This window comes from Anopheles bellator, chromosome 2 (assembly GCF_943735745.2).
Source record: "Anopheles bellator chromosome 2, idAnoBellAS_SP24_06.2, whole genome shotgun sequence".
NCBI classification, from domain to species: Eukaryota; Metazoa; Arthropoda; class Insecta; order Diptera; family Culicidae; genus Anopheles; species Anopheles bellator.
Window position 1 is genome coordinate 83,925,697 of NC_071286.1, and position 71,749 is coordinate 83,997,445.

The 71,749-nt window shown below is 53.5% G+C and overlaps 2 protein-coding genes across 2 annotated transcripts; both read right to left on the reverse strand.

Annotated features, from left to right (window-relative positions):
* Nucleotides 1-2,804: 2,804 nt before the first annotated feature.
* LOC131208220 (protein sister of odd and bowel) lies at nt 2,805-7,909 on the reverse strand. Its single transcript, XM_058200873.1, has 2 exons — nt 6,894-7,909; nt 2,805-3,204 (listed from the first exon to the last, which is right to left on the reverse strand). The coding sequence occupies exons 1-2, from the start codon at nt 7,907-7,909 to the stop codon at nt 2,805-2,807; spliced, it is 1,416 nt and encodes a 471-aa protein (XP_058056856.1).
* A 57,569-nt stretch (nt 7,910-65,478) lies between these two features.
* LOC131212793 (protein bowel) lies at nt 65,479-68,288 on the reverse strand. The gene is made up of 2 exons (XM_058206815.1): nt 68,177-68,288; nt 65,479-68,025 (listed from the first exon to the last, which is right to left on the reverse strand). Exons 1-2 carry the CDS (start codon nt 68,286-68,288, stop codon nt 66,434-66,436), a joined length of 1,704 nt encoding a protein of 567 aa, XP_058062798.1. The 3' UTR covers nt 65,479-66,433.
* Nucleotides 68,289-71,749: the final 3,461 nt, after the last annotated feature.

The window sequence follows — 71,749 nt, forward strand, 5'->3', positions numbered from 1 at the left end:
GAAATTTGTCTCCACTGATTGCCGGTAATGACAGTTCTCTTTCATCGCGTTTGTCGTCGTCGTCCTCGCCGTCGACGATGGCTCTGGATCGTCGGGCCGTCTCATCGCGCGGCCCGGCCTAGTGGGCTCTCGGTGGGACCGGTTCACCGGTTCTGCGCCTAGAAAGGACGCGCGGCGCATGCGTTATGCTGCCGACCGGACTTTTCGACGGTTCGGTTGTTTGCCTTTTTTCGCGGCCCGATCGGGCTCTTCGCATAATGTATGTCTTTTGACGTGTTTCCATGTTGTTTTCGTGGCCCTCTTTTTGCTGAGCCTGATGTTGGTTCTCTTTTGCCACCATCGGCGGCGCGAGCCGCTGTTTGTTGTCGCAGCAAATTTGCGCCGGTAAATGTTGAGGTAGATGCTGCTCCGCCGGATGATGCGCGGGCGACACTAAGCGTACACTGCTTGGTGGACATGATAATTCCGATTTTTGGGTGGTACCCGTGTGTGACAGACAGGCAGCTGCCAAACAGGAATCAGCGGCGTTCGCAGCGCTGGAAGCCAACCGAACGATGACGACACCCAAGGAGAGTCCGGATTGAGGCGATCGAGAGAGATCACATTCGTCGTTTGAAACATTTCGAATCGTTGTTTTGCATTTCTGAAGCACACAGGAAACAGTTTCCATTCATTTGCCTGACAAGCGTTTCGCTCGGAAATGAAACAATTGAAGAAATCGGATCATATTACAAGCATTCGATCACCCGACGGCTCATCAAGGACACGCTGCAAGAAGCATTAATTACCAGTTCCAGCTCGAAGCGGTCAGCCGCCGTCACAAAAATGATACTACACCGCCTGTCAATGGGGACTGTCCTTTGGCTGTCGACTCGATCGGACATCCGTGGATGAGCGGGATCAGTTTCTTTAGACTTCTGTTTCATGAGGCGCTTTCCACGATCCACGGGATGGTGGTTCCCCAGCCAAGGCGTCAAGCCATCTTCCTTTGCCGGGGCAATGGTTTGACCCACCACGGACAGTTTTAATTACAGCCGAGGACGGTGAAAAATGGCTAGCTCCCATTTTCGCTGCTCCGATTCGTTAGCACCAACGATAATAGCGCACCGATGATGGATTATCGCTAAATCAATCAGATCACTCCATTGTGTCGCTCACTCGCTCCCGGCGGTTCGTAGCGGTTCGTAAATTAAACTTCGCCGGGCAGAAGATTAAACGGCCAACCGGCCGAGGGCGGTGTGGCGCTTCGGGAGGAGATCGAAAACCAACAACCTGAACCGTGGCCGGGCGCGCGTGAGTGGCATAATTTATGATCCTGTCCGGCCGGGGCCCATGTCGCCGAACGGTGCCAGTGGGCAGCGGAGAGCACATCAGCCGGCGGCGGAAGCTTGCAGCTTCCTTGCAGCATTCCTGTTGACTAGTCTCACGCGCTAAAACGCGAGCCGCAGACCTAGGGCACACGAGAGTCTGGCCGGCAATAAACAACTCAATAAAACCAGTTGACTCTCGCCGGGACTGCGCTATCTGCACCGGATTAAATTCACTCCATAAACACTGCGCACATGATGCACTTACAAGAAAACTCAATAAACACATACTTAAGCCGGGGTAATATACATAAATGAATTAAATGGGAATAGGCCCCATCGATGGCTATCGCTGTCCGAGTGGCGAGCGGGGCCGAGGGTACGGATATGTTGATGTCTCTTCGTCGGAAATGAAACATGATCCCATTTGGTGCCCCCACGGAGGGGGGTCTGCAGGGCCTCACGCGTGGACGACACGGTGGTGTCCTGCCATCCATCTTCCCGGACGCCCGGTCCGGTCCGACCCGGGCACACCCAGCGCTTGCGTAACCTTGCCATTAAACTAACAAGTGCTGACTGATACGGACCGGGCGAGCCGTCGTCGCGTTGCCGTTAGGTTTTTCGCCAACGCCGAAGGGCCGTGGTGCGATGCGATACTAGCCGTCCGGGAACGATTTATGTGCCTCGAGAACGCGCTGCCCCGTTGATCCGCTGATAGGCCATGATGAATTAGAACGGAGCCTCCGGTTTCCCGGTTCTGATAAGCGCGAACGAAGTGCTCGGTACAAATCGAGTGCAAAAGACTTTGCTCTATTTTCTTTCGCGTGTCCATTTGTACAATTAAGAGCGTGTGGACCGAGTACCGTCGGCGCTGTTGGGAAGGAATTTCGGATGAAGTAAGAACCGCGAATCGCAGGCGAGTGTTTTGATTTGAGAGAAAATGCATTTCAACATCGTCCCTGGGCGGTCCCCTAACATTAAAGATCCAGTGCCACCGACAGAGGGACGGACACAATTGCGAGCTCGAGCTCGATTCATATTGCTGTGGCGCTGGCCTGTGGCTGTCACTGTGACACGTTGTACACATTATTAATACGTAAGTACGCTATAAGCAGAAAGTCTAATCAGTTTTCGCGTCCGCGCTAACCTAAACCTATCCTCCGGCGAAAGGCCCCGAAGGCGGTCGCCAGATTAGAGAGCCCTGCTGCGCTCTGCCTGCGCGCTTCTTCTGCGCCATCCGATGCCCAGCCCGTGGGCCCGTGAAACGAAAGATTTCAACGCCCGCCAGCCGTCGTCGGCGCTAAAGTGCTAAGCGACGAACCTTCCTATCATATCAGTCACTATTAAATTACTCACACGCTAACATTCTTTTATCTCACAGTGTCCCGCTAAAGACCGGACTCTCAAAATACCGTTCTTTGCACACACACGCAAACACACAAACAGTCCGACGGCCGCATTTGTCAAGGTTTGTTGGCACGAGTTGGCCTCAGTTCCTCAGTCGACGCCGGCCAGGGCCATTAGGTCGACGGTTTTCAGCTCGCAATCGGCCGCGTCCGTTCCATCGGTCGGCGAGCCGTCCCCGGCCAGGCCCGTGCCCGACCCGCCCGCTCCGGTGGTGGTGGCGCCCAGGTTGTGCGTGAGGCTGTGCCGCCGGAGGTCACAATTCCGTCGGAACACTTTTCCGCAGGCGATGCAGTGATACGGCTTGATGTCGGTGTGCGTCAGCAGGTGCGTTTTGAGATTCGAGCGCTGGTTGAAGCTGCGGCTACAGACCGGGCACTTGTGCGGGGACTCCTCCATGTGCAGAATCTTGTGCACGGCCAGCGTTCGCGACTGGCAGAATCCTTTTCCGCATTCCAGGCACTTGAACGGTTTCTCCTTCGAGTGGATGTATCTGCGGAGCGGAGTGTCCAAGCCAGTGGTTGGGGGGTGGGGAGGGCGCCGGTCAGTCACGAGCGCGGGCGCGCGCACAGCAAACAAAACGAAAATGGGAAAGAAAAAAGAAACACGGAACGAAACAAAAATTATAAAAAACGGGTGAGAAACGGACAGCCGAAGGCGGCCGCGGGCCATATCCATCATATACATCGTCGAGCGTTAAAAAAGTGAGAAAGACATAGATAGAGAGGCAGAGAGAGAGAGAAAGAGAGAAGGAGAGAAACAATAAAAAGCAAACCAAAAAACAAAAAAGTGAAACCAAAGTTGAGTGTGTGGCGAGCATTAAAAGCGATAAGGGCACACGGCGAAAGAAAACCGGGACGGGACGGGAACCGGGGGGGAATCGGGAGAAAGAAAAGAAAACCCACCACCACCTCCAGGGACCGAAATGACCGGCACCGGGGCATGAGAAATAAGGCACCGAAAGCGCGCTGATGCTGGGGATGTTTATGGTCACTTTTTTTTGTTGGTTGGTTGGTTCCCGGTTCCACCCTTTCCCGGACTGGCCCGCTTCGCTTTTCGTTCCTCGCCTTGCACCGAGCGAGCAAGATTAAGCATTAACAGATGTCGGATGAATAAAAACATAATATTTTTATATTGATTTCATCAATTGTCTAGTCATCGCGCGAATCGGTTTTTAAACGGGCGGCCGACCGACGGTTCCCTGGCCCTGGCCTTTCGGGGGTCGTTCCTTTTTAGGGGGGCAAGACCAAAGCAAAAAAAGCAAGCAAAACGCAATAGCAGCATCTCATCGATCAGGGCCCGGTGATGAAGTGGGAGCAATTGAAAGCCTGACGAACGTGGCTGGCCGGCCGGCCGGCGAAAACGAAATGATCGCTGGATCGCAATGAGCAGTCTGGTGCGATCCAGCTAACAATGCGTAGTAATAGAACAAACTGGGACAGAAAGCAAATCGTTTCCCCAACAAAAACTTAACGATCCGGCCAAGGTGGTGGTGGTGTGTCTATTTGTTCGTGTCGATCATTCGATCGCTGCGATCATGTTCACGGCTTTTGTTGTTTCCTCGAACCGTTCTACAATTTTTTAAGGTCCGAAATTGAGACAGCTCAGTGAACCGGAACGGTCAACAAGACGGGGGAGACAGTGATCCGTTTCTACCCGCACACCGGCACTTGAGGTAATAGGATAATGGACAAGAAAATGATAATGATGAGGATGATGATGGGGGCAATGGGATATGGATACGGTTTAGTACGGGGTTAGCGTTGCCGCGTGTGGGGGGGCCCCTCCGATGACACAGGATGTGGGAAGGAAGGAACCATGGGTGGATTAGAGCTAGGAGCGGAGCGAAAGTTAAGCTAAGTAGATTAGCAAAAGCGAAACAATATCACAATTGTCTACCTACCTTAACTTACGCCAAAACATCTACACGAAGCGTGCGCATTCGAGCAAACAAGTCGAACAAGTCACGCACGCACGGCCCGGGCCAACGCAACTATGAGCCCAAACTGGCACACACTCAAACACACACAGACAAACACACACAGTGGTCACGAGGGAGTTCCCTACTCTGGAATGCTTGTCCCGCCGTTTCTATTGCTCCCGTTCTGTTCGCAAGCCGCGAGCTCGTTTGCATAACGCATCTTATCCCCGCGTCGTGTTGGGCGCTAAAATGGTCGTCCAGCTGTCCACAAATTTATCATCCCCAACAACAACAACGGTGGTTCCAAAAACACTGCACGCTGCAGCTTACTCAATCGACCGCGTGCTTCGGTCGCCGGTTTATGTGTGCGCTTCCTCCTACTCGATCGCCCCGAGGTCCTGAGGCCCCGGGGTGCGAGGGTGCGACTTATCGAAAAATCATAAATTAAACTCACGGGAGACAGGCCCCGCGGAGGTGCCGAAGAATCAATTTACATATCGGTGGTCGAAATGAGAAATGGAAGTTACTTGGCTTTAACCTTTCCCCCCTCACTCACTCTCTCCCTCTCTCTATCTCTCTCTCTCTCTGTCTATTCATCGGGGTGTTGTGTTATGGTCATTTTTACACATTAACTTAAGTAAAAGCTTGCCTCCTCGCCTCTGCCTGGTCGGTCGGTCGGTCGGGTTATTTGTTTAAATGGCGCGAACGGAGCGCATATCGTACAACGGTCGCCACACCCACACAAACGTACACACTCGAAAATGGATGCCATAAATTACGGGCGATCCTTCCCTCGGGCCGATCCTCCCTCGAGCGGGCCACAGATTAGCCTCCGTCGGATCATCGGTTTGGCGATTCGATTCGAAGCGCGCGCCGTGCCACGCCCGGGTGACAAATGTTAGAAAGTACCGAACGGAGAAAGCCTGTGTCTGTGTGGCTGCGTATGTGTCCCTACACTTTATTAAATTTGCATTCCGGCAGCAAGTCTTAAAATTGGCAACCCAAATAGGGGAGCGAGTGGCTCATCGGGTGTGATTAGTATAAGTCAAAGCCATGCGATCTTAGCAACCATTGATTCAACCTTTGGCTCATCGCTCATTTTGACACCAACCGACTAGTCGTTGGCAAAGCTTCTGCGAAGTGTCGGTAATTCCTCTACACGCGCGGCCAGTGATGTCAACCCGGAGACCCCGGTTCCGGACAACTTTAACGGGTCCCGGCGCTATTAGCAGCAGCGCCTCCGGTTAATCTGTTACCGATCTTAAAAGCGTCCATAAAGCTGTGTGGCACTGAGTGGCAAGCGAGGCGGGAACGGAGACCCCGAGAAGTTGGAAGTCACACGTCGAAATCGTTCGACAAAAAAGGAAGGTAAGAAATGGACCCCCGAAGTCTAAGCTGAAGTTTTTCTCTGTTTCTTACGTTGTCTAAAACCGTTTTTTTTTGTGGAACAATCTCAGGACATAAACCCAGAAACTCGGAAAGCTAATCAACGCTTCAACCTGTTCTTTTGTGAGTTTGTTTGTGCACCGGTCCATTTAGACGCTGGGCAAGTGCATGCCACGGGAAGTGCAATAAAGCGTCGAGCAGAGTTCCGGCCTCTAATGATCCGATACTGTGGTCAGCGGCCCTAATGTGTGTGCGGAGTGTATGTGTATGCGACTGTGTGTGCGTTGCAACGTCAGAGCGCGGTTGCTGGGGGCAACCACCACACCGGACTACTAGGACTAGTAGAAGCACCCCACTGAAGAAGTTAGTAGAAGGTTTCTCTTACTCTCTCGCTCTCTTTCTCTTTCTCTCTTACTTTCTATCTCTCTATCTCTCTATCCCTCTATCCCTCTATCCCTCTATCCCTCTATCCCTCTATCCCTGTCTCCCCCACTCTCCGCCTGTCTCTCTCTCTCACTCTGCCTCTCTCTTTCTGTGGTCTATTGTTTCTAGACGGTCCTGCAGGGAGGATCCGGCTGCAGTCTGGCAGGGTCCGTTCGCAGGGATCGCCAACGGCACACAACAACAACAACAACAACAACGACACCAGGTATGTGTGCGGGATATACATATGTGTGTATGTGTGTGTGCGTGAGTGGGACAGCGGGAAGAAAAGAGAAGAGAAGAACATCGGAAGCAAAACATCAGAACAAGGGCTCGTTGTGATTGGGAAGAGTTGTCGGAATCGAGGGATATCGGAGAGGGGATCGGAGGACCGCTCCTTTAGTTTTTGGGAAAGAGTACTAGGCAGGGGGGGGGGGTGGATCGGCGCTTACCGGTGGTCCCGCAGGTGGTCCTGCCGGCGGAACGCCTTGCCGCAGATATCACACGAATATGGCCGCTCGTCGGTGTGGGTGCGCTCGTGGATGAGCAGGTTGTAGGACTTGGTGAACTGTCGGTTGCAGAACTTGCAGATGAACTGCTTCTTCGGCCGCTGCCCGCTGCCCGTGGCCGGAGCCGTGGCCGGAGTCGCCACGGCATCGGCCCCAGCCGGCGAAGGCTTCGGGATGGTCCCGGTCGCGACAGGACCGGTGGAACCACTGGCCGTCGCTACCGTCCCGCCGCTCGATACCGTGGCCAGCGTTTTCATCTTGTCCGCCGTCATCTGCTGGTGGAAGGCGGCGTTCAGCAGCAGGCTCGGGTAGCCGGTGTCGATCGAATTGCCTCCATCGGATTCCGGGTCCTGGCCGGCGCCGCCCTCGTCATCGTCAAAGTTGAGATCTTCGTCCTGATCCAGGATCGGTAGCTCTTCGGTGCTCTGCAGCAACATCTGCTGGATGGCGCTCGGTCCGGCACCCGTCCCGCCACCATTTGCCGGCGGTCCGGCGGACGTGTCCATGAACATTGTGTCGTCCTGCGTCATCGTGTCCGTTGAGTCACTCCCATCGGATTGTCCCAGCAGACTGCCGGAGGTCTCCCGGTTGGAAGAGGCACCCGGGCCAGTGATGGGCATCGAGGGTAGCGGTTGGTGGCGCTGCGATGGTGAGGCGCCACCGGTCGTCAATCGAAGGACCTCCGACTTGCTGGTGATCCGCTGCAGCGTCAGGTACGACTCGAGGGCCTGCAGGTTGAGGGCGGCGGCGGCGGCCGAGTTGGCCGGCATCAGGGCGGCCTGCTGCAGGCTGGTGACCATCGTGTTCTGCAGCGAAAACATCACGGCGGCCGCGGCCGCAAAATCCCCCGGCTGCGTCATCGAGCTGCGGCCCGTCGCGGCCGCGGCGGCTGCGGCGGCGGCGGCAGCCGCCACTGCGACGGCCGTCCCGCTCGAATCGCCCGACTGCTGACTGTCCATCGTCCCGACGGTGCTGTCCTGCTGCTGCGACCAGATCCGACACTCGACTTCCAATCACATCAAGGATCAAGGAACACCACCGGGCGGCTTCTACGCGAGTTTCGGGCCGCGACCTTCAGCGCGTCCCATAAATCAACGCACCGCTTATCGATGACGGACGCTGGTGTTTGTTTGTGGTCCCGTTTGTTTGTTCGTTTCCAGCCCGCCGGCTGCTCAGCAAACAAACACACACGCGCGCACACACAGTGAATTCCTAGAGGGCGCACCCCCCGGCAACTCCTACGCCGGGCTCGCTTATCTCGCAAACGCGTGCCGCGCTATCCGAGACTAGTGCCACGCACACACACACGCACCCACGGTAACACCGAGTTTGCTGAGTAACAACACACCCACACGCACACAAATGCACACACACCTGCAGGGAAAGGACTCGTCCCAAGGACAAACAAACGCACGCTGCTTGGAGAAGCCACGCGGGCCTTCGGGTGTGGTGGTGAGTCGTGTCCTTCCTGGTGGTAGAGCCTCTGTGGAGTAGCTTGCGGCGAAAATCGTCCTGCCGTCCGCGTGTCCTCGTTCGCTGTGGCTCCGGGTTCCGGGGGTAAGCGCGCGCACCAACGCGGGCCGTTCTGCCGTCTACCGTATTGCGCTGGATACTGATTCACTGATTCTTGCGCTCTTCTACGCGATATCGAGCCGCTCACCTCACGAGGGCCGCCGCCGCCGGACCTCTCACTGCGCGAGAGAGCTTTCGCCGCTCGCTCGTTCGCCGTCCCTCTCTGGCACTCACCGACGCGTCTCTCGCTCTCACTCATGCAGCGCTCTCGCTCGAATTCGCCTGAGAGTTCGCTCTCCGGAGGCTTTTCGGAGCTCTCGATCCTTTGGCCCCCGCGGAAAGCTCTCGCGACTCTCTCTCTCTCTCTCTCTCTCTCCGGAACCCGTTTGTGGCTCGCTCGCAGCATCCCGCAGCTTCGTGGCCCCTGCCACTTCTTCGCGGGCTTCTTTTCCTTCGTTCTTGGGGTCCTGCTCCGGGAGATGCTGTTCGATCTCTCTCTCTCTCTCTCGCACAGCCAGGGACACCCACACACGACACGGCGAACGGCGACGAAATCCACGACGATTCCCCAAAAACCCAAGTGATCCCCGTATCGGTCCCAAACCTCGGGGCGGTACCATCTTCAGCGGGGGCCCCATGCGGTGTGCCTCAACCGGAGCCGGAATATGGCCCCGAGCGGGCTCGGAAAGAGGAACCCGGGCCATTGCATCCCGGGTGGTGCGTGTGGAGTTTGATGGAATCGCTTTTGACGGCCCCGCTGCTTTCCGCGCGACCCCCGCGATCGATCGGTGCGTCGACGGCTCTAAGCTCCACACGGAACGCGTGAGTGCGCGCGCTTCCATTTAAACGGCCCGAACCTGTTTTACCCACCTCATCGCCTGGCTTACCGGCTTATGTTTCGGGCGCACGCCCCGCTTGTTCCGTGTCATTCATTCGCTCGTTTTGCGAGGGTGTACCGGCCACTCCAGGGTTCATTGTGCTGGAGTTTTCGGTCAACGTTGACTCTTTGATAGGCGCTAACGTAATCTATTGTGGATCCTGGAGCTGCTGCCTCGATAAAGCTCTGCCAGTTGCGACCGGAAACACGTCACCGAGGGCGCAAGAACCGGAGACGCGTGAGATCCGTGCCGTGCCGTGCTGTGACGTTTTATTGTCAACACCTCTATTCTGGCTCTACACTGGGCTAGAGGGGCTCAAGCATCAACGGGGGGTGGCGTGCGTTAACGATCACACGATCTTCAAGTTTCGAGCGCCCACACAAAGCCACAGATCATTCCGGAGAGCTGCTAGAGCGATCAGCCCCGACTTAAGCCCACCGTCGTTAATCCGTCCGCCGATCGGCAGGTGTCCTCTCTCTCTCTCTCTCTCTACGGAGTGCTGCCTCCTCCGCTGCTCCGATCGAGTGGAACCCACGGTCTGCCCTGCTTCGACACGACACGTCTATTGCCCAAATTACTTACTTAGCCGGCAGCCGGCCAGAAACGAGAGGGGGAATTTGAAACGCGCGACCATTACTGCGGGGCAATCACTACCTACTTGAGCTGACTTGACGATGGCCATTAATCGCGGCGGGCGCGCTAAGTACCAGCAAATTTCAATCAATTAGAAGCGGGTTTGATCGACACAGACGGCGCGGTAAAAGCTTATTCGCGTTGCCCGGCTTTTTTTCCTGCCCCAAACGTTCCCATTTCGCGTTGGCGTTTGGTTGTGTCTGTTTGTGGTTGAACGAAGGAGTCTTGAAGATCGCGCTGGAGGCAGAGCGAGAGATCGGATCAGTGAAGGAGACACTAGATGGCCGCGGGACTTGTGACGTTTTGGCAGAGTCACTTCATAAACATACCCAACACTCGGGGCGCCCTTTCGAGCTGCGGTTCTGCCTCTCTCTCTCTCTCTCTCTCTCTCTCTCTCTCTCTCACTGTCCGTGTTCGGTTTCCCTCTGGCAATGTGGCCCCCAAAACCACAAAAAACCCGATCGCCGACCGAGCGTCGCTTGAGTAAATAATAAAACCTAATAGCGAAATAAAACGAGCTTCGGGTGTCTGTCGAATTCCCGTTCGAAATCAGCGCTTCGAGTCGGGGACATTACCGGGATTTGAGTGGCCGCCATCACTCCGGTTACGTTTCCTTCAATCGGTGAACCGTGGCGTACTCTAGTCACCCATTTCTTGATCATTATTTCCGCCCGGGAGAGACTTTAATACAAAAGACTGTCTAAAACAAGCGACGAACCTCTGGGTGGATTGGAGACCGGCACGTCGACCGATGTAATCGCAGCGAACATCACGGCACCAGATCGAGCCGTGATCGTGTAGACGATCACCAGGCACACATACACACGTGCACACTTACGTATAGCAGCGCGCGCGCGCGCGAGCAATCGATCTTGGCCGGATGGCGATGGCTCGCAGGCGCTTTTTTGACGCGCGCGAGTCCCGCGGGGCCCGTTGATTAGGTGCGATCATCAAACACATACACTCGAGAGCCGGATCGTTATGCTGGCGAGGTGCGATCGCAGCACAGTGCCTGGTGTGTGGCCCCCACGGGTCGTGGCAATAAACGCGTACGAAGCGGGCGTAAATGATCGATCCGAGCCAATCGGCGGCTCGAGGAGGATCGCCCACTGGTCCGCTGGTTAATGACGTGCAAACATGTGAGTGGCGATCGGAGTGGTCAAAGCCGCCATCCTGGCCCTCCGCTCGGCTGGGCTGAATTTATGCTCTGCGATCGAAAATAATGAAAATTAATTCTCTAATAAATCTATGCTGGCTACGGAGCAGAGTGACACAGAGATTGAGAAAGAGAGAGAGAGAGAGAGAGAGAGAGAGAAAAGTGGACAATGTGTAATGCATTGCACTGGCCTCGCATGCTGAAGATGCTGTTTGTTTGTTTGCCTTGCCTTGAGATTCCCCTTTCGCCGGCCACTCGGCGCATTCGGGATGCAGTCTCTCGTGGCCGTGTGGCGTGATTAAATATTTGTGTACACTCCCCTCTCCTCGAGCATATTTGCGTAAACAAATGTTTACATGCCACCCGTGGCCTCCGCCGGTGCCGCGAAACAATGCCCCACCGACGACCGTTTAATGATGCGACTCAACGCGATCGTTTGATGGTGTTAATTGGGCATGTTTGCATGCAGGCGCTACCCTCCTTTGCACTGTGTGCAAATATGTGCTTGTATGTGTCCGCGCTACACTAGTGAATCGGCGGATCAACCTCATCCGTGGTTCGAAAGGTTCGCCACGCAAGTGCCGCGTGGAAGAGAGTATCCCAAAGTCCGGAGACCTCCCAGAATACTCTTGTGGAGCCTTGCGGAGGCGTCGTTCCACCTGTTCCGGCGACTTTGGCGGGTTTCCAGTTTCTACACCCGTTCCTGGAAGCCGGCCGAACTAGTTTCTGCGAGCGCGCGCGCGCTCTGTGACCGACATTCGAAACGGCTCCGAGGGCTCCGAAAAAGGCCAACGCCTGTCAGCCGAAGGTCGGTGCTGTCAGCGCCGCCCGGCCCGGCCAATCATCGCCAGAGGCCGGAGGTAGAGATCCGGTTCAAATTACTCCTGCCGATCGGCGCACCGGCTCAAGTTCGGCACCGGATCGCGGAACGTATCAATTATAGGTTGCACCGGACCGGTCTTTAGTGTGTGTGGCCAACGGCCACCATTCAAACACCTCGAGTGAAAGGATTTTCCTAGACCCTCCATTACCCCGACCAGAATACGGACCGGACCGAACTATCAAATTTCACCGACTGAGAGGTGACCGGGACGAAGAAGTTTATTTTCTGTTTGTCATACACACGTCACCTGTGTGGTTCGGGCAATAAATCTTCTCGGCCATCGAAAACAGACGTTCGAAACCGTGGCCGTCCGCCTCAAATTAAATTATGAACCAGCGTCCCGCGGCAGGGAAGAGTGCCTTTTATGGGTCTGTCGCGTTCCGGGCTCGAATTTTGCAATTAAAACAACGCACAGCACGAAGACCCTGAAGCCGTGTGCGCGCAGCGTCCAGGACATCGACTCCATAAATCACCTCCCCGGGCCGTGGCATCCCACCTGGCGGTGGTTGTTGTGAAAATTGGTGGTCGGCGCGGCCAAATGTGACGCAATGATCGATTTGGGACGATAAATCTTCATTGGTCCCGGAGTGGTCTCCATGGGCACTCGTGGCCACATCGCTCACTCAGGGCCGCCACAACAATGGACTTACCGGTTTTGGGTAGTGTTCCTTTTCGTTCCCCGTTGTTCCCTGTGCTTCACTCGCTCTCAGTTCTGTCTCCCCCACCACGCGGTTCTTGTCTGTATGCGTGCGTATTTTATGTTGCCCTTTTCCATCGCCTTGGTTCGCCTCCGTCGAATGTCCTTTTTTGGGGGGCCTCGAATGACGAGTGACGACGAGGCGATTGGCGATTTCGCAACGGGTCCAACTACAACACCATCTCCCAGCAAAGTGTCGTCGATCGCATCGCGATGAATGCGATCGCGCACGGAGCATGTTTCTGCGGAGCGATGCGCGCGCGCGCGCACATAAAATATGACCGTCGCCCGTGCTTTATGTGCTCACATTTGTTGCAGATTTTAATCAATCGAACTCGGGAACTCGGGACCGGGGAGTGCATTAGTCACCGGGACCATCTCGGGGCTCGTGAACAGCTCATGAAACTCCCCCACGGCCACGACGACGGCGAAACCGTTTGCCGCGCGCGAAAGCCCGTGCATCATCCCGTGTGCAGGAATAAGTGGCTGAACTTTGAGCCGGTTTGGGGACGGGGGGCGGGTGGGGATCTTCAGCCGCGGCCGGTGCAGAGGGCAACATCACAACAAGCATCGCTCGCATCCCCACACGGCAACAATTGGCGCAATTGTGGCGAGGCACGCGGCACATGGAACACCATGGTAAATGGTGCCATAAAAATGCGAATTCCTTTCTTCCTTCGGTGCGCCAGAGAGAAGGAAAGAGAGAGAGAGATAGAACGAGAGGGAGAGAGAGACGGATTGCATGTAGTCGCGAGCGACGAAAACGGGACGCTGCACGAGAGAAGCCGGTCTTGATTTCATGTTCATAAATATTCGCCATCGCGCGGCCCCGAGGTCCCGTAAGGGTCTCGAGGGGGCGGCGGGGTTGGTTGAAATTTCGCCAACTCCTCATACGTGCGGGGGAGTCGATCCGACGCGCCCGCGGCGCTGCTGCACTTCTTTTTGCTTAATTTTCTGCTTGCCCCGATGCACGGCACGCAATGCGCGACGAAGGTTATGAACCTTCATGCCAAGGACCCCAAGCCGTGCGGACCAGCAACTTCCGGCCGCGAGTTAGCGCTGGGGCCTGTTCAGTGTCGCATATGGCACGATCGCTAACTCCTGGAGTCGCGGGGGAATCGGATCGACGTGATGACTTTCTCTCTAATAATAATCGCTCAGCGGCCTGGAGTTGGCGCCTCACCTGTCGACCCGCGGTGCCGGCGATGAAAGGCGGCGGCAATTACATCTTCATTACGCGGCCAACCAGTTGCCCCATTTAGGACCCCCTGCTAGGGGCATCCGGCGGTGTAAATTAAATTACAATTTTCCCCGGCTGACCCCGGCTGATCGGAGGGCACTCGCTTACCGGCACCGGCAGCGGTGCCGTACCGTGACCAGCATACGCGGACCGTAGGTGGGGAGGGGGGTGCGGGGGCACGAGTGGCCGCGCAGCGCAGCCGCGAGTTGCGCTCGCGCAAACATATCATCATCGAGGGCTTTTATAAAACAATATCAATAAATTTTTATTGCCATTTTATCGCATAGCTCACCGTGGCCGACGCGGCCGCCCTTGCGCGCCCTTCTTTTTGCGCGGCTCCGGCTTGCGGGAAGGAACGGGGGGGCCGGGACGTGAGCTCCAACTGTCACCGTATCGGGCGAGGACGGGTACGGCCAAAGGTGACGTACTGGCCCGGGAAACCGGTTAGCGAGTCGGTGCGAGTCCCTTGGGCGGGTTTTCCAGGCCGCCGAAAGCCAGACCGCGGACATCCTCGTCGTTCGGTCCCGCGGGATCGATAAAGCAATTAGAAATAAATCGTGCCAAGAAAGATGACCAACGAGACCAGCGAACCGTTGCTTGGGCAAGTCGCTTGCCCATGGCTCTTTAGTTGGTGGTGGGGCGAAAAAACGGGACGACTGAGGCTAAGGATTTTTAACTTAAAGTGCTCACCTTGCAGAAAGATGAGTCCGTGATGGTAGGATTGGAACGGAGTGGTCCATCGGGAGCACACAGCTCGAGCAATTCCGAGAAGCGATTTAGCAGCTCACCCAACACAGATTAATTTTAATGTTTGCCAATCAAAATTTGGCCGATTTTTGATGACGCTTCAATAGTGATAATGGTCTGAATTATTTAACATAGTCAGGCTTGTAACTCTACAAACAAAAGGGAGTCACTTGGGACTTTGATCTGTCGAGTAAGGAGGGTGGTCAACCTGTAATTTGCCTAACAGTTCGTAAATTTAAATTGTGATAAATACATTTTTTGACATGTTCACAGGCTCTGCTGGTGGTTGTTGCAGTTTAGGACGTCCTGAACATTCATCGTTTCCCTAACGCTCCAACGGCCACGCTTAAACTACCAACAATTTTACAATCAGATCGTTGATCGTTAGAAAATTCGCTTTACAAAAACAAATATTTACTGACACCCCGAAACTCGATTTTGTACATTTCCACAAAAAACTGACATCAACTCACTCAACACAATTTTTACACAAAACCTGTGCGTCCAAAAACTTTGCTAAAATGTTGGCCACTAACTGTCAGAAGATCAACTAGCTTCGGACACTTCGGAACCGCCCTTCGCTATGTAAATTCTATTATCTGAAGGTTGAATTTCTTTGTTTCAAATTTTAAGGCCTCTCCTTGCTAGACAATCCTTTCTTTTTACGCAAATGTTTCTGCGCCCCCAAAACACCAAATGTGGGGCTTTTGGGCATGATATCACGCATAAGTCACAGCTGCTCTCCGGACCCGGCTCCGACTCAGACAGGAATTCGGTGATCTCCGCGGACGCGACTCTTAATGTCGAAACGGGTCGACGGCGTGCGGGTGAAAACTCCGTTTTTTTATCGTCCGCTTTACGACCGATCGTCCCAGATGCGAGCCAGTCAGCCCGCGAAAGCTTCCAGCGCTTGTCCGCGGATCGCACCACCGATACGGCTCCGGACTCCGGGACGATCTCGCGCACGAACGTGGAATTTAAATACAATACGAATAAATTTTAATGTGCAACTGCAGCGAGTGCGAATGGGTTTCCTGGTTGTGCACCCGAATGAGGGGCGGGGGAGGGGGCGAGGTGCGGCACGCGTGCAGCAGCAGCGCAGAGTGCATCGGGGCCATCGGCAGCCGGGGCCGAGAGCCGGAGAGCCGAACGGTGCGGTGTCGGTTCGCAAGCTGTGCCGGTGACAGAGTTGCATTAGCATCGCGGCATGTTCCACGCCATCGCCGGGGAGGGGCGCCAGCTGCGGGGACCTGGAAAGCTGTCGATGAATTTATTGACTCCCCGCTCCACCCGTCCACCCGCCACGGTGCTTCCTACCGTGCTGCTTCCGTTGCATGGCCGCGTCGATCGTGGATCGTGGCGCGCGACTGTATGCGGAGATTCGATGGAACGGTTCGATGTTATTAAAACATATGTTACCGATGGATTCCGATGCACTTTCAGCGATTATCGCGCGCGTTGAGTTCGCGCTCTCGCCAACACCGATCGGTCCACATTCGTTCGTCGTCCCATCCGCGCCGGGGTCCTTCTCGCGCCACCACGACAAATGAATGAACAGACAGCGAACCATGTCTGACATCGGCACACGGAGAGTCTGTGGGGTGGTGGTGTGGAGCAGCTTCTCTACCGATCGGTGCGGTGCGTTACGGAAATATTTCCACTTCACTCACTATCGAACGATCGCGCCTCGGTGATCGCGGTTCGAAAATTCGTTCGTTGCACACAAAACTGGACCTTCGGAGGCTTCGATTTCGCGATCCGATCGATCTAAGGTCCAGCCCAGGCCGCGCGGACATTCCGGACCCCAAGGGACCCGTGTCCCCGTGGCGGAACATAACTCTTGTGCTCGCTGCTCGTGTCCATGTTTGGCTATTGGTTCGCGCGTTATCTGTCCCCTCCGGTCGGAACGGCCGTTTTGCAGGACGCGCGTGTCCGGGACGATCTGGACGCTATCACCGTCGGGTATCTAAACTAGATCAGTGTGTGTTTGTGCGGTTCACGCCTCGGAACGGTCCTTGTTCCCACGGTTCCACGAGCCGAAAGTTCCACGGCTACTAATTGGCTGTGGATGCGAACCGGAAAAGCTTCTTCCAATTAGTTCGCCCGAGCAGGACAGATCGCTGATTTATGGCTGATCTCCAATAAACGAACGATCGATCCAGTGTTTAATCCTTCATCGATCGCTGCTAGCTGCTACTTAGAGGGTGACTTGTGAATAGCAAATACAAAATCGAATTGGTGCTCTGAATTTCCTTAATCCACACATAAACAACGAAGGTAATGGTGACGCAGAAAAAAAACCTCCCAAAAACTAACACAACCTCTTAAACGGTGTCCTTTATCCCGACGGAACGAGTGGAACGTTCCAGAGTATCGTCACGCCCGAGTGCGATTCACATTTCAAAACAATCTCGAAGCATGGACCGCAAACCGGGCCGAGCCGAGCCGATGATTGTGCAGGCTCATTGATTTGCCGTGCCCTGTCGACTCGTTCCTACCAAACTTGAGCCCCCACCACCCAAAATTCATCGATCAACCTTCGGGGTTCGCCCACTGGATCGTTCTGGTCGCCCTGTCTGGTGGTGCTGATGCCACAGCGTTATGTGTCCGTCATCGTCGGACGGACGGACGACGTCGACTGCAATCGCCCGATCCGAAGGGATCAATCCAAGTGGGCGCTGCTTATCTGACGATCGCGAGCAACATAATCATTTAGATTCCAGCCCGCTCATGGGGGCACCCTAGGGTCCCTGGCCGTGGCCCGAGGAGGCCGCCCCGGGACCCGATGAAGTGACGATGAAGGCGGCAAACCATTCAAATCAAAATAGATTTATTTAACAAATTGAATTAATCACCAATCGACGGCTGCGGCGGCGGCGGCGACGACGACCACGATCGTGATCTGGGGTTTCTTCGCCTCGATCGAATCGAGGCCCTGGATTAGGCGGTTTTTGAGACGGGGGGACTTTGGCCCACTGATGGATTGTGATGAAATTCTCCTAGCTCCGAGCGAAAAGCGGGGCTCCTGCGCGACATGATACGATCCCGGCCCGGGCTCCAACACTAATGCTAACGATTTGCTTGCTCGCGCCGAGTGGTACATTATAAATGATCGTAATTAGTGGCGTACTCTTGGCTTTGGCGGTTCACACAAACACACAGAGCGCCAAATGCGCGACGAGGGCCACGGGAAAGTGGCAATAATTAATTGCCCTCTGGGTTTGGCAACACGGCGGCGGGCAGGACCGGCCACGGCGTACGCCGCATCCGCGTGTGGGCCGTCGATGTTGGTTGCTGGTGTTATTATTATTATTATTATTGTTATTGGTTGCCGCTGCTCCGTTTCTTGTCCTCCGTTCCGTTCTTACTTTTCTTCGCTCGGCCTCTTTCACTAACAAAATTGAATTTGTAAACGAGATCGAAAATGTGTTTGGCTTATTGCCAAAACATTAATCACCGCGGCCAACGAGTGGTGGGCCCGTGGACCTACTTTTCGCGGCCCGTGGCCCGCGCGGACACATGTTTATGATGCCGCCGGCCCCGGGAAGCCGAACAAATCCCCCCATCGGGCACTGTTTGTGGGGATTTTGTTACCGTTTTTTACGGTTTACTTCAAATTCACCCACCAAAAGGATGGATTGATTCGTTGATGGTCGTTCGTGAGAGTTTGAGAGTTTATGTTGTGATTCGATCGTGCTTCTGAGCCAGAGCAACATACAAAATTCAGCCCAATAAATAAAAGTGGTTAATTAAAAATTTAATTGAGCCCTTTGGGTATATTTTAACGTATTTATCATAATAATGTTTCATAATGTTGGAAGACATTCCAACATCGGTTGAACTGTGACTGCAATACTTTTTCCTCGAGCTGCCCCAGTCCGAGCTAGCCAAACCGCGGCCACCACAATGGACAATCGATTACGGTGCGCAGGACCAACGGCCAGCAACGTACGCGTGCCCAAATGGGGGCCATGGGAAAAAGTTATGCACATTCCAACCCGATGTGTTGGGAAAACGAAATTGAAGCATTTAGCAGCTCTATTGCCTCTACTGCCATTGCTCAAATCCATTGTGCCCTCGTCCGTGTATCCGTGAGTGTGAGGTTTTTGACACGCTGGGCGGTTAACCCGACCACGGTACGGTTCACCGAAAATAGTCGGAATGTCAAAAAGTCCGGGCACGGGGATGGGACGGATCGATGGGAACCTGCGCCGTTGCGCTTCGCCGCAGGCAGGCCCTTGCGCCAGTCGACAACACACCCCACCAAATGGGGTGTTATTCAAATTGTTCGATTGCGCCTTGCGGACCCCTTGATTTGCCACAGACCTGCGGCTCGTGGGAGATGGCCCCAGCTTGCATTTTATTGCCCTCGGTCCTCGGTGGGTTCCCATCGGTGCGGTTGCGGGTTTTTTTTTTGCTTCCTTTCTCGTTCTGCTGTTTCTCCGCAAGGATCACTTCGGCGGATCGAAGCTCGGCTCTTGCGAGACACAATCGGCCAATGATCGGCACAATGCACAATGCGCCAATGCGGCTCCGGACGGGCACCGGAAGAAGCGAGTGGTAGAAGGGACGACGTCTCTCCAGGGACGTCGTTTTACACCCACCCAGGGTGCAGGGTCTCCCACGCAGGCTGGCAAAGATCGGTTAGCCGCCGCCGTCGCAAAGTGGATCGTCGCGCAATCGCGCATGCTTTCGATCGATTATTCTCAGTTGATTATTTAATTTGATACAAATTGCTCCGGACGCCCCGATCACCGCGCCAGTGCGCGTGTTTGCCCATTGGGCCCATTGTTTCGTCCGCCATTCCGCCGAGCCGGGGCTTCTTCGGACAATCTTCGTCCTTTTACGCCCCGGTCGTCGTCGCGGGTCCCAGCGATTTCCCAGCCCGCTTTTTCACACGGAACGACCGACGGATCGCTCGCCGTTTGAAACTTTAAACCTCGGTCGACGCGAAACGCTTTTCTCCGCTTTTCGGAACGCGGGGAACATTTTGTTTCTTTTATTATTATAATCAAAACATGATTACTGGCCCGTTTCGCGGTCTGCTGCACCGCCCCTCGTAACGCTCGGGTCTTTAGCGGCCACTAGCGTTGCAGTCGAATTAGAGGACAGCTGGGGGATTTTTGGGCAGTTCGTCAACCGCCGGGCCCTGGGCGGCATTGCAAACTCTGAACGACTGCTTAATAAATCGACACAGTCAAGCGCCAATTGTAGTCCAATGGGATAAAAATAATTCAATTATTTATTTAAATAATGGAACATTTGTTAGAACTTTTATTTCACTTTGACAATTCAAAGTGAAGGAGTGCAGGAGGGCATAGCTCGATAATTGACTTGTATCGACAACTCCAGCTCTCCCTAAGTTTGTTCGTAATTCGAAATATTTCGTTTCTATTTTTTGAAATATTTCCCTAAGGACTTGTAAGGATTGATTTCTCATCCTATTATTATGGTTGGCCAGTGCTTAAACTGCTCCGTACTTCCATTGGAAGGTTTTACGATGCTTTCCTGAGACCCAAACGGGTCGAATCAGCAACAGGTCGTCCGTTTACACTGACTCCATCGCCCCAGTGTGCACCTACCCAGTGCTATATGGTATCTGTCCCGGACACTCGTAGGTCGTAAAATACTTTTGCAAAACCCACCATAATGTTCCCGTCAAAGGGACCGTTCTATCGACCGGTTTTAACCGATGGCGGCAGTTCAAACGGGCACTTGAGCTTGGGCGGGGATGGGCAAAAATCGCGCCAAAAACCCATCGAGCGGCCATCACTTTTCGCTATTTACTCGGCGGTACTCCTGACGGAGCAACGTGGGAGACACCCATCGGGACGGCCGTTTTGCGGCCGTTATCGTTCCGTCTATTTATTCACTCAACAACACAACTCGGCCCAAGAGACGACATCTCTCCGGCGGTCTCCGGCCGCCATCGCTGATAAGGCGCAGATCGGGAACGATTATTGGTCAGGACCGAACATCCTCCGGGCCCGAGCGTTCCGATTGATCTGTCCGCTGGCCGGCGGCCGCCTAGATTTATTGTCTTAAGAGTTGTTTGTTTTCGTACTTTGGCTCACTTCCTGGCCAGGAGGTTTCAGGCCGGGCTCAGGCGCGGCCACGCGGCGGTCGAGTGGTTCCAGCACTCCAGAACATCCTTCGGGTCACGAGGCAAAGAAAATATTTAGGCAATCTAGCGGAAACGCGCGAACCGGCCGCGCGCGCGCGCCATGACCCAGCCACACTGACCGCACCGTGAAATCGACGATCCGAAAAGCGCCAACCCGGAGTAAAAAAATAGGACACGGGAAACGTGTTACGACAGCCAAATGCCCACACCGCACAGGAAATGGCCTTTTGGATGGTGTTGTGACCACAACCCCGATTGTATGCTGACGGTAAACACTGAGCGATAGAGAGAGAGAGAGAGACCATCTCCTTAGCCGGTTCCGGTGCCAAGCTTTATGGCCGCGCCCGTCGTCCTCTACCTGCCGGCCCGGTGTAAACATTGTTGCGGAAATGGTCCCGGCCAAAGCACCGAGCGTCGCAAGGACCCCCAAGGCCCAATATTTGCCATCGATTTGCACTCTCCTATTTGCGGTCCCAAGCGAGGCCGGAAAAGTGTGAAACCGATCGATGTTTATGCGCTCGAGACAAAGCATGCCGCGTGCCGCCTCCGACCGTTTTTTCGGGCCGATCGGGTTTCCGGTGGTCGGAATCGTTTTCCACTGCACGGCACCGAATGTTACGGTGACTGACATCGAATGTCTACAGAGATTAATGCGGCGTTCTGCTGCTCTTTGGATGGGAATCGGCAAGTACCTTATTACCCGTCGTCACAAAGAACCGTATTACACGAGAAACGGTGTCAACAAGATAATTTCCTGCCCCGATAAGCTTAATGGGTGAGAGAACCGACAAGTACTCGGGGCGTGCGATCATCCTGCCGGTCAAAGGAACCGACCCGATAACCCACACCGGTTGCGGTGATCAAACGACGGAAGCCGGCGTCCCGGCGTTGGTCCGGGCTGCCTCGCATTCAGCGATAACCAGCGACCAGACGGGGCCTCGGTTATCATCACTTCAATAGGCACCGCTAGGTCTGATGATGGAGAGAAATTCGGACTGATCCTCGATTTTTCACACGCAATCGGACACTTTCTTCACACTTCAGCCGTAATTTGTGTTCGTTTAGTGTTTCAATTGTGTGCCCAATCACACCGACCGCGGCGTGGTGTTATTTTGAACACGTCGCTAATCGGCCATCCTTATCAATGCAGGGCGCGTAGAGACACCCATCACGGGTTGATTAGTAATATCAGTGCGCGTGGCATCAAGTGGCCGTTCGTTCATAAATTATGCTTCGTTGGAACACTCCATTCAGAAATTAACAGCAAATTGTAGCTCAAAAAAGTTAGTGAGGTCAGTAAGTGAGCGCTCAGCTTTCATTGATTAAAATTATATATCATTTGAGATCATGTAACGCGGCACTACTCGTGCAAGGTTTATTGAAACCGAACGGCCGATCAGAAAATTCCAACAAGTTGTGTCCAACAACCGCAAACCGGCAGCGAGAATGGTTCGAAAGGGCATAAAACACTAAGCAAGAAACAAGGCGAGAGCTAAGGCTTTTAAAATCTCGTTCAAGTTTTTAGCTTCCGAAATTGATGCTCTCTTCTTGTTGGCTAATGTTCAATTGGCCACACCTGAGCGGCCTCCACGAAAGCTTCCTTTGGTTGAGTTGGATATTTATTCTCGCCAAACGTCCAAGGTCCAAAGCATCTTAATCCTGACGAATGCTACATTTTTGCAACAAAGATTATTTTAATCGAAACGTTGATCACAGTTTCAGCCATTCTATTTTTGTTTCGCTTATCTTTCGCTGGTCGAAAAATAGGCAAAGGAAATCCACTCCATCGCAACGACGGCCATCGTTCGGAGTGAAAGTTACATAAATTCCAGTGGCCAAAAAAGGGGAACCCGAACGCCGATATGAGCCGCCAGGACACGCCAGCACCAGCGGACCGAACGGATGCCGATGCCTCGCGCAGCCCGATCCGGGATCGACACGGGATCAAATGTCAATAGTAGAAAGTTGCCTGCCGTTGATCATTAATAACTATGGCAAACAATTTGTTTTAAAACGATGGACTTCCCTCCGCTTCGCTGTTCGGCTTATCCAAATTTGTAAGGCACGCTGTTTTATGTGTTTTACAATTTTCCGCCGTCAGTTTTTTTCTTCTCCTAACGCTCATATTTCATCGAACGGCTCCTTTTATGGTCACGCCAGGCAGCCAGTGAGCAGCAGCATCAGCGGCTGCCCCGAATCCTGGGGTTGCTAATCGAAAAATCGTCGAAAAACAAATGATCTGTCTACGCGATCGAGCGGCGGCAGCGGCGGAGGCCGGGTGCCGTCGGGATGGTTTTCGGTAGTCTTGGGAGAAGAAACGAGTAGCCAGCGCTTAACAAACAGGCCCATAGGCCTAGGCCGATCCGCGCCATCCGGCCGTCCCGGCGGAGGTGGATAGAAACATTAGGCCCATCGGTGTCGGAAGATAAATGATCACGCTCGGTCCTTGCGCCGATCGTCAAAATTGTGCACGCATTTCGGGACCGAGGCCCCGAAATTGGGATCGAATTGAGTCGAGAGGATCCCCCGCCACATCCCTAATTGTCTGTACCGATCCAGGATGCGCGCGACTGACAGTTGAATCATTAATTATGCGAGCGACGCGATCGCCGAGCAAAGTGACATTACATCGGAGAGGTTTTTGGGTGCAACGAGTGCACACCAGGGCAGCGTAACGATGATCCTCGTGCGTTGCGACGTCATTTCCAAAATAAAAATCACAACGATTTCCACACACCAAAAAAAAAACGGCCCTTAAGATCCTTGAGCCCAGCGCCTAATGATCGTAACGGCTCCTGACGGTCGCCCATCGGTAGCTAGCGGCCAACGAGACAATGATTGATCGATCGCAATCCTTCGGCAAGCTTGGGCTCTCGGCTAGACTCCGGTAAGAAAAAGGATACCGGCATTTCGGAAGCTCCCAACGCCGCCCCGCAGCTTACGCAGTGCGTCTGCGATCGAGGTTTTAGTTTTTATAAATTACTTGCATATTTTTAACTAGAGCACAGACGAACCGCCCGCCTGGCGCAGGTAGGCTTCACGGGATGCCGCACCGAGTCCTGCCAAAAGCGGACTGCAAGACAAATGATGGACACTGCAGACGCCGCCACTTCAAGCGAAGCGGCCGTTTTGCTGCTTCGTTACGGTGCGGACTGTAATCAATTATGAGGTTTGAGGTTAAGGGCTTCTCTACGAGGGCCAGCGCCATACGGTACGCCCGGGATTTCTGACCGGAAAGGCACCGGTCCTTCAGCGACCTCGATTGGCTAGTTTTGAGAGCCACCGGTAAGCGATCATTACTAAACATAAAAAAACTGCCCCATTGTTGCCAACTCACTCAGGGCAGTCCGTCGGAAGTAGTAGCTCGGATCTTGTTTAAACATATGATTATGACCATCGACTGCCACACGAAATTACCAATATTGAAATAATCAATTTCTGTTGGCACCACAATGGCCGAACGAAACAAACAGAACCGTTCAGCGGGCATGAAATGGCACCTTTCTTTTTCCCTGTAGAGGGAAGCATCCTCGGCATACTTTAATTCCGTGCGAGGCGCATAATTGACCAGCAGCTGCCAGGATCATCTCACCCCAGCCAGGGGCAGCCAAGTAATCCACCTCAACCACCTGATCAGTGAGCGAGTGCGTTCGATCGAGCGGCCCATCGATTGCATTAACATAGAAAATCCGTTTTAACTTTTCAAACGATCTACGCCATCTCGACGACGGGCTCGACCCAGCGTGAACCCAGCAGGACCGAGTGACTTTAGGTGAAACAGCATTCGTTACTTTCATCAACGACGGCTTACCCGGCCCGACCACCACCATAATCCGGTCGGCAGACAGCAAAACAAGATTAGGAAGCCCTGCCGAGGAAGCCCCGAGCGGAGGCCCCAGAATTAGAGCAGTGTCAAGTGGATTGACGCTAAGGACGCGTATCCTGACAGATTTCGGTCGCCGTCCGGACCCGGACCGCTCGGTAAACGGGACGCTTTATCTCTAATGATAGTGATCATGGCACTGGATTTGGCTGAGCGTCTTAGAATGCGATCGTGAGAGTGAGAGAGAGAGAGACAGGTTCCTTGTTTTTCGTTCGTGTCTAACGAGCATTTCGGGGCGTCTTTCACCTTCTGTTCCTTCCACGAACATGATGCTATCAACACTATATGATTCCACAAAAATATGACATTAAACTAATTTCTCTTCATTTTCGGCGTTCTCGTCCTGCAGCCGCCGCTCGAGACCGCTGCCTACGTAATCCTTGTCCACGGGCTTATCGCTCCCCCGATCCCCAAAATACACGTGTCGTTTGCCCCGAACGACGATCCTGCTCGCGACGGGGCCGACAGCCACCGCCATCGCAATCGCTAAATGTAATCACCGCCACAGATTGCGCCGCATTCTCTGCTGTCGCTCTTTCCAATTCCTGAGAACCGTTTCAGTCGGGCGGGACCATCCCAAAAGGGCAGTCCTGCGTGCGAGCAAAAACAAAAACGCAATAGCGTCACCCCCGTCATCCGTGGCAACTTCATCGTTATTAGTGGTGATTTTGTTCCCGAAATGTTAAACATTTTCCTAAATGGAATTAAGATTGTTTGATTAGGGTAACCACAGGCTGTGTGCACATTCGGTGGGAAGCCAGCGGACGGCGAAGCGAAGTCGGCGTCGGGTCCGGAGAATCAGAAGCAGCCTCAGACCAAACGGTTGCCGGGATTCCGGGAAGTTCCCGAACTTCTTCGGTTCCCGCCAAAGTGTTGCGGGGCGCTTTGGCCGCATCCCTCTTTTGGCGTTTCCCCTGTTTAGGTGACGGTGACTTGCTGATCGCTCACCTCGGGAAGCTCGATCGTATCGGTGGACGTTAATTGCTTTCGCTCCGATTCAATGCCGGAATGCGTCAAAATGCTTAGGAAAATTATGGTTCCAAACAAACGCACTAATCCGGTGGCCGGGCTTGATTTTCCTGTTTCAAGGATTGGCGAAAGTGTGGCTTTCAGTGGGAATCGTGCACTAACCAAACTGTTCCGTGGGGAACAAAATGATAACTAAATATTCGGTGGATTAGTTTGAAAGATTACTTGGGAGTCCTCCAAAACAACCATCATAACTGCTGCAGAATCGCAGTGCTTTGAGTGGTTAAAATCGATTTATGAATGGAGATTTTTGAGCGAGTTTGGGCGGATTAGTTGGATGTGACTGAAGTAACCATCTTCCTACATTTGAAGGACTTGAGAAAGTTCCAGAAGATCGGAAAATAGGATCCGCATGAGCTGAACGAAAGACCCGCATGTCACATCACATCACATTAACGAATTCATTTTTCCATCGGCTTGTGAATGTACATTAAAAGCGGATTCATTTTGAGAACTTTAACTGTAAGACATCTTGAGTTGATCCTGGAGAATTTTCGAAATCGGTTCGGTAAGACCAAATCGCTATGGACGGAAAACAATGCTCTGTTTTTGGTGGGATCAGAAGGGTTCGATCTACTGTGAGCTACTCAAAGATCGACGCATTAATTTGCCAACTAAATGAAATAATTAAATGAAACCTGCCAAGAAAAGCATGCACCCAAATGAATCCAAAATTCACGATTCTCTTCCACCGAAAGAAGGGTTATTGGAGAAGGACTTTGTCCTCCAAACGTCTTGATTGCGTACACGTTCCGCCATCTTACCGATTACCGGGTTCTAGCGAACGGATGGAACTCCCTGGGCCCGTGGCCCCTCCACAGTGACAGTTTGATTATTTTGAAAAAGTACTTCTTTCACGGAACCTCGGAACCAGGAACGGCCACCTCCGAAACGATCGGCTAACATATCGGCGCTCGTGAAGGGCCGGTCAAAATAAACTCTGCCCGGTGACCCTTCGCCAGCTACCCAGCATTAATCATCGGTGCCGGCCGACCGGATCCGCCGGTTCCGCGCCCCGCCACCGAAACGGTAAGCATGCAAATGAAAGGGCAGAACAACGGAATGCGAAAGAGACGCGCGCCATCTTGGCCGTTGTTTTCTAGTGGCAGACCATCACAAAGTAGCGAAGGTTTTTCCCACCGCTTTCCGGGGCCACTTCGGTAGTCTTGGTGGCAATTCCCCTCCCTGCCGGGAGGGGCCGCCTCCCCTTCGGCCGCCGAGCTCACTCGGTCGGTCGATCGTGTAAATGTGACGTGGCCTAGCATTATAATTCCCGAAACATAAATTATTTTATAACATTTATCAAAACCCATATACGCGCGCCATTATGCCGCGTAGCAGCCCTGCCAGCCGAGGTCAGCGTCAGCGTTGGGCCCGCCTGTCGCCCTTCGGTGGGAGCCCTTCGGGGGCCGTGTCCGCGCGCCCGACAGAAGGAATGACCAACTGATTTAAGGGAGTCAAAGCACGAAAGCGATTTGTGGAGCGGCAAGGTGGAAAAGGTTAATATTTCTACTTCGTTTTGATCCACGGGCTGCTCGGAAGCCCTCGGGCGGTTCGGTTCCCCGTCGGTCGGTCGCTCTGTCCAGTGCCGGTCCGGACCCGCAGCCCGTTCCCGGGTACACTACCGGCCGCGGCTGCCGCTTACTACAATTATGCGATAGCGATGGCGTTGGTGGCCGCCCGCCTCCCAGTCCCTGGCTAGTCCTGCGGTCCGGGGATCTGTTAACTCCGTCCATTACCGGCGGGCCGGGCCGCCGAGAAGAGCATGCCGCCGACGCCGAGGAAGAAGACGTTGACTGCCGCCACCACACCGCCGCACCCACGGGACTCCCCTCAGGACCGACTCGGGGCGGGCGGCGGGTCACGTTAGCTCCGTTCCCGATCGTTACCGAGCCGGGGCGAACCGCGAACGGCACCAGCGACCAGCAGCAATAAAAGGCAGTTTGCATAGCCGCGAAAGGCACACGGGACGACCGCGGTCTCAGCGAACGCCCCCACTCGGGCGCGTCCGTGGGAAATCGCCTCCGGGGGCTTCGGAAAAAAATATTTTATTTTAATCATTATCATGAATGGCTTTCGCGGGCCCGCGGCCTGTCCGGACCGATCGTTCCAACGGCGGCCGAGGCTCTTCCCACATGCGAGGCCCTCACGGGGCTGGTGACCAGCCGGTTGCAGGCATTATGCTGCTGCTGGCACGATGCACCGAAGCTTCTGCTTCTGCTTCGATGGTGGACCCCCGCGATCCGGTTGGTGGGCAGCGCGGAGGTGGCCCGTTCCAGCTCCACACATTCCCAGCGAACCATTTTTCGAAGTCAACTGGTTTTTGGGGTCCGACCCTTACGCGAGTGTGCCCTGAGCATGTTTAATGATCCATTTCGGGTGAGAAACTGTTGAGCAATCAGCGTTCAGCGATTGCTGTTGATGATTTCTATTACCACTGTGAGCTCGCAGGACCGTTAATCGTTCGATTGGCCAAAGGACCTAAATACCTAAATGATGTGCCAATTAATTCTAAGTCTTTTCGGGGCGGCTTGACAGCAGCATAATTGGTACCCAAAGCATCAAAGGAAACTATGATGAGCCACGTGGAAGCGAGCTGAAATGTTTCGCGAACCGAACTGGACGATTTGTTGAAATGTTTCATCCTCCAGTGCGATTGGGCCGGCCAGGACTACGGTCCGCCTGTTATCCCGGTGCCTTGTCCCCGGACCCTAACCCAACTTCACAGCCAACGATTTTACGTCCGCAAAGTGTAGGCCCTTTTGACAGACCGTTTGCTTTACTTTGTCCGGTGCGACTTCGCCCGCGAATGTGTTCCGCCATCGATCATCGGCAGTCAATAAAGTACGGTGATCGTTTTACGGAACATATCATTTTCGGAAAAAAAATCCCTCCCTCGCGCGCCCGGCGTGACCTTTCGGGCCGGACCAAAGTCGCTCACGTTGCCGGCTGCCGATCAGATGCCCGTCCGGCAGATCATCATTAAAGATGAAACGGACCCGAACCAGGGACCCCGGGACCCTGGGACGGCGCAAAGAAAGATGAATTATCGATCGTAAGTTGCGTCAGGCCCACAGTTGAAGAGCGGCCCCGTCACCTCGTCACCCGGCCGGTGACGTATGCCACGGCAGATTGGGCCCTCTAATGAGAGGGGACAGACACCGAAACTCGTGGTGTGTAGGCGGAGCCGAGGTACCTGCCCGGGGCCGAGATTGTTTCCCGGGGCTCACGCTCTCTGGAGCGGATGTCACTTGCCAGCGACATCACAGGTCACAGGATCACGGAGATTTATGGTGCGTTCCGGGCTCCACGTTTCTACTGAGGAAGCTGAGGGCCTTCCGGGACCTTTCCGGGACCTTCTCCGGCGACCACCTCCGAAAAAGGTGGCTTCTAATTTGCGGATGCTGCCAGTTAATTAGAGACTGCGAGGGCCATAAATCAAGCCGGAGCTTCTCACCGACACCGAACGACACCGCCGTCCGTCGTGTACCGAGTGTGTGGCCAGGACATTTGATGCCTCCAGTCCGGCCCGGCAGTCTATTGACCATTGACCGGAGCCGGATCGATGATTGCAAAATCGTGAGCCAACTTCGGCCAACGCTGCGACGGTCTTCGCGGCCATCGTTTAGCTATTCTTGTGTTTATTTGCGAAACATTTTATTGATCGCTTTGTTGGGATTTAACAGGACCATAAAACGGGGCCGTTTGCAGTGAGAGCGAGTCTAGCGAGTAATAAATTCAACTCACAGCGATCGCAACGATCACCTTGTTGGTGGCGCCTTCCTGCACCGTTAACCGGGCTGTCCCGGGACACGATCTTAATCATCAATTATCAGCAAATCGCTCGCTTGGACCAACGCGCTGTTCTGTAACATTTATTAGCGTTGCGTTTAATGTTTATTAACGAGATGATTCGCTCTCCGTCTCTCTCTCTCTCTCTCTCTGGGACAAACGGGGTGATGTTTTGATCCACAACCCGCCAAGGACCACGGAGTGACATTTGACGTTCCGCGCGCATTCGTTGCTCCGTTAGCTTACGCGGGGATTTACGAACTTCACCCGGCCACGAACCTTCCCGGGACCCGGCTGATTGATCGACGAACGTCTGGCGGGATTGGAAAGGGTCACGAGAAAGTGGCGAGAGGATGTCACTAACCAACCCGTAGCGAACCCGAGTTCGCCATTTGTAACCCATTCCGGGAAAGAAAAAGGTCAGCCCGAGCAACACCTTCCAGCAATGACCCCGGCACACACGCGAGGCCGCGGCTCAGTGGGAAGCTGACGATGAACTTCTGTTCTTCACACACTCCAAGCCCCTCTCGCTCCAATAATGCGATGATTGATCAGTGCCAATGCGGGACATGTTTCCGTCCGCTCCGTGGCTGCGGCGGCGTCAACACCCGTGGGGAGCAGGAGCAGGTGCCGTCCACGGCCGTGAGGTGAAAAGGCATGTGGAGTGAGTGCCCCACGTAGCGGGGCGTCCGCACTTCCAAGAAAGCGGGCCCCGGACGGGACGGCAGGCTTCGGAATCCCGCGCCAACGGCGCTACCAGATACGGATACCGAGATGCACCGCGGGGTGCGCCCCTCCGGTGGCGGCCCTACGACCCTACCGGCAGGCTGCCCTGGGGCCACTCGGTCCGGAGTTCGAATTAATATTTCGATGACATGCTCTTGTACGTCATTAATAACGTCATTCCGTTTCAATATGTCGATAAATATTGTACGCAATATCCTATGGCCACATGAGAAATCGGTCCGGGTCCCGGGGTCCGGGTCCAGGGCCGTCGTGCCCCGGTGGCGGTGGCTGCATTTTCCGTGGGGAATTTCGAAGCGCCGTCAGTCGCGGTCCGAAGCAGCATCCGTCGGCCGGCCCTTTTTAATAAATATAAATATGAGATTATTAAAAATAATATGATAAACGGCGGAGGGTGGTGTGGTCCCCTGTTTCGGTTCTCGGGAAGAAAGTGCACCGTCACCAGGCCAGGACACACGCTGGCGGCCACATTCTGGTGACACGCTGAGCGGAGCAGAGCAGGACCGGGACTGATGTGCGCTCCATGTTTCCATTCGGGCTCTCGGTCGGGGCGCATCTTTCGAAGGCCCCCCCGCTGGCGCCCTGAACCCTGCAGCCCGGGAGGGTCCACCGGTGGCGGGGGCGGCGGGGAGAGCGGCTCGGCAAGTGCAGCAAGCTGGGCCGGCAGGCATCCCGTGTAGGTCGGTGTGCCGCGCGAAATATTTGCGAAATTATGTCGCATTTTTATTGTGGTTCTGTCCGCCTTTAAAGTCAGCGGGTCCTTTGGGGTCGCTATGGTTTCGATTGTTTTTTATTGTTTTTTTGTGGCCATTCGGATTCGGGGCCGCGAGACTGTATTTTGATTATTAATGGCATGCGGCAAATCTCGACGGCGGACCATTTTCTTTATTTGTTTTCGAACCACTTTCCATCGCCCCGAAGTCCTTGATGTTACGACATTACCTTACCGCGGGTTCGAATGGATTTCAAACTTTGGGCCTCACTCTGGGGGAGTGGTGAAGATCATCCCCCGTCACGGTGTCAAACAAATCGAACGCAATCAACGCGATCAACGTGATGCTGAACAATACTCGATTTACGATCGTCACCCCGATCGGACCTTCGCCAATTATCGTCACGGATTACGTCAACAATCCGTGGCCCGGTGCAATTTATCGTTTGTCACCTGGTGTCACGCGGGATGTCCTGCACGCGCGGACGACCGCATCCAATCGCGGCGCGTCCGGCCGGTGTCAAAACAAATTTACATACGCTCTTTTCCACCGCAGACCCGATGATACGCCACATTAATTCGCCTGCTTTCGCAGCATCGTCGGTCGATCGTGTGCGTCTTCTCTAAGCCGTGCTCCGGAAACGGGCACCGGTTGCCCCAGCGTCAGGACATGGCGGGGCAACATCCTGCTGCTTTGAAAAAGTGGCCCCTTCTTCACATTCGACGCGGTGCTAATGCGTGCACATTAACGATCCCCGGACGGTTGCTGCGAACCAGAATCTCCCGTCCTGATCCCTGGCGGAGGGAGCCCAAAAAGGGTTTATGAAAAATGGATCTCCCATTCACACCTCACAGTGGAGGGCCGGGAATCAGTAAGAAACGCACGATCCTCACCAGGAAAAATCCGTCCATCCGTGAGGACGCGCTCCAAGCGCCACCATCGATGGTTGTTACTCGTTCAATAAAATAGTCACTGGCACTGCCTTCCAGGAACTGAGTGATCATCACTCAGTGACAAAATGTTGCGACCGATGCACACACGCCACCGACCGCATAGAGCGGCCCAGCATAAGCCACCACATCCCGGCCCCGGCCCCGGCTCGGAGATGCTTCCCATAATTTATCATAAACCTCAAAACGCCGAACGATAAATTATGTCCGGTACCGGCGTGGCCTGCGTCAGGTTATCCACTCTCTCGCTCTCGTCGTTACCGTGTAGTAATTCGCTCAATTGAATGCTGCAATAAATAAATAATGGTCCGCTTTCTTCCGCCGGCCAAACTGAATTCCGGGCTGCGATCGGAGCAGAGGAGTGCGGACCGGTCCATTTATTATGCTCGTCTTCGGCCGGACCGTGTCCTAATGGCGGACAGCTAACCGCAAACGGAGCATAATGGGTGCGTGCGTTTCTTGCAGCGCAAAACCCTTCTCGCACAGCACATTCCCGCACAGAAAGCCACAATGGCGCCGTTCCAGACTATTGAAATGATGCTGAGTTATTGGAGCACTGAACGGCGCTGTGGTTACGGTGCACTCTCGACGGTTCCAAGCTCTGACCGCGTTTGGTAATCCATTTTCCCCGAAAGACGTTGGGATTTTTAAAACATTCCCGAATTATGCTAATGGCGGTGGCTGTGTGATACTTTTCCGATCGGGAACCCGGCTGGTCGCCGGTCGGCAGCACACATTCCGGCCGACGGCGCCGCGTTTTGGGGTGCGTTGCTTCCTGCTGCGTTAATTACGCAGCCCAATCCCGACGCTTCGATCCGATTGTTCTAGCGCTGGCCGGCGGCTTGTTTCTTCTCGGCGAGCGAGACCCACATCACGGGGAACCCAAGCAGGACATTTCGGCCCCGGTCGGTTGGCCGCGGATGTTGTTTCAAGCGGCAGAAACATGTAAAAAGAACCGCCGTCCCGAGAGCGAACCGATAGTTTACGATCTATTTATTCCCGAGCGGACCGATGGACCTCGATCGATGTGTGTTCCCGAAACCGGCGAAAGCCCGGGATGGATGGGCCACCGGCCCGATGCGGTTGTTGATTTTTGTCGTCTCAGTGTAGGCCAGACACCAGGATGTTGGCGATCCGTTTCCGGATCGGGCACCCAGACGGACGTCTGTGGGCAACATTGAGCGCTCGGACCTGGGCATCCGGTACGAATTGCATCCCTCCGGGGCCCGTGTGCCGTACAGGATGTCGGGCACCAGAAAACCACAGGATAACGACCGTCCGGACCGACCGGAACGGGACAGCGCCGGTGATTTTTATGGTCCTTACGGCTTGTGGCCGTGTCCCAGACGCCCAATTTCGAGGTTTGTTGTGCTTTGCGGGCATTGTTATTTTTTGCCTCGTCCTGCAGTCCGACGCTGTCTTTCTTTTTTTTAAGGAGAACCAAGCTTTTACGAGAAGAGCGCGCGTGCGGTTTCGATGCGCGAACAAGTGACGAACCTCTCCCGCCGGAGGACGGGTACAACCACAACACCCCGGCGGACGGCGACGGCGTTACGTTCATTGGCACCCCGGTGCGAAGTGGTGCCGGTTGTGGTGTGTACCGTTCTCGTGTGATGACCGCACGGGCCGCACGTTGGCCAACCATCGAACAATTTATTACAATTGGAACACAATTGAAGGACTGAGACGGCCGTCAACAGCGTTGGTTGTTTGTTTGCTTTGGCCGGTGCCGGCGGACCTTTACCGGAAACGTACATCACAAGGAGGCCCCAGAGGTCCAAACAGGTCCAATTGCACACTTCCGCCTCACAGGTGTCGGACAGTTCCCGGACCGAGAAAAGTAGAACGAATTCGTTACCTCAACTGATTTGCGTTCCCGAAAAGCGAGGCTCCTTCGAGACTCCATAAAAGATGAACGCGGATCACACGATCTTCGTTGATGTTTTTTTTTTCTCAAATAATTATCATGGACACACCAGGACCAGCATCGGGCAAGTGGCGCTCTCGCATTATCAACTGCTTAACAGCCCGGCCGTGGCCCCAGATTTTGCCCCCGTGGCGAGCCCGAACCCGGGCCACGGATCATCATATTTTCTGATTCCCTGTTCTGCCTTTCATGCGTTTATGGTCCCGTCCCGTCGCCCGGCTACGACATCGTATAATTCCCCGTTTTTTATGTACAATATAACTTTTATTATGAATTCGTTTGGAAGCTTAGCCTCCTGGCCGCTTAGGGGGCTTTTGTGTCCGGGAGTTGTGGTGAGTAAAACCAGAAACACACACGAATCCTCGCTGGCCCCGGAGTCGCGACCTGCCGTTCGAAGTGTTTTATGATTTATTTCTCCCGAACCCGCCGAACCCGGGGCCGGCCAACGTTTAACGCCCATCACCCGCGGGCGGTTCACAAAGGAGCTGCTCACGAAAGGAGGGCTCAGGCTTTTATGGAATATGGCCAATGTTTAGAGATACTGATTTACAGCCCGTTTGTAGTCCCGTGTTCCCGTGGACTCGGGCGGAGCATTGGACGTATCAATTTCACCGGCACCGACCTACGAGAGACACAATGGAAGGTTACGATGGCCCCCAAAACGTGCGGTTGATTGGTTTTATGGATCACACGCCACGCCACAGGGCCACAGGGCCACAAGTTTTATGTTGTTTGTGTGGAGGTGACATTTTGAAAATGACCCCACGGGTTATGTTTTATTACGCGCTTTATTTGACTACGAACCCTTGTTCGAAGCAGCGCCTTGTTCGGGAGAGGAAACAATAGGAACCCGTTACCACCTAACAATAACAGGCAAACATATGTTTTGAAAGCATTGGAATCCGATGTGTTAAAGGTAAAATAATACGTCACTCAGATCGGTGCAGAAGTGACCAGAAATCCCAAAGGACTAACTGATTCGGTGAGCTTTTGGCATTGGCGCAACATTTCGCGTAAGACTTCCAATACTATGTAAAGCGGCCAATAACTATCGCTGTCGCAGAAGCGGCCGCAGCCATCGTAAAGACTGCTGAAAGCCGTCAATTAGCGTATGAAGAAGTACAAATTGAGTAAGCAATTTACTACTTCGCCGGGGTCCCCGATTTTCGGCTCCAGCAACTTTTCCAGGAACTCCAGGAACAGGCAGCAGCAACCGCAAACCACCGTTCGTTAGGTGGCCGCCGCCAAAAAAACTGCCGCTCATGAAAGAGTGTTCAATTTATTTTACGATCTAGTTTAAAGTGTTCCGCCCCGGGGCCGGGACGAAAACGCCGCACAAGACGCTCGACGTGTTCGCGCCGCCTGCGCGCCCACACGGTGCCAACCACCCCGGGACCCCAGGACCCCAGGACCCCGGGACAATGGCTTCGAAAGAAACTGTCAAATTAGTTACGCGTTACGCGCGGCCAAGATTGAGGTTCTCGCTTTCTCGCGCCGTAAAAAGCGCGCTGACCGCCTTCAAACTGACCAGGGCCGGAGTGGGGCACATAATTCTTCGGTAAACGCCTCTCCCGGGAAACGGCTTCGGCAAAGAGGAGATCGGATGCGCACCGGACCCGGGCAAGAAAAAAAAAAGGATAAAGCGGACAGACCGAGGGTGGAGTAACTGTTACTAATTTAATTACTCTCTCTCTCTCGCTCGCTGTCTCGCTCGGTGCGATCCTTGATCCTTTCGCCAGACGGTCAACAGGTCGCTCCGGCCACTGCGAACCCCGGATGGTCCCCTGTCCGGGCGGTGCAATAAATTTGTCCTCCACCGAGGGCCCACCTAGGCAGCCGGGCGTCGACATCCCTGGAAGCCATCTGCTGCTGGTGCCTCCCACCGATCGATCGCCGATCGCATTGTTTAACCACACACAAACGAACGCAACCCGAAACCCTCGACAGGCGTTGCATCTTAATCGTAAATTAGCTCAGCGAACGAGCCACGAGACCCACGGGTCGGGATGAGCCGAATGGCCCGCGGACAAAGCGCAAAGCCCAATTCTAGTAGTTAATGTATGCGCATGCTTCACTAGAGTGTTTCCCGCCCAAGGAACATTCAACACCGCCGACTGGAGATCGCTCCGTGGCTATGTTGTTTTGGCAAATTATTTATTAAACAACAACCAAGTGGATCACCGGGGAACACGCTCCGGGACCACGCAGAAAGACCACACCGGGTGGGGGAGAGAAGGAGAAAATGCATAAAACATAAACCGCAGCCGCAGCCACAGCGGTTACTAATTCGGTGCACGCCCGAAGGTGGCGATCGCCGGTTGCAGCTGGCAACACTTTGCGCCGACGTTTGTGTAACGCCCACCGACCACATTGGGCCCGCGCCGGAGAATGGCGTTGAGATGCATGTTGGCCTCGCTTTGGCTTCGGGTCCTTTTTTTTCGGCGGCCAGCTGCCGAAAGCCCGCGGCGCGAACAATGTTTACCCGCTGTTGCTCCATTTGTTGCAACAAATTAATTTTTACGCGAGTTTAATTTATTTGCCTACAGCACCGCGCGGACAAACCGCAGACAGACCGATCGCTGGCCGGTGCCAGGAACACTGTTGGGCTCATTTGTTCGGGGCCCACCAATCCCGAAATGATGCGGCCTGCGCGGATAATAATTCAATTAGCAGCTTATTTAACTTTGATTTCGCTACGGATTAACGGTGGCCCCCGGCGAGCGTCGGACACGTGTTCGGCCCAAGGAACCTGGTTTCCTGCGCAAACTGCGCGCATCACGCACCCGGGTGGCGCTCCTGCTGCGGGCCTGGAAAGGTGTGAGATACTTCAGGCGGGTGCCTACGGGATGTTTTGGGAATTAGTAAAAGCACCAACAAAAAAAACACTGGGTAGGGAATTCCACGAAACACTCGCCGCACGATCGGCTGACGGCCCCGCAGATGATGCAGTTCTAGGGGCAATAAATCATTTTTTATGCTGGTTTCAATCAATCACCTTCGAAAATGGACGCTCCGAAGCCTCGATAAATGATTCATCAACAGATGGACCTCTGCAGAGGCAGCGTGCTTTGATTTGGTCTCCCTCGACCGTCCGCATCCGTAGCCTGCCAGCATCGATAGCGGGCTTCGACAGCTTGATTCTCGGTCGGGAAGGTGTTGCTGTTGTTTTGGGCCGTACGTTTTTGCGAAGATCACATCACGGAGCAGGGTAAATATTTTGTGCTCTCCGGCCCATAAAATCTGCCAAACTATTTCACTAATTTCCGATAAAACCCATATTTCATGCCCCCCAGAAAACCGACCTCGAGCCACGGGCGGGTTCTAGGCCGAGGCGATAGGCGAAAGAAAGCGCACGCAAAAACTCGGGCCGGCCGGCAATTAAACTATCAAACGGCGAATCCAAACCAGAGCCTCGTTAATCGGGCCCCGCTTTTTAAGGCTGGGATAGAGCCATTTTTTGTGGTGGTTGCTGTTGGCGGCCCGCGAACCGCGATCCGCGTGGAGCCGAAAAATATTCAAATTAAAACAAAACTTTACAGCCGTTGCCATGGCCGCGAGGGTTAGCCGAACGCGGGCGAGCCAGCCAATCGGGGCGTGATTGTTCATCGAAACTGTTGCCCGATGAATGATGATCCTGACTATTATGGCTACGATCATATTGCCGCGTTGATGATACGGTCTCCAATGCTCCTGTTGTTGCTCCTGCTGCTGCCAGCACGCGGAACCACGTCAGAAATCCTGCCGGCGAGCACGGCAAACGAACCGAATGCCCGAACGAGAGAAAAAAAAGCATAACTCGGACCCATCCGGACGATCGGAATAGGCATAAAACACTGGGGGCCCCCGAGAGAAGGGAAAATAAAACATATGAAAAGCGAAACGATTTGGGCCTTGATGGGTCCGAATGGTGACGCTGTAGCCCCTGGGCTTATAGTCAATTCAGAAGCACAGCGGGAGTCCTCGGAACGATTTTCACCCATTTTAATGATACCGTTTGGCTTTTTCGGGAGAGAAACAGCCCCGAAACTCGACAACAGAAGAAAAAAAGGCCACGGACGGACGGACGGGCACGGACATTCGTGGCCAGCCAGCCAGGAACTTGAATTTATTGCCCCTCCGCTGGTCGGCCGGCCGGACGGTGCGGAATGGCTGCTACGAGGATCTCGGCAAAGGAAGGGCGTTGATTTAAAAACCATTTTGGTGATTGTTTCTATTCACCGAACAACAAGAACTTGCCATCAACCCGAGGCCTCGTGGCCTCTGCAGAAGGAAACACTGCCTAAGCCAAACACAACCCACACAGCCTACTGTGACGACTCAAGCCTGAGGCTGTGCTACATGGTTCGATGATTACCGAGGACCACATGCAAATGCCAGCGACTTATGCCGTGCGAGTATCTTGGAATTCAGGGAGAAGGTAATAAACAACTCCACTGTTGCATTTTTTAGGGGTTTGAATTAATTCATGCACTAAATCACAATTTTTTATGAAATATGTGTTTGGCAGCTACTGCCATTACGAATCTAACGCAGTACAGTGTTTTTTACGGGGAGTCCTTTTTCAACCCTGGGAACCCTACACAACAATATGAACCGTGCCCTACTAAGTTTTCGAAGTAGCCGACGTAAATCATCACAGTGACCTGTGCAAGGAAAGAGAGCTACTTAGAATAGGATTTTTAAAAAATCGATTATTAAAATAAAAATAGTCCTGATGATGCCTTTCTGGACCTGTTTCGCTGGTTCTCGGTGGATAGGACCAACTCCCACCGCGTTTTCTAATTATGTTGGTTTGCTTAAATTAAGCCTCCGCAAAGCGCGCGGATATGGGAACCTTTCGCCAACTGCAACCGCCACTGGCCCCGAGGGCCACTCCGAAAGTCGAAGTCGAAACAGCGGGCGGAGAGAATCGCGAACTTGCCGCAAATGCAGTGTGCCCCCGAGGCACACCGAGGTACGCATTCCCATTTACGGAAACAAACATAAAACCATAAACTCCCAACCGAAGGGCCGCAGAGAAACACTACACCGGCCGCGCCACCGCCGGTGCAGATTTATGCACGGATTTTTTGTAAACATTTGATGAAGCATTCGCGCATCTCGTCGGCTCGGGATGCAAATTAATTGACCACACTTACACGCCCGGTGGAAAAGGCATCGCATCACGCCGCGCTGCCGTGTTCCTGCCGGCAGCGGGCTGGCCATTCCCAAATCCGATCCTTTCGCTACGACTGTTGCTGCTCATTTGAAACGCTTTTCCCCGCACACAGATGCACACACACATGCCTTATCCAAAGGATGTGGCCTCTCGCGCGGGTTTCTTCTTATTTATTCACGCCAGGCTGCGCGCGGTCAGCGGCTTTTAATGGACGAGCTTCCCGAGCGCTCATGTCGAAAGGTTAATTTATAATATCATTAATTTTAACACAGAACGGTGGTTGCACCACCGTTCCCCCCTGCCGTGCCTCAGGTGTTCGCGCGTTCCGCGCGCCCATCAAATGGCGACGGCGACGGCTCCCTGCCGCTAGTCCTCGGATGCCTACCGCCGAGACAGGCTGACAGCCTTTTACGGCCACCAGAGGCATCCCTAGGCGGACCGGCAGTCAGGGGTCCCTTCGCGGTTCGGGTTCCGGTGGCCGCGCCCGGCCCGGCTGGATACCATATGTGGCCGATGATCCGGGGCCGATGATCTGCATGCCATTCAGCCGTCGAAACGCGCCCCAAACCCGGCTGGATGGATAAATATTTTGATTAAGCGCTTTTGATCCTGCGGCGAAGGGCCTCCCAGGGCCTCGGGCGCGAGGTTGCCGATGGCTCCGAGTAGGCCTAATTAATGGCTTTATTAAGGCACTCTAGGCCCGCTGGCCGAAGCCGATCGTCCAGCCTTTTCCCGCCGGAGCCACTTTCGTGTGTATATTACTTTCAAATTTAAAACATTTTTGCACGGCGCTCACTGTGCCAAACAGGACCGGCACTTTCGTGACCACCGTGGTGACCTGGAGCTCGTAAATCGGTCGGCATCGACACCTTCGCAAGTCATTTGTGGGCAGCTTCGATGACGTGAAGCGTAACGTAACTCGACAGGACGTCGGTGGTGCGCAAATTTATGTGAGAACGCCATGTCCTGCAGGCTAGGGGAGGTGACCCGGGCACCTCGGAGCCCGGGACCCCGAACCCGTACCGAACATCAAACGCACCGCCGGACAAATCGCAACCGGCAGGTAGCAAGGCTCCGTTCGGTAGCCGATTGAATTGATCACACTTCGATTGTGTACTGCCCGAAGACCGGAGATGCACCTTGCAGGCGTTGTCCCAGCATCGACCGGCCGACGAAACCTGACAAAGGACAAACTGCAGCCGTCACTGGCGTGCGTATTACTGGGTCCTTGTTGGAGATGTTGAACAATTTATGGTTTTGGAAGCAAAAATCCAGCATGCCAGTTGAGCAATTTCACGGTGTTCCGGCCGACCGACCGTGAGAACCCGATGACAGCTGAGCTATAAAAGTCAGGCGAACAGTCTTGAAAAGCTGTCCTAATTGGCACTTACGGCAACTGACACCTTTTCGAGGGCGATAGCCATTTTGTAGCATTTTCTGGGATTTTTTACGAAACGAAACTGTGCGCCATGGTCGATGTTAAGGCATTTTTGATTAACATCTCGTTCGATCGCACTGCTTACTGGATTAGTAAAAGGCAAATGAAACACTTCAATAGTGCTTGACGTTCAGGAAAAACTCAGTTAATTCAACTAAATTGGTGATATTACTAAAAATATAAGGTTGGCTAAAAAGAAATCCATTATTTACTCGGTAGATGTCTGTAGTGATCGATAACTTCTGAAGTTACAGTTTCTGATCATACAGTTTCAAGTTTATGCTTATTATCAAATCGATATTTCACACTGAAAATATTCGACCAAAAACAGTATTATGAGAAAACGATCGTGTTAAAAACATGGTGAAACAGCTCAAACGGTGACCAAACCAGGACTAACGGCCACGATCGCTATGCTGTAGGTATTTGGTGGGACTTGAAAGAAATCATTTGTTATAAGTTGCTTCCGTCTGGTCAAACATAAAACTCAGACCTGTACTGTCAATCGGCCAACAGAAGAGGTGTTGTGTTACATCAATACAACGCAAGATCATAAGGTTTTGAAATAATAAATAATGCAAAAATAATGGGTTTCTTTTTAAAAATACTCCATAAGCAAAGCAATAAATAAATAAGCACTTGAAAGGAATACAGATGCCCAGAGGAGGGCACTTTATCGAGTTAAATTTAAATTCCAATTTTCAAAGCAAACATTTGCCTTTTTGTAACATTGACACACATTTAAGAGACTTCTATCAGCCATTTGAATTTAACAAACGAAACCCCTTATGACCCTTCCCGAACAGGTAAACGGTCACGATCGCGATCACGGCACCTTGCGCGCCAAAGGATGTTTGATTGTTGACTCCATTAGCGTTATTGTCGGCGACTGCACCAATATGATGCCTTGCGCCCACGTCAAACGAACTGTCAAACGGCGAACAATGGCGCACAATGGCGTTGCGCATCCATCACTCCGCCCCCGACCATCCGCCAGCATTCGGCCCGGTTTTAAATATTTAGTTTTCCCCGAATTGACCCGCTGCTCCCGAACGCACACCCGACCAGCACGACCACAATAGAGTCACATCGGGCGACTCCATTGTGATCGTGTTCTTGAAGCAAAATAAAAAAAAAGGCTCGATCATAACACCCGGATCATTGTTGGCAAGGGGTTCGGCGACAACACCAAGCTAGATGCCAAGCAGTCTAGCCCGACGGGTTTGGAATGCACCGAAAGTGGACAGTTCTCGGAACGTATTAGGCGGCCAGCATCGATAGCCATCGGTGAAGGACACTTCACCAGTCCCTCAAGGACCCTCACCGGGAGTGTGGTGGAGTATCTATCTACAAACACCAGATCACCGCCGACACGTAGAACCCTCTCGAATCGAATAGAATCCTTTGATCGCTCGATGGCCGATCGCGATATCGGCCACTGGAGTGTCCTCCCCCGACGCAGGACTCCCGGGACGGCTCCAGACACGGCTCCGGCCACGGTTTGTTGTTTCGGCAGCAGCCCCGAACAACAAAACGGGGACCATGGTCCTTCTCGATCCTAAGAACAGCCTTTTCATCCCTTTTTGATTTACGGACCGCGGCCCGAAGAGGATGCGAGGATGGTAGGGAATGGATCCATCGGACCAGGACCGCGGGATGTGCGGGTCCGGCAGGGGTCAAGTAGGACTCCCGGCCCCAGGACCAATTGGTACCCGATTGTCTGGCACCGCTGCTCCTAGAGCCTGCTAGGCCCGCGGCATTGATGGTGTTGTTGTTGTGCCGCGAGCCGCGAGAGAAAAACATCAAAAAATGCTCATAAATTCTCCTAGTCTCCCTAGAGACGATCCCCACCGCCCGTGATCGTGATCGAGGAGACGACACCGAAATTTATCGCTTTCCAGTCCAGGCCGACCGGACCCTCGAGTCGGTGACGGTGAGCCGCTCAACAAAGGGGATTAATTGGGAGGATACGATTTGTGCGTCCCAAGGATTTCGAGCTTCGGCCCCGCCATCCACGGTGTGCCACGTCATCATCATCTTTACGGGCCTCTTTCTCTCGACCGCTGTCCAAACTCGGCCGCGGCTCGTTCAATTCGGTTCACTCGATCGCGTTCGATCCGGTACTTCAGGTCGGAGAAGGGCAGATTCCTTCGGCCTGGCTCCTAGTGTGTGTTGGTGTGCCACACAAAGCCGATCCGTGGTCCGTGCGTCGAGTACCTAGAGGGCGCTTCTCAAGAGGAGCACAACACTTACCCGTACTTTGATAACAACAATTGGCCCGCTTTGTTCGCCGCGCCCGGCACTGGGGCCAGTCGGCCACGCGAAGCATTGACATTCCCGTGGCTTGGCGGGGGAGCCCCCCACCGCCACCCTCCCCCGCACGCAACGAAAATTCCAATAATCGGCCAATCATGCCGAATTCCATAACCGAGCGCGCATGACGACGGCTCGCGGCGCGTCCATTGAGGGAGAGACCTCCGCCTTCGAGGAGATGCCATCATGTCTACGAGGAATTTCGTGTTTGGATTCCACCATCGATCAGTCCGGCCGCGGCTGGCATACGGCCCGCCCGGCCCGGGACCCTCAAACCCGCCGACCAAAAATGCCTCAATTCGGACGCGCGTGTGTTCCTCCGGTATCGTGACGCGAGGAAGATGTGAATCAGGGATCAGGGTAAAGAATTGCGCTATCACCTCCCCACCGCGGGCGGGCGTCCCGGCGGTCCGGTCGAGGGCGGGCGGGGCCTCAGCCGCCGAGGAAGGGAATGTGAATGGGTCCTTCCCGCGAGCTGCGTGCTTGAGAAATCGTCCAAATTGTATGATAAATGATTTTTAATAATATTAATTTGAAGATATAAATCTAATGTGTCAAGTCGTTATCGATGGAATGTTAAGTTGCGCTGTGGCCGCGCGTGCCCGCACCCACACCCCTCCCTCCGCGACCGCGCCTCACGCAGAGTGAAATTGAGTGGCCACACTTTCCGTTCCGGGCCCGAGCGCGGTTCGGGAAATTTAACAAACTTTGGAGCCGTTTGCGTCACCGATTCGTTGTTGATTTTGTTTCGGTTTTGCGCCGGCCAAACGATCGATTGTCATCTTCGATGCCGCACTTCGTTCGTTCGTTCGGTTTACGGTGAGTCGATGAACTCAATGCCGCTCTTTGCCAATGCGTCTCCCCAAAAAGGATTTTCCCACCGCACACTCGGCATTCAAAATCTCGTAACAAAAACCGCAGCTTTTATGATTTTATGCCAATAAAAGCCGAACGACCGTTTGGCGACCCCGACGACGGGCTGGCGCATACTTTGTTGGCGCATTTTTCGCTGCCTTGGCGCTGCCATAACTCTTCCGTACTTTTATTACACCTACGGCGCTCGTGTCATTCCCCGGACTGGCCACACCGGAGGGGCTCCCCGTGCTTTCAAGGAGCCGTTGATGATGCACTCTTCATCTCAATCCGCCTCGTGTATAGAGCAATCAAAGCCTTCGTCTCCACCGGGGAGGGTTGGTTCCGGGACGACATGTAAATGGTAAAGGATGTGGAGTGGCTGGTTGCCACAAAGTCACCCCGCCCGCGGGCATGGCTGGCCGGTCGGGTCCGCTGCTTTTCCGCTGCCCAGCGTGAGGTGAATTACGGTTATCGCATATTTTCTGCTCATTGCGCAGGCGCGTGCACCGTACGCACAGCGTCGCGCCGTGATGCATCGCACCCGATCATGAATAGTTGAGCTGGGCAGCTGGGCATAAATTCGCATCTCGGACGGCACACGCCGCCGGGCACACGTCAGTTCCCACGGACCGGGGAATGGTAGCGTGGCCGGCAATAAAACGGCCCAGCATGCGCCAGAGCCAGCCACCGAAGCGTTATGCAGTTTGCACTTGCGTTCCCGAGCTTGGCCGACTGATTCCGAATGCACGAAATACCCGCGCGGCTGACGACTGATCGAATGTCCTTTTCGGATCAGGTGCGTAGCAAATCGGGCGATGAAAAGCGTGAACGTCACACGCTCTCGGAGCGATCAAGTGCCCAGTCAAAAGTCCCGGGACCTCGACGACAAAGCCCGCGATCGACCTGCTTCGGCAATATGTTCGGCTTAGCGCAACACCGCCCTTAATGCGCGCCCGGATCGGGTCAAATCGTTTCAAATGGCCCACTAGGGCATTCCCTCTCGCACTGTCCTGACAATATTTGTCACGCTTTGTAGGGATCATTTTGGGTGACTTTTGAAAAGCGAACATTCCACCGTCCCTGGCTTCCTTGGGCGCGCTCTGAGCGAGCTTTTATTATTTTTCACAGCCACACAAACCCATCCAATGATCTGCCTTTATGTTGGCTGCCGGTGAGCGTAGTTTATTTTACACCTTCCCCACCAACAAAAGCAGCAGTGTCCGCCTTAGAAATCCCGACCACTTTTTTGGTAGATGAGAGCCCTCCGTAAGACGGAACAATACGACGGAACGCGTAAATGTTAAGATGGCAGCAGCAATGCTGTAGGGTCAGTTGAATAAAACAGGGCCCCGTGGGAAACTGTCCCAAAGAGGACGGCTCGTCCGTATCCTCGTGATCCTCGGACGATATTGGGCGCAATGACGAAGCGGACGCTGAAGTGTAGGCTTTCGAACAACGGCTACCGTATTTGTCAGCGGCCGAGCGGACAACAGGCGAGTGTCATTTATTACGCTTAGGGCTCGCTTTCTGTCCCTTTTATGCTCACCCGGATAAAGAGCTTTTTTCCAGTCCTATGTAACACATTTTGTCCCCAACAAATGTTCACAATATACTAAATTTGTGTCCGTACCAGGTGCCGCCATGCGGACAGGATTTCCAGCCTGTTCGAAAAGAAACCTTTCAGAGCCCCAAATTTGTAAAAATCTGTGAAGGACTGTGTCAGAGAATAGACACAAGATTCATCATAAAAAAATCCTGTCCTAGTAGAAGAAGTCCCCAGCCTCCCATGATGACCATTCGGGGACGATAACAACGACCGACGAGACGCTGCCGCCAACTAGATCGTGTCACATCGCGGTGTCAAATGGGGAAAAAATGCCAACAAAACCTTATCGAAACGACGCGCGCCACAAACGACTCTTCCGGGAGGTCGTCCCGCACCGCGCCGACCGGATGGCCGTCGCCACCCGCCCGAAACATTAGAGTTCATTTTCACCCATCAATATTCAGAGAGGCTTCGGGTTCCGTCGGCTCACCCAAGTCGCCACAAAAAAATTCCAAAGCCCAAAAAGCCGTCCATCCCGTGCCTATTGTTTTACGTCTTCATTTTCCACCCGAAACGGTGCCTAATTTATCACACACGCTGGATGGAAAATGTGTGGCCTGGACACCTGGAAACACGTCATTTATCGTAAATTCGGACGGTGCGTGCAGGGCCACCAGCTCACAATTTGTCCAATAAATTTCCTCAAACAAACGCCAATCGATCGGCCGGCGAGTGGCCTCGAATAGTTCGGAATAATAATGGGCCGCGCGATGGTATGCGACGTCGAGGACATTCTTCGATCACTCCGGGGATCGGAATGGAATGGAGCCTTCCGTCACCAAAGGAAAGCCCAATTAGCCGCGACGGTCGGTGACGAAATAGAGCGAGTGAGAGAGACGGGAGTTCGGGCGGCCACACAAACGCGTCCCGCTAAAACAGATCCCCACCACCACGATGTCACACACGTTGCTCGGGAGCATCCCTCAAGAAGGGGCATAAATTGTCGACACTAAAACAGTCATAAAAACACACAGGCCCACCGTGTGCTCCGTGTGGGGAAATTGATCTTTTCCTTAAAATTTACAATCCAGAAGTGCGTCTCCGGAGGCCCCCGGCGGACCGGCCGACGATCCGGCGGCCGATAGGATTCGGTTACCGAGGGTCCCGGGCGATAGACGAAGCCGGCTGGCTAGCCGGCCACCGAGGCGTCCGAGGGCCGGTCCTCGGCTTATCAGTGAATTTCAATCTTAACCCATCGGCGGCCTCGGCCTACCCAAGATGTCTCCCGTGCCCGTGTGCCTTCTAATCGAGACCGACATAAAACAAAAAGATCAGGAGCGCGAGAGAGAGAGAGAGAGAGAGCGCGAGGCGTAATTCTAGCCAACGACACCCAAATGATGGAAATTTGTTCCGGAATGCCACACAAATGTGGTGGCATCGCGTCGCGACACATTCCAGTGCGCGCGCCCGCTTCTGACATCTTCTTTTGGAGGTCCCACAGAAAAAACAAAGAACTCCAAAAGCCCCCTCGACTGTCTAGCGTCCCTGCCTCACCACGCGCCACCCGCCACCGGGCCACCGGGAACAAGGGTGTGAAAAAATTAACCGAAAATTAAGCCTTCGATGGGACCGGGACACCCCGTGTGTGACAGGCCGAGGCCGAGGGCCGCAACGAACGGTAAGCAATCGGACCGGAGAGATTAGAAGGAAATAAATTTTCGGAGGTAATGAGATAATATCTGGGGCCTTCGGAGGTGGTGCTGGTGGACGGCCGATTAAAGTTTTCTTCCCGTCCGTTTCGCGTCCCGGGGTTTCGCTACTCCACCAATGTGGCTTCTAACATTACTCCCCTTCGGAACGCAGCTCACAACCGTCGGCGTGACGATTGGGCCACTTCACAGTAGTGGTGGCATTAATTTATCCTTCCTCCGAGGCCTCCGAGGGTTGCGTGTTTGTTTTTACTTGTGTCATCGGTTTACACGATTCGGGTTGTTTCTGGTTTTTTTTTTTTTTGGCAGACGATCACCCGTCTGCAACTGATCCTTATCGATCCGTCGGTCGCCAGTGGTCCCATCATTCCCAGACTGCTCATGTTGCGGCGCATGGGCGAGAAATTTATGACCCAATATGCACCCAAATAACTGCCACAGTCAGCACAGGGGTCCGGGCCTCGATCGTGGTCTACCGAATTTTTTAAATGACAATTTTATTTGTAAGCTACCTGGTGCTGCCGTTCGCGACTAATTTGCAGCTGTGACCGTGTGACCGTGTGAGGTGTGTGCACTGGAGCGCGGATATTAAACCGGGCAAAATGTCCCCAAATATGGTGATCTCATTTTTCTTTTCCATTCTCCATTTACGGTGGTTCATAAGTGGCCAATACCTTCGTTCCAATAATTTTGCATCAACTTTAATAGTTTTTATGTGGTTTCTGATAAAATCTCTCATGATACATCGTCACCGAATGACGAGACTTATTGACAAGTTTTAGCAATTTCTTCTGTCATCCCAAACAACGCGTAATTTGCATAATTCACGCACTTCCCTGATGTGGCCGAAATTTCAGAATTGGCGTGATCATCCTGGCCGCACTGGCCAACCTCGAAAAGACGTCGCGCAAAAATCGCGTGCTTGCGAAGCGTAAGCTCGCCCATAAAACGAAAGACTTCAATGGCCGGTGAAGCGACGAACTCGCGCTGCCATTTACGAACAAAAAGTTGGCCAAAAAGTGGCTTCCTCATGAATGACACCGAAACCATGGTGTGGTTTGTGGGGCGGAGGATCTACACGGTTGCCCATAAGCGCACACACCCTTTCATGGGGGCCACGGCTTTATCCTCCTCCGTCGAAGCTCCACGCGTAGTCCGAAGGACCACAGTCGGAGTCGACTTTTCCATTTAGCACTTCATGTCGCAGCAATAAAACTTTAATCTACGGAGTTATAAATTACAACAATAAAAAGCCAAAACTCGTGAAAAAGCATCACACCTTTCCGATGCCGATTACGCTCCGTCCGGCTGGCTCCAGCGCTCCGTCGCCCACCGGGTGCACTGGGGGCTCCGCGTTAGTAGCCATCGCCGAAACCCGGAGGATCGTGGCCCGGGCCGATGCGTGAATGAATTAAAAAATTAAAACAATCTTGTTTTCTTATTTAGTTATATCAATTCCAATAATTTGACATGCATAGCCCACCCATGTCACTCTCACTCGCCGGACACTTAATGCTCTCACCCGGCCCGACCCCGGCGGCCGACCGATAGCAAGGATGGCCCGGCCTGCTTGCTGTCGCCATCGTCGTCGTCGAGGCCGGGTCGTTGTAAACGGGACGAGCCGGAGAAGCGCAGACAGAGCCGACTGGACAGCAAACGCAAACACGCCAAGAACTCGTTCCTTCTCCCGGCGAGGTGCCCTCCGTCGTTGTGTCGTTCTCTTGTCGCACTGCGGTGGACGATAGGCTTCGGGACTCGAAGACACCCGCGAGGGCTTTCAGCCCGACCAGCTTCTACCACCACCGGCAGCGTCGGGCACTTTTGACATTTTATGGCCACGCGTAAGATTAAATTACCGTCGGGCCCGGTTCGGTGGAGCAGGTGGACGAAGGTGGTGCGCGCTAGGAATTCTGCGTGCCACGGCTTAGACTGTACCGAGGACCCGCCGGGCTGGGCGCGGCAACTTCTATCTCAGCACCACTTCAACGAATTTCTCACCAAAGGACCGCGCTCGGCTTACGGAAATGTCGCCCCCACCGTATGTTCCGGGCGCTCGGCAGCTCGTGAACAGCATACCGGTGGGCCTGGCCGTCAAATCCACCAAGCGGCAGCGGTGTTAACGATGCCTCAAAGTCGCGATTCCAGTTAATATTGTTTCAAAAAACAGAATAAACCAAATTTACTTCTTATTAAAAATTCAGAGCCAATTCAAATACATTTGAGAGAACCGTTTCGATTCGATAGACACTAGACCTCGATCACATCTCCGGGAAAATTCTTCACCTGATCGGGCGAAAGAAACATAAATCCAAACACCCGAATGGTGTGTGGTGTGAAATGGTTAGCGTTTTATCACATTTCTGTCCGGATTGTGGCTTCACGGTGGCGTCTGAGCCCCGTGTTATCGGAAGCCTACCCAAGCCTAACGATCCGGCCGCTCGGCAAGCTCGGGGCGAAAGCGTAGCCGAGAGAGCTCAAGAAAAGGACCCACAACGAGCGGCACAACCGCCGCTGCGTAGTGGGCCAAATTCTTACTTTTCGTTAATTACCACTCACTTAACGATAATGTCCTTATTTCCTGTTGCTCGGGAAAGGTAAACACCGGCCATATTTCATGTGCGTTATCTTTCAAACACACGCAGACACCGAACGCAAACACACCCAACTAACTACATGCTTTCCACGCCGTTCGCGAGCTTCGTCCGCTCGCTTCCCAGCTCCGATCACCGGGTCGTAAAGCGGAGGTGATCCTCCGAACGAACGATCCTCCGATCCAGCAAGCCACGAACGTTCCCGAACACGGGATCACCCACCCTGCGAGTGATGCTGGCCACGCCGGGCTCCTTGCTGTCGTCACGCTCTGTGTCGCAAGGGATGACCATAAACCTGGCTGCAACCTTGGCACTCGTCCGACCGAGCCGAGACAAAGATGACGCCCGGGCAGATAAGCGCAGGAGGATCTTTTTTCCCTAATTATTATCATTAAAAAAGAACACACACTCGGGGAAACAGATTCCCTTCTCGCTTTCCCGATCAGCACCCACGACGTACGCCCAGGCGATCGGAATGCATTCGATTCCGATTCCGCCGACCGGCCGGAGTGATTACTTTATTTTCCCCGAACACTCACCTGCGCACCTTATCTAACATCTATATTTGAGGTATAACGATTAACCCCGGCCGACCGGCCAGCTCAAAACCACCAATAAAAGTCGCACCATATGGGCCGGACCACCCGGCGCAAGATTTGTGGTCCTGTGGATTTGAAGAAGAAAGAAAAAAGGTTTTATTTTGTTTTCGGTTCGCCGTACGTGGTCGCCGGCTGCAATTTAGTACTACCAACAATGGATCCGTTTATGGTGACGCTCCGCCCGACGTATCCGCTTAGATCCGCGCGGCAGCCACACCGTTTGATGTGGATCAGCCAGTCAGCCAGCTTCTCAGCAGGATATTAGCCACAGTTTGACTGGCCTTCTCATGCTTTCGACTGCTGTTTGCTTCTTTTCCGCGCTGAACAAACAACAAATTATGTTCCTTTAGATGTTAAACCAACAATGGCATTTATTATTACCTATTTTTACTGTCAACACCAATCGGTATATCCTGAAATGGGAATGCAAAGTGCCCGGAGTCACCATTTTCCAATGGTTACTAGATCGCCCATCGCCATAGCAACGGAAAATGACAGCTCGATGACAGTTTACGTGCGTTCAATGTTCGGCTTTGGTAAAGAAAATGGTTCCCAATTTTTTACCGTCAATGGACCCCAGGACCAAAATTCCCGGCATTTGCATAATAGATTTTCAGTCAACACAAATTATTAACTTCTCCGGGCCAATAACTTGGCTGCCAGGCCAAAACAGTTTCCCATCCAAAAACCCGTCGAAGCTGCGCCGAGCCCGGATTGCATCAATCGTACTGCCATCGGTCTGCCCCGAATACCTTCTTCGCCGTTGATCAAAGGATTCGCAGCTGCCCACAGTCAGCCCTCGCCAGTAAGTCGGCCCAAGACCGGCTCGGGAACACGGCGGACCATCCGGCGGATCGGACTTCCCGTCGAGCGCCACTCACTGTGCGCGCCGGTCCGTCCCGGTGCGATGAAAGACGAGCCGCACTTCGGCTGACTTGTGGTCATAATTTCTTTGTTTTTAATTATTGGTTATGGGTTCGGATTGAATTATGCAGTCGCGCGTTATGGGAAGAGCGTTTCGGTGGCGGCGGCGTTAAAACAACCGGCGTTCGACACGTTTAGGTAACGTTCTGATATTTATTTCGTTTGAAGGACTTTCAAGACTTCCGAGACTTACCTCAACACTCGATGTTCTCAATTTAATCCTGAAGTTTACTTTACTCGAACTGCCAACATATCATGCCTAATCACCAGCCTGGCCACTGGCCACGGCACAACCTAATCTTGTCCAATTTCGTGTGGCCGTTTCGGCAACTGCTCGCGCAAAGCGCAGCGGGTATTCCCGTGTCCGGTTCTCCTTGTTCTGCGTGACCGAAGCTACCGGTCGGCCCGAGCCAACCCCTTCGACCGTACACGAATATGATGGTCGTAAAACCACGAAAGTGATGCGTACCTTACAACGTTCCGGGTCCGAAACAAGCTGCGAAACGCCGTTCCGTGCGCGCGCGTCAGAACTCGTTTTCTTCTGCCGTTTTCCGTTCCGTGCCGACGTTTTTGTGAGCATTTTCTAACTTTGTTCCCCTTCTTTCGTCGTGCGCGAGGTGCGAGGCGTTCGCTTCGATTAAGCCGATCATCCCGAAATATCAACAACACACCGGAGGAGCACGGAACCGACCGGAAAAAAGGCCCGAAATCGATGACCACCGGACCCGGTTGAGTTCGGGCTCCTCCAATCCTCCTCCTCGCCGACGTGGAGCCGCTGGCGCTGCCGTTGCGGATGATAATTAAAAATTATTAATCACGAGATGGGAGAAAACAACTGTTATGATTTTGATTGCATTAATTCTATGCACCCGATTCGGTCGGCGTCGGCTTAGTTTCAAGGTTTTTTGTTGGGTTGTCCGTCCGTCCCCCCGTGTTCCCTGGAAACCTGGAGCTTGATCCCGAGCAGCTTGATTGGACCGGGAGGGATCGGCCCGGGATCGGTATGTTTCCTTCCAATTTTTATTTCCAACATAACTTTTCGGCGACCGCGCCGCCCGTTTTCGGATGAGTTTATGGTTACGATCGTGCGGCCGGAACCGTGTCCACGCAACATGTGCTCGTCGTCGCCGCCACCGTCGCCGCTATGCGGCAACCCCTGCCGAGCGCCACAAGTCAGCAGCCACATTGATATGCGTGTAATCGTTAATGATGGCGCTTCTCGGTGGCGGCGTCTGCGGCGGCGACGTTCGATGATTAGGATTTGGAGCGGAAACACTCCGGCGCTCCGATGCCGGGACGCACTTTTGTCAATGGGACCCAATATGAATTATGACGGGGGGAGGCAGGACTAGGCAGGGACTATTCCTGCGGTCTAGCGGTCCCGGCGGTGGGAAAGTGAAATCGAACATTGATCGGAGACTTCTGCGGTGGCCTAAACGCACTACCCCCCGGGGGATTCCCGTAGCCTGATTAGAAGCGTTGGCCGCTGATTGAAGGACCCCCTGCCGGGGCGAGAAGGACTTGCGCCATCACATTTGCCGCCTCCGTTTGATATGATGATTGGTTTCAACTTCTCGTGCGGGACCGACCACCGACCGACAGCAAGCGGAACCTTTGCGCTCGGAAAAGGACCAAAGGTTCACGGTTAATGACCAGCCCGCTCGACGTGAGCACCGTATCCATTTCAGCCGCCGCCAGGAATTATGTAGCAATGAGCGTCTTAGCGCACCTTTTCTTCTGTTCATTTGGCTTCACCGGGATCACTGGGGATTCTCAGCCTTACAAAGCCTTCGAGTACACCACTTCGTGCCCATCGCCTTTCGCGCCATTCTTTTCGGCCCGGGACTGTTGGTGTGCCATTTGTCAAGCCGCTTGGCGCTTTTGTGTCCCCATTTCTAAGCATCTCCGGGCCTCCGACCCGCTCTTGGGCGAAATCACTTCATTAGCGTCACCTTACCTTGTGTTTGCTTTTCCGCATCCGCCGCAACCGCCTTTGTTCGCCTTCAGTTTCCGAAACCGATCACCGTGTCGGGCGATCTGGCGAAACAATCGGCGGCCAGCGTGGCCAGCGAACTGTCACCCCCGGGGTGTGGGGCCTCACGGGGAAAGTGAGAAACGCGCGCTTTGACGCGCGCTCATCCGTCAAATTGCCTACTCCCGGGCCCGGCCATCATTACACGCTCAGTTTCCCATGAACCACGATCCACCCGGGCCGGTCCATGAATGGTCCCTGAAAACCAAACGTACGAACGCGATGTTGAGTTTGCGGTTTCAAGTGGTAGCCTTTTCAGGCGGGAAGGCTTCGGAAAAAAAACAATCAACCGACAAATGCTTAACAAAATACAAATGACAAAATGGACGGAAAGCGCCCTCAAGTGGGCTCGGAAAAGGGAACCGTTCAAGGGCCACCGTTCGGTTCCCATCGCTCCCATAAGCAACACACCCGAAGGCTACTAAATTAACGGCGACCACTTGCCATCTTCATCGGCAGCACGGCCTCGCACGGAGTTGCCCAAAACAACTACCAACATCGCAACATGCCATCATCGTCTGCGCCGCTGCGGCTGCGGTGTAATTACAAACTACCGAAACAAGGTGCTGCCGGTGCTCCTGCTGGCCAGATGCTGCCACGTGCCACGTGCACGCTCTGGCCGCCCATTTTTTATATCGTCCGGCCGGCCCGCCCCACTCGGCTACCGAATAATTCAATTTAAAGCCGCAACAGCCCTTCCGGGCGCATCTCGTCCCTTTGTGCGCCGTATTTGCAAACTGGACCGGCCGCCGCTTTGTTTTATGTGCTAGAGCCCGTCTGTATAATTGTATCGCAGCCGACGACTGGCCTCGAGGAAGAAACGGAGTAGAACGGGCCGAACGGGCCGAATGCAAATTAGAACCATCTGCTCCGATCCAGAGCGCCTCGCGTATTTTTGCGCAGCCCTCGTGTCTGCGGCAGTAGCCAGTAGCCCTATCGTTCGTCCTTCGGTCCCTGTCCTTTGGTCGGTTGCGGTGTATGCAAATTCCAATCCGATTTTTTTTTTTGTCTCATGCATCACTTATCCGGTGTTTTGGGGCCGGTTTCCACCCTTATGCCCTTAAGAAAACGGGGCGCGCCCATGCTGCGGCGTCTGACGCCGCCGGGACCGACACATAGAGGGCCATTTTGGTGAGTGGCGGACCGCCCCGAAGTGGCCGCAGAGTAATGAGATGTTATCAGCGAACGATGATAATGACGTGCGGAAAGCGGTAGCTCTACACGCCCCTTGCACGAGGTCCGTGTGTCCGTTTTCACTGCTCCAACCCGGGGGCATCGTGGCAATTACTCGTCCGATTGGTGGTGGTTAACCAGCGCCACCCCAGGGAAGGGACTTTCCATCCGTGGCAAGCATACTTTAGGCTCCTTTTTGGTGTTGACGCATTATTCATGCACCAACATTTGTCACTTCTCGGGCCGGCCGAATGGGATTACCCGAACCGGATCCGTCGTTGCCAACACCGGAGCGGATAATTGAAAGGAACGAGCCAGCCGGCTGAAGGGAAAAGAGCAATTACTTGGCGCAGCAAACGATTCGGATGCCATTTTCTGGCCGACACAATTGGTCGGTGTGCTCCGTTCCCATCGCGGTGTTCAAACGGTGGCCTCAAACCCCGGTAAGCCATAGGCACTGCACCGATGGATGGATTAGCCATGGTTTCGTTTCGTTTCCATCTCGCAATGAGCTGAACAACGGGACGGGCAAACGAAAGTGTACGGCAGCTCGCGCCGACCCGATCCCTGACGGAATCTGGCTCTTTTTATGGTGCGCCATAAAATATGGCGCACGGTAAGGCCGTGCACACAGCATTCCGCGATAATGAAGTGAATCATTGGAAACTGTTTATTGAGCGAAGCTCCGGCGTACTGCGCCGCGGCACTACGAGTCGGTAGTCGAAGAAGATTAAAGCTACGCGAAATGGGCAATTTGAATTGTTGATTGGATATTTTATTGGACAGACGGAGGCTGTCCTTTTTCACAGTCCAGCTGGTCAGCCGGCTGGTGTCGGGTCAGCTGAGTCACGATGAGCACTTTCTATAATTGTTTCTTTTCAACGGCATTTGCATAAAACTGTGTCAAGTTAGCGCATTGCTACGGAGTTTCGATTTCGCTGGAGGTCTTCTGGTGAAACTTTCACTACCAAGCTGTTCAACACTATATTGAAATACAGTTTAACCTTCCGTATGGTCTCACTGAACATCAATACACTTGTTCCAACGAGATTCTAAATGATGAATTCCATCCCTGAAGTGAGGAGGGCTGTAAAAAAAGCTTCCACAGCTTATATGACCACATCATTTGATGAAAAACGCTTTTCCTTGGGGCCAAATCTAGTGAGTGTTCCAATAATTCGAGCTATAATTCAAGGATTTTCGCCATTGTCAAAATGCTCTTGTGACAGGGTGCATTGTCCTGAAGACAATTTTTTTTGTCCTGAAGGATTTTTTTCTTCTTCAAACTGGACCTTTATTCTCGAATTTTCTGTTTCAGCTGGTTTAAAAGTTTACAATAATATTCAGAATTTATTCATTAATTATTTATTGTTCTACCAGTTTCTAAGTAATTCATAAACTAAATCCTTTTCGCAAAAAATTGATGCTAATCATTTCGAACCCGAAGAACCATGTTCACACCACTTTTTAGTCTCTTTAGTCTTTTTGAAACCCAATACTTTAGTGAAAATAATGCTACCACACTTCTCTATGAAATGGTTAGTACTTCTACTAAATCTCTTTCAGTCACTCGACGATACCGTATTTTTGGACGTCCTTGGCGAGGATCATCTTCAAGACTTGCGCGATCACCTTTAAATTCAGCCACGCTTTTTTTACTTTTTTGAAGCCAAAGAGTTCTTATACACTTTCATTATTCGTTCATAAATTTCATTTGCTTTTAAACTTCCCAAAATTTAAAATTCAATCACTTCACAATACTTCACTTTTCCAATGGTAATGACAGACTGGAATACGTCGATACTAAATGGCTTGTAACAAAAAATTAAATAACAGATTGAAATGAAACTTCACATACGTTCATATGAAGAGTGCACCAATATATCCAAAAATATATAAGGTAAGCATCGGTGCTCTCTATTATTGAAGCTCAAAACTTATTGAAAAGCCTGGTACTCTGTTAAAACAAAATTTGGTTAGTAGCAGAGCGCTCTCTTAGCGTAGACCTTATTCAACAATCCAATATTCCATTAATGTTACCGCTAAGCAGAACATGTTTATACCTCTTATCTTGTCCACCGGGCGCACCGGGCTGGCATGGTCAACTGATGGCCCAGACCAAACATCACACCTTCCCGAGATGACTTTGAACTACAATCGATGAAAGGTGCATCGCGCGTCCCGCCGACCCGGTCGCTATAAATGTTAACGGCCAGACATCGATTAGAACAGCAAATTGCTAGCCCCGAGAAAGGTGTTCCGCCGTTATCCCTCGTCAGCGGCCTTCGACACGGCCCGCGATCCAGGCGGCTGGCCGAGCGAATGACCGTTTCGGCCCTACTTTCAATTAAACCGGCCACCGGGGAGACCGTTTCAGCTTCGGAACAGTTCGTTGCCGGGTGCTAACAGCTGTTGACGGCCGGCTGGCAACACCCTCGCCCAAAACAGGGAAAATAGTTTAACTTTCAAACAATGAACTAAACCGAAAGCCCCGAGAACTACCTGATGACATGTCGGACATATGCGTGGGATTGCGCCAGATCAAACAGGTCCGGGCAAATACGGCCCCAGAGCCGTGTTTGTACAACGCCTTTTCGTTGAACTGACTTCGGTGCAACAAAAATTGACTTTTGATTCACGGCAACCGAGTGAGGACACGACCCGCCGTGTACTCTATGGACACCTCTCTCTCTCCTCTCACCTGTCCCGGCCGACAGCTCCCTGTTTCCTGGAACCACCGCGCGGTGCGATGATGACAAATGTGAACAGATTGTTTTACGGCCCGGGCCGTGTAACATCAAACGGCGCACAACGGCGAAGCCGCCGACAAACGGGGTCGTGCCGTGTGCTGGCATCATCACCGTGTTTGCAGGACGCACCCGCGTTGGAAGGCGTTGCGTTTCCGAGATAACGCAACGCCTATTCGTCGGGGCCGCGGCCAACGTCAAGAAAATCCCCCGGCGCAAACGCGGTCCAGCAATTTGCTTAATTTTGCTGACTCGATTGCGAGAGATGGCCAATGGCGGTTCTCCCACAATTAAAGCGCAATCAGCAGCAGCAGCAGCAGCAACCGTGGCAGCCACCGAGTTCACGAACCACCGAGTTCGAGCCCTAAACGCCAGTGGCAGGCGATCGTTTCGGAATCACGGAAATCACCCATCAGAAGCTGACCGTATCGCTGACGCATCGCGTGACGCCGGGTCGCGAGGATCACGCCGATCATCACGAGGCCAGGGGCCAGGCCGGGACCGGATCGGTTCGCAGCGCAATTAATTAGTGCCGCCCGCCCGTTTGACACTTTGACACTTCACGAACCGAACCGACCGACCGAACACACGTCACTAACCTTTCGTTGGGAGGGCCTGTAGGTTATGTCGATATCCTCGCACTAGAAACGGGCGCGTGGCTCTAATGACAGGTCCCCAGTGCGGACCCTTTTTAGGGGCATTGTGGGGAGGGCCCCCCGGGGCTCCAGTCCCCCCGGGCGCTGGGTGATCGCGTGACAACGCCAAACCATTAGGGGCGATAATTGTTATAATAAAACTGCTATTTAACACTCATAATGACAAGCTAAAACGCTCCCCTCGCCGCCTCGCTCCGGACCCTCGCCAAGCCCACCGGCCCTAGGCCACCGAGAGTGAGTGTGTGGTCAAGATGGGGACGATAGTGTGGTGTGTGCCGCAAATGAGCCTTAATTATGGGCATGTCATGGGCGTCGTGCATGCCGTTCGGGCGTTTAATCTAACTCTTTATTTTTATTCCCATGTTTTTTTTTCTTCACCTTTTTCTCCACCGCTGTTGTGGCCACAAACGGATGAGCTGGCCGGGTGGTCCCGGGCGGTAGTGTGAAATTTACTCCAATGACACATCACATTTTCACATTAACTTGTGCCACGGCCCACTCGGAATGGCCCGGGGGCCCATATTGCCCACTGCCAGATTAAGCTCGAAACAATCGCGATTAAATGGGTGCGAACGATCCTGCGGACGAGCGATGCCGATCTTGATGGCCGGGTTGCCCTCACGCCATTTGCGGTTAAGACGCTCGAACCCCGACACGATCGTCGGTAGGATCATTAACACGCAATAGCTAATTATTACAATAAACAACCGCGACCGGGACGTGTGTGCCCGTCGATTGTTTGTTAGTAAAAATTGCGTTAAATTTTACAACCCAAACGGCGATTCATTAATCATTCAGTGCCGCAGTGATCTTGTGATTAGCAAACTGGCCACGACAACGGCGCCCAATGAATGTCTTAATTACAACGGGCAGCGAACAACGGAGTTTTAAATTGTTTTCCTTCCTTTAACAATCGATTAGCATAATTTATCATAGCACGGGCACGCGGCTCGCCCGATCGATCATGCACTAATCAGCGGGGCAACAGGAAGCAAATCGTAAACTGATCCCAATTACCAGGCGATGCGCCTGCCGCTAGAATCCCGTCCTCCGATTTCCTTATTAATTGAAACAAAAACTCCGGCCAACTCCGGCAGCGCCGGGAACAAATTGGGCCCGCTGATTCGGTGATCGTAAAATAGAGCGAAGCCGACCCGAGGCGAAGACGCCAAAAACATCAAGGGCCCGTCCCGGCTCGGTGACTTTATGGCCACTGGCTGATCGCTGGGACTCCTTTCTGGTTCCCTTTTTGGGGTGGGCTCAGTTTTGCTCTGATTTATGAAAATTCGCGGCCGCGATTGATGAATCCATTACCCGGGCTGGCTGACATAAATGATGCTCATCATCGAGACTCCGAATTTTTTGCTCCGGATTTGGCTTTTGATTTACTGAGCTCAGTTCCTTTGGTTTTTTTTTCTGCAGGGGCTTTGGTTCGCAGTTTGCGTGTTTGGCGCTGGGGACGCCCTCGGGGATCTTCGGATCGAGACGTGACGGATTGATGGGTCGCGTCGATAAAATCATTTCGGGCATGCAACAACGCTCATCACGGAAGCCACGGCAGCCACGGCACGGGAAAGCCCGCCGGGTATAGATCGCCAACGTGGAACCCAACGAAAACGGGGTGCCCAAATCCCTTTCCGTGAGGCAGCGCGATTAGCGCGATCCTGATCCTGGGATCTGGGCTCCCGAGGACCTTCGCCAGAATGGAAACGTAATTTTCGGCCCACCTCAACGGTTCACCAAATCTTCCTGGCGACCCCGGGGAGAAATTAAGATCAAATCACCACCACATAAGCTGTAATTAATTGCTCATTAGAAACGCTGCGATCGAAGGAAGTGCCGCAGACGGTCCAGAACCGGAGAGAGAGCGAGCTTCTTCTGGTAGCCCGGCCTTCATCGTTAACGTCCGCGCATCTCGAGGACGATGGGTTGGAGAACCGTTTTTTCGGCGGTTGTCTGGAGCCCCGTGTCCTGCCCTGTCCTGCCACAACCTTTAAGCTTTCGAAGCGAAAACGGAACAGCAAATGTATCACATTTTAACACATCTCCGGCGGGCCTTGGCAGGACGGCCACAGGGCCGGCTGATGGCCGATGATGGTATTTAGGAAAACACATCACTTCACAGCCCGGGCGAGGTTTAACGACTCGCCGTTCTCTTTGGTCGTGGGGGCCGGCCCATAGCGTTCCTGGCCGAAAGAAATTGGCCGCCGGCGCCAAACCGCGGTGCGGCGCGAGATTCTCACCAAATCATTAACCGAGCACGAAGCCGCCCGGACTTTTGGGGTCTTCACCTGTTGAAGCTCACGCAGGAAAGGGAGGATTTATTTAGGGACTCGCGGGTTAGCATGTGACATTTGTCCTTCGGTGACTTCACTCCTTTGGACCGATCGCTCTATAAAGGCGTGTGTCCCGAATCGAAACAGCATGAATTCCCCCCACAAAGCTTTGCCAGGAATGCGAAGCCGTACGGATCGCAAATCAAATAACTTCCCACCAGCACGCGGGAGGACGATCTACTGGACGACCCGCTGGCCACGGAAAAAATTGTTTTCAATGAAGCAAATTAATATAATAAACACGTTTAACGTTCCGCCGTTCTTGGGGCCAACGGCAAGATGATGATGGTCACCGTGTCCGTGGGCGAGTCCTTGCGCCCATCCCAGTATCCTGGCCGGGCGAGCTGATCGCTGCTGCTGCTGCTGCTGATGATCCTCCCGCGCCCGAATCTTCAGCCGGCGTCGGGATCCCGTCATCGTCGCGTCGGGTAACCTTTAATTAGTGTTAATTTTTTGGGTCATTTTTAGAATCGAAAATTATCAAACCCGGGTTGGCTGGCCGGCAGGGTTGTTAGGGAAGCGGTGGAATTAGGGACGGCATAAACCGTCCGACCGGGGTCATTGGAGGCAGACGGGCCCGGAAAGGCGGCCCAGGAAATCTCGGCGACTCGGCGGCCGAGAACGGTCATTTTTCATCGCGGACTTCGCGCCGGGACCGGGGCCGTACTGCCGTTTTTGGGTCCCGGTCCCGCCATTATCTGCAGGTCGAATTCCACCATCGCCCGAGTCGGAGGGGCGGTGGTGAGCGTTCACCGTTCAAGATCAAGGCGTAATCATGCAGAAGCCGAGGGTCCCGCAGCAGCAGCAGCTATTCGGGCTATGTTTTGTTTTTGTTTTGCTGCCAACCCCGGATAATGATACGGTTCGGTTCGGGTCGGTTCGGTCTCGGTCGGCCAGGCTGCCGGCCACCTCTCCCCCCACCCCCGCTTCCTGATTGACTTCGCTCGCGCTACTCTGGGAGTCCGCGAGCCGCGCGCGCTCGTTGGTCCAATATGGAAATCATACCATCGCGTCCCGCTCGCGGCCCGGGGCGTGGGAATTTATGCTGTTTCGCTCCGCGCCGCCCCCAAACGGTCCGCCGTCGCCGCCGAGATAAGCTGCTTTCGGTGGGAACTTTTCCCGCCGACCCATCCCACTGGCGGCGCGATCATTGGCGGTCGGCGCGCCCCGGAATGCGCCGGACCCGTTGCGATGATTGACCGGGAGTGCACCGGGTCCGCGATGGGCCGAGGCACCCAAAACAGGCAAAATGGTGCCGCTATTCTAATGATTGCATTCCGGCCACACGTGTGCGATCGAAATTGCGCAACATAACCAAGCCTGCCTCTTTGCTTCATTGTCCTTGCCTCTGCCGATCTCCCTCTTCTAGGTCTTATTAACAGCGAAACAGCCTCTCGGTGTCGTAAAAATTCACAAAAATTGCCGGAGCCATCTGGTGGTGTGGTCAAAACAAACTTCCACATTTGTGAGCTGCGAGTGTTAATTAAGAATCATTTTCTACGCTTAACCTATCATTAGAATCGCCGGGTCCCCCCAAGGTTTCGGAGACCCATAACTCATTTACCTTCTGTTTGCCCTAAATCCATTTCCAGGGCAAAAAACGGCCACGATGCTCCACGTGCGCGATTCGGACAGTTCGCTGGAAACAGGCGATCTGCCTTTATTTTTTGGGCCAATCTTCAAGACTATCGAGCTAGTTTTCCAGGAGGAGGTTCCATCTCCCCCTAGGTCCTGTTCCCTTGTGGTGTCACTGCGCCGCGGTACGGCTGTTCCCTCCGGGAAGAAAAGAGCCGTACATCACACTCGGCACGCAAAAGAAAAGGGTTCTGCTCAACGTCAGAAAGTTAATTAAAAAAAACCCCAGAAACGAGGTCCGGTTTCTAGGAAAAAGTCAGACACAAACACTCGGACCTAGCCAAAACGCCGGCCGGCATCGAGTCCTTGGCGGATCCACTCCACTTTCACGGGGATCAGTCCCCGGATTAATTTATTGGCCACACCGGCCCGATCGTGTCCGTTTGTGTTTGTGGTGCTTTCTTCGATTCGCCAATGTTCCGGTGATCGTCGGCCACCACCGGGAGGATCGGAACAAAAAAAAGGCCGGGGAACACTTTCCCACACCGTAACTAATCACGTAATTAAGGCAAATTGGCAACTCTTCAACCGACCGGCTCCGGCGATCGTGTCCCTTCCAGTCGGCTCGAAATGGCCGGCTAATTTTCCACAACCAAGCGGCACGATCGCAACGCTCACACCTGACAGGATAATCTCGGCCGGATGGTCGAACTGTACCCGGAGACACCGCCAATCGCCAGCGGTTTGATTGCGCGATCCGATGTCTTTGATTTGATCCTTTACCCGGATGGCCGCCGTGTGGCCGTCGAGCCCACGCTGAAGCTGGAGCAAAATGGTGGCAATCGTGGCAGGGCGACGAATCGACAAATTAAATCATGCCGATGCGAATTCTAAAGAGATTTCGAACGATTCAAGGCATTCGACCGGTCCTCGGTCCGCACGGAGGCCAAGCCGCACCTTTCGGTGTTCGCAGAAACCCACAGCAAACTGCAGCTTGTTTTGTGTTATTCAAAACAGCTTATCTAAGCCTATAATATGTTGCTTCAAACGCTAAACGCTGTCCACCGCCAGCAAACGCAGCGCTCGGTGTGAGCAATTTTCGTATCACATAATCACAACCGAGTTTGGCTTTCAAATTATCATTAATTGGCAGACTCGCATTGGCGCATTGGCTGCGCGCGCTCCGGAATCATAGTTATCACGTCAGAAAGAAATGTCCGAGAGGGTCCGAGAGAAATCCGTGGCCGTGTTTTATGCCGCGCCGTGAGCTTGCCAGGGAACCGGGATAATAAATTTAATTAGCCAGAATTTAAGGAAAACCATCGAAACGATCAGCATGGGTCAGGTTGGCCCTACGTATTTCCGAATTGCACCCGATCGCTCGTCGCGCGGAACCGCTTGATTGATAGCGTCTAGGCTCTCCCGGGACTGCGAGAGATTGAAGGATCTCGACGGCGCGCCACGATGGCTGGGGCTTTAATTCGCCACTGGCACAAGATTGGCAGTTTGGCAGCATTCCAGTCCATCCGCAGTCGCCCCATTTCGGTTCGGCTTTCTGGGAAATCAATCAGATTCGCGGACCGGAATCGGTCCGGATCGTGCGCCGGGACCGAAAACGGTTCGCCGCGGTCAATTGTGATTAATGTGATTGAAATTGAAGTGCCCGGTGGAACGTGGAGCTGGAATTTGGTGGAAAAATAAATCAAAGCCAAACGCAACGCGCGACAGCCAAATCACCAGGCACAGGTGCCACTATGGCGCAGCAGCGCATCCCGATTTGGTGCGATTTGAAGCGCATTCTCATCGTCCTCACGGAAAAAGGATCAATGGGCTTAAAGCGGTTGGTATAATCTATCTAAACAACCGAACCACTCCAGATACTCCAAACAGTCGTAATGCTTCACTTTCCAGCCGGAAGATGATCGCCACTGATCTGTTGCCATCAATTTTGCTAACGTTCAACCCGAAACTGTGGCCCCGGCCAGCAGCAGTGGCACACTAATTACAGCCAGCCACCATGGGACCGTTCTGGGGACGACCGTACTCCTTGGCAGGCGATTAAAATTATAGGTTTCACTTTAAGAGGGGCAGCCGAAACCCCGAACAACCTTTGCCTTTTTTGCCCCGTCGTTATTCGTAGGCCGATCCGATGCTTTTCCGGTTCGATCTCACTTCCGTTCCGAACTTTTTCATAATTGGGCCCGGGGACCGGAGTCTGTTCGAAAATTATTAAAATCAATATCATCGAACCGGCTGCGGCGTAATGAGCACATCATTCAACCCGTCCCAGGCCAGGCATCCTCAGGAAGCCACCATTCACCGTGCGTGTCATGCGACCGTTCGAGGCACTGATTCCGCCCGGGGAAACCCCGGCCAACAGATGACGAACGCGAGCGCGGACTGTCAGCGCTGCTCGGGATAATCGCCATCAAACCCGTAATTAAACTGTTTAAAGCCCAACCCGCGGCCGAAGGAGATCCGATCAGTTTACCGAGGAACCGTGACCGTGAAAGACAGGAGAATGACAAGGATTCGGTGTTTTTTATGTGTGTCGCAATAGCTTAATCCGAGGATCTACGTCCGCTTGGGAAGGATCCTCAAATCTGTGCCAACTGATGCTCCGAAGCACCAGCAACGGAATTGTTTCGAGCAGCACGTGTTGCATTACATTATCAGCTCGTTTAGCTGTCGTCCCCAAAAACCTGGCCCCAATTTATAGGGCCCGTGACAACATCCCTGACCTTCGAGCCCCACATTGGTGTGTTGGCTTCGCAATAGTTCCGTCCCCTCATCGCTCGTAACGGACCGGGCATCGGGTCCGGGCCTTCCGATTATCAGCCCAGTTGACCGCATCGAGTGACCGCTACCGTTCCGCCGTGCTTCTGTCAACAATTTTACGCCACTTTAGTGGTGGTGCGAGCGAGAGGCGCCACTTTCGTGTTATCAACACTCAACCGACGTCCATAGCCCACTTAGACGGGAGCGATGTTGCTTTCACTGTGGTTCGGTTCAATAAAACAAAGTAGCATCATCGGGCTTGTTACGGCACCGGATCCACAATCTGATGTCTGCGTTGACGGGGCGATTACGACGGATGATACACCATCTGGACACCCGGTTCTCGATCGATTAGTTTGTCAGAAGCGATTCGTCGCCACTGCGCGTACTCCTGAAAGGCGGCCCCATTTGACAGATGAGATGAAGTCACAAGCTTCCACTGGAGAGCTTACGCAAAAGCCTACTACGCTCAGCATTCAGCCAACCAGAACTACCGAAAGCTGGCTGTTAGGAAGCGATGACATCTGGTGGCCAACAGGAGTTTTGCCCATTTCCGGGAAATCTTCTTCTATAGGGTGGGCCATTTAAGATTCTTTTTCTCATTTAGTTTTAAAACAAAAAAGGCTTACCATTTTTCAATGTCACTCGGTTGGCCTATTTTTCAGTGCATTTTCAATTGTATCTGGTCCTATTTCGGCAATAGCAATTTTAATTTTGGTCTCGAGGTCGTCAATTGTTGCTGGATTGTAAGCGTATCATTTGTCTTCGATCGATCTCCAAAGAAATCGAAGAACCATTCAGCCAACATTGCTCGGGAGCGTCACGTCACTCGTTTTGGATGCAGTGGCTTCTCTTGCCCGACGAAGTTTTTAATATTTCCCAATTTTCTACAACCGAAATTGTATTTTATACATAAATGGAATGAATGAACCTTTCGAATAAATGTTCAACCATCGAAAAATATTCAGCCTTGTTTTTGCCAAATGCAAAAAGAATCTCAAATGGCCCACCCTATATATTATGTTTTATCACAGTTTTCGAAACAAAACCGACCGATCGGTGGAAATTTAGCAGATTTAATACTTACCGTTGAAGGAGTAATTCAAATGTAGTAAAGAGACCGTGTTTAATGTTTGGCGAACAGTGTGAACATTATCGCGCAAGATTTTCTATTTATCATTTGGATCGGAGTCTCGTCAATAATTTACGCTTCGTTACGCTGCCGTTCCTTACAATCTAGACTTACTATCAATAGCTAATAGTGAATGTACAGAACATTTAACCTTTTGTACATCAATTTTCCTACGCCTATACTACTTTAGTGGGTTGGCTAACTGATGCTGACGATGATGGTAGGAGCTGTGCTAGCGAAGTGGTTCAAACTACATCAATCAATCGGGACAGAGTGTGATTGCTTCGAGTTCCTCGCCGGTTTGAGATCTGCAAAAAATACTTCTGGTCTGGTCTGGTTCGGTCCTGGGGGCTGGCATTGGGGAGCGTCTGACTGGCTATGAACCGTAACGGTGATTTGGTGATGAGGACCCAGTGCTTGCGATAATTGGGTCCTTGCGATAATTAGTAACTCAAATAAAAACAAATATCAGTCTTGGTAAAACACCCTCACCCCGGTTTGCCAGTCCCAGTTTGCCGGCAAAATGGGGACGCAAGGCGCGGTGGGGGTCGCCAAAGGTGCGGAGGGTGAAATGGAAGAACGGTTAGACCTCACGCTAACCGCCCCCTACACCCCTAACCCTACTCACCCTCAGTTCGCAGGGGTCACTCTTCCTCTCTTTCGCTCTCTCTCTCTCTTTGGTTTCCCTGCTCAATTAGCTTCGGTTGCTTGCCTTCCTCCATTGTTCGCCGATTGTTTTATGGTAAATTACATGTTTGGTTCGATTATGGCCCCGTGTGCTTCGACACCCTATCGCCCTTCCTCTCTCTTTCTCTCTCTCTATACTGGATGGCCCTCAACAGGTCCTTTTGGACAGCTCTTAGTGGAATGTGGATTTAGAATTCGCGTTGGATTCCTTGGACCCACCCGGAACCTGGAACTGGACTGGACTGGACGATAAGGAACATCAACACCCTGTGGGCCCCCCTCGCTCTCCCTCTCTTCTCCTCCTTCTATCCCCTTTCACTCGCTCTTTATCGCTGCATGATTTCAGCGATCGAGAAGCCGAGCGCTCGTTTCGGGGCGGCGACCTTGTCCACTTCCGGGCACGAGCCAGGCGCGGTCGCCCCGGTTGATGTTCCCGATGTCACGGTGGTGGTGGTGGTGGCGGCGAAGGATCGCCTGGGCGTATGCTGTAAACTGGCGGCGGCGGCATCGAGTAGCAGCATCTGGCGCACGTCCATCCCCTCGTCGAGGTCGAGCGCATCCTCCCCGTCGTCCTCCAGCTCCAGTTCCTCCTCTTCCTCCTCCTCATACCCCTCCGCTTCCTCCTCGTCATCAAAGTCTTCGTCGACGATGATGTCCTTCTCCTCCTCGGCCGTGGACGAACTGGACGACTTTTGCGACAGATCCAAGGCAGGACCAAGCGACACCAGGGGTCCCCCGTCGTAGCCGACCGAGGGCACGGCCGGGTTCATCGCCCCCGCTCCCTCCTGCAGTGCGTGGCTCTGCATGTGCGTCTTCAGGTTCGCGCGCTGATTGAACGTCCGATTGCAGACGGTGCATTTGTGGGGCGCTTCCTCCAGATGCGTCACCTTGTGGACGGCCAGGGTGCGCGATTGGCAGAAGCCCTTGCCGCAATCGGAACACTTGAACGGTTTCTCCTTCGAGTGGATGTACCGGTGATCGCGCAGGTGATCCTGCCGGCGGAACGCCTTGCCGCAGATGTCGCAGGAGTACGGCCGCTCGTCGGTGTGCGTGCGCTCGTGGATCAGCAGGTTGTAGGACTTGGTGAACTGACGGTTGCAGTACTTGCAGATGAACTGCTTCTTTGGCCTGCTGCTGCCCGCACCGCCCGAACTGCCACCTCCGCCGTGGTGTCCCGGCAGCTTCATGCCGGCCGCTCCCATCGGCCGGCCGAGCATCGGGTACGGATGGAGGTGGTGCCCGTGGTGCCCGTGGTGGTGCGCCGGCGGGTGGAGCCGCTGCTGGTAGAGGGCGGCATTGCGAATCCAGTGCTGCATGAGGGCCGCGTGCGGATGAGCGTACGCCCCCGGCAGTCCCGAGGCGGAAGCTGCGGCGGCGGCTGCGGCTGCTGCGGCGGCGGCGGCAGCGGCCGCCGGATGGTAACCGGTTTGCTGCAGATGCTGTTGCCACAAGCGCTGTTGCTGTTGCTGTTGCTGTTGCTGCTGCTGGTAGAGGAATGCGGCCTCGATGGGATTCGGCCCCGACGGCGAAGTCACGACCGTCTGCGATTGTGGCACGAAAGCGCTCGCCATGTCCTGAACCTGCTGCGGCTGGGGCTGCTGTGGCTGGTGGTGGTGGGGATGGTGGGGCACAAACTGTTGCTGCTGACGCTGATGCTGCTGCGGCTGCGACTGCTGCATGGTGACGCTCGTCCGCGAGCGCTCCATCTCGTACTGATACGGATGGTACGCGGCGGCGGAGTGGTGGACCGGCAGCGGCCGGGACGAGTGGACCGGTGGGGGGGTCGTGCGGATGATCGGCACACACCCGAGCACACCCGCGTCCTCGGTGGGTGTGTGCGGCGGGGTCAGAATGGGGGACACCGTTCCGGCGCGAGGTTCCTGCTTGACGTTGGCAAGCGTGAACTCGGACGCAAAATCTAATCAAAGCGAGGAGGCGATAAGAGAGAGACACGACACGGTCGAACATTAGACTCGGGTGTTCCACGGTGCGCAAAAGATTGTCTTGTCTTGGCGAATGCCTTAAAAAACCCTCATCCTCCAAACGCCCGTAGCGAAAGGCCAACTCACCTGGCGACGATCGGCAGTGAAGCTCCTCGATGCTGATCTCACTGCACGACGACAACGAAGACGACGCTGCTACTGCTACTGCTGCTGAGGCGCTGATCGATTTTAAAGACATTTTACCGACGCCACCGGTGTGTAGTGCGAAACTACAGCTTTGTTTTTTTTTTAATTCCTCGCTCTCGTTTTTAGGTAATGTTTTGCTCACTTCACACCCGTTGCGATGCCGTTTCGGTGGCCATTCGCTACTTTCTCACAGAAGATTGTCTACCGAGCTGATAGTGGACCACTCACTGACTGATCGTCACACCAATGTACTGTGTTTATTCACTTGACAGCACACAAAACAAAAAAAACGAAGAGAGCTAGTGAAGCGATCCTCTCAACCGTTCACTCGATCGATCCCGATCTGTTAATGTTGCGATCTGTGTGTGCACCGTGCCGCAGCTATCGCCCAACTGACCTACCGATCGGGGCACCGTCCGGTGAATATCCTTTCCTCCTTGAGCGAGTCCTTTTTGCGTTATCCTTCCACCGTGGCGCGCAGGATACGATGCGAGTGAGCGAGCAAGCGATAGCGCAGGTAGTCGCACGCAGGAACTTCACGTTGGCGGCGAGTGAGTATGAGTGTGTCTGCCGTCTGTACGGTAGTGTGCGGCTGCCGAGGATGCCCACGTAAAACCGCCACGAAACCCGATGGCGGCTTCTTCAGGTGGCGAGCGCGAAAAAAACGACGTCGAGATGTTTAGACAACAAGTTGTCGGTACAAACTGATTTCTGCTACCAACGAAACTTCCCGGGAAGTCACTCGATGGCGATGGCGCCACGGCGATGGATGGCGTGAGCGCTGCGTGAGAGCCCCCCGTGAGTGAGCGAGAGCACCGGTCTCTTCGCGAGTTGACTCCGCCTACTTCGCGCTCGAAACGCGCGGCGTTCCGCGTATGTGTTCGTGTGCAACCGCGATGTGTTTACGAAAGAGGGAGACAGAGAGAGAGAGAGAGAAACGGAACGAGAGCGAGTGACAACACATAACCTCAAATAGCCGGTCGAAGGACGCGCGCGCTCAGGACCTTCCGAGGGTGAATCCTAGACACACTTGGCCCCCCGGCGGAACGATGGGTTTTCCTTTTTCACCCCTCGGTGGCCAGCCCCTGGCATGCCAGCGTCTCTCTTTCGTGCGCTGCCATTCGTCGGTTGCCCGATCGGATCCGGGTTCCCGGGTTGCTCCTGCCGTGTTGCCGCCGATGTTGCTGCCGATGTTGCTGCCGAGGTTGCTGTTTGCTGCCGCTGGAGCTGCTCCTGCTGCTGTGTGTCCTCCCCTGTGACCCATCTCCCTTTTTCACTCCTGCGCACCACATTGTCCTGGCGCACACACCCGCACGACACGCTCTCTGTCGGTGCGTCGTTCGTCATTGTTCTGCTTGTGGCTTGTTGACAGTAACATCAGCCTTGATTGTGTGCGGTTCGAGTTTTCTTTTTTCCACTCAGTCAGGCTACATCTTCATCGCCTTTCCGTCATCTCCTTTCGAGCCGACCCGCGGGTCGTGTTTTATTGAATTGTCCTCGCCAACCCACCGCCGCCCACACGCGTGGGCCACGCCGTGCCATGCTGCAATTGCAATCATCATAAAATGGCACCAACCAACCTTAACTCCCCCTTAATAGGACATCCATCATCGGCGGAATGCGCTGACCTGTTCCTCATTGTTCCGCCCGTGTGGTACAATATACCGGCCTTCGAAACAAACCCTTGGGCGGCCCCGCTGCCCTGGCGAACCTCGACCTCGGCATCCTTTCTCCTGGCGGGGGGCCGTTAATTAATAAAGCTATAAACTCGTCGCTCGTCGCGGAACGGTGCCGAGAGGAAGCGGCTGCCGTGGTTGCCCGTTCGGCCATTTTCTTTTTTTGCGTTCCCGTTTGGGCATAGTTTGGACGCTGGGGATTTAGTATATAGCCTTTGGTGTGGCGTATATCGATCGATCGAAGGATGTCGTATCCTTTGTTCACTCCTGGGAGCTGCCGGTGCTCCCGATTACGATGCTCGGCCGTCTGACGATTTATAGGGCCACACCGTTTTATATCCAACCAACGGATTTTGTGGCCACAAACCCCCGCTTTTATTGAGGATGCTGGAATAACTGGATCACCGGAAATTGCAAACTATTCCGCAGAAACCATAACCACAAAGCTGATATCGGCATTTCTGAAAGTCGAAAATATTTCAGGAATTTCAATCCACTTCCCGGTCGGCCCTCAATTGGTGGCGATGATGGCGGGCTGGTGGCAGGAACCGCATCAGCGCATATAGTCCACCCCTTCCGTCTCCGCGGCTGATAGTGTAGCGCTTGATATCTCCATTTTAGCGGGCAATCAAACCACGCCAGTCGGCAGCAAATGGCGGCGGTGATGAAAAGCCCGCCGAACCGCCTTTCATGTCGCCCATGCCGACAAACGCCGTTATCGGTGGCGAACCGAATAAGGTAGTCGTATATGGATTAATTTTGTCACCTTCTATTGGCCTTATCGGGGACCGCTGATGGGCCATCGACACCATTAGAGGGTGCCGAAGCGAAGCGAACGACAAAAAAGCGAGAACGACCCTAAACGAGCCCGAGACATCGCTCGCAATCGTTGCGACGCTTCTGCGGAAGATTCGAGGCTCCTTTTTGCTCATTTTAACGACCGGCCACCAATGAGGAAGGAAATTCCTCGTCCATTTAGGACGTAACATCTGTTCAAACACTGAACCCGAAAACCGTCACCACACACCGCAAGGTAAAGTGTTGACCAAAGGTGAGGCGGATTATCGGAGGCGCAAAGGCCCGGACGCGACAAATCCTTTCCACGTGAAGGCGTTAAATGAACGCTTCGTCCTCTAAACCGGAATCCTACTCCTTGCTAGTTGAGACACTTCAGCCGCGCAAATCCGTCCGTAAGTAACCCCCCGGTTCCCAGTTCCGTTTCCCTTCCGTGGCTGGTTGGTTCATGATTACGCGCACCCAGCGGTATTTCCCGGCCGTTTCTCCTGTTTGTCCTGTCGGTACCCGTCCCTGAGGAAGGCGCATCTTCGAAGTCACCTCCCGTGAGCCTTGTTTTGTTTGCTACACCTTAACCGCATGGCCAGAGGGTTTTCCGCAGACACATGGCGATTGTTTTTGTTTGGATCCTACGGTCTACGACTCCGGACTGCGATGCTGGCAGACAGTCTGGAGATTTCGGAGCGGAAACTCCCAAAGACACGTGGAAACCGAACCGTTCGGTTTCCAAGGATTAGCCCGGCCAGCTTACACCCGCAGAAGCCACGCGCATAACCGGTAGCGACTTGTAGCGATTTATTGTTTTACCGTGGCGGTGATTGTTTCGATCATTAATCTTTTACCCCGAGGATGGGAATCGGAATGCTGATTAGAATTCCGTAAAGAGCAGAGCACAGGCCTGGTTTCAGATCGACTTGATCTAGTGGTCATAGAACCTCACTAACCTCTAACTAATGTTAATATTTAACATACTACAGTGACCAAAAAATATCGGGAGCTCGATTATAACTAAAAAAAAGTCTTTAATTCCCTAAATAAGCAT

Excerpts from the sequence above, each read along its gene's own strand:
- LOC131208220 (XM_058200873.1), bottom strand. The coding sequence starts at position 7,909 with ATGGACAGTCAGCAGTCGGGCGATTCGAGCGGGACGGCCGTCGCAGTG. Across the intron at positions 3,205-6,893 it reads GACCACCTGCGGGACCACCG|ATACATCCACTCGAAGGAGA; the intron begins GTAAGCGCCGAT and ends TCCGCTCCGCAG.
- LOC131212793 (XM_058206815.1), bottom strand. The coding sequence starts at position 68,288 with ATGTCTTTAAAATCGATCAGCGCCTCAGCAGCAGTAGCAGTAGCAGCG. Across the intron at positions 68,026-68,176 it reads TCACTGCCGATCGTCGCCAG|ATTTTGCGTCCGAGTTCACG; the intron begins GTGAGTTGGCCT and ends CGCTTTGATTAG.